This window comes from Trematomus bernacchii, unplaced genomic scaffold (assembly GCF_902827165.1).
Source record: "Trematomus bernacchii unplaced genomic scaffold, fTreBer1.1, whole genome shotgun sequence".
Lineage (NCBI taxonomy): Eukaryota > Metazoa > Chordata > Actinopteri > Perciformes > Nototheniidae > Trematomus > Trematomus bernacchii.
Genome location: NW_022987720.1, coordinates 25,833,607 through 25,905,695, shown reverse-complemented (window position 1 = coordinate 25,905,695; position 72,089 = coordinate 25,833,607). Strand labels below are relative to the sequence as shown.

The window sequence follows — 72,089 nt, the reverse complement described above, 5'->3', positions numbered from 1 at the left end:
CTTGTAACAAGCGCGAGTGTTACATAGAAATGTCACTATGTTATTGAAGTAAACCAGTCCATGGAGGCGTTTCAGGCAGGGTTGGCGGAGTGTGTGTAAAGTAAATCTTTTAAGCTTTCTTTCTTCTTCTTTCTAGCTTAACCCGTTGTTCTTCCTAATTTTTACCCATTAGATTGGATCCACTTTAATCGTACACACGCTACACTCAGCATCATAAAATCACCTTTGTGTGAATTTTATTTGTTGTTCTGCCACGTCTTTGAACCAAACTTGGATATATTCTGCATATGTCTCAAAGCCTAACTGGTTATAAAGTATATCTTAAACCAGAAAAATGTTTCTCTCTTCCTAAGGAGCGGATGAACACAGTAACCAGGAGAGCGGAAGCAGCCATCGCCTTCATGACAAAGACACATAAAGAGGTTTGATGCACACACACACAACTTCAAACCCTGCTTTTTTGCTCATGCAGTTCTATCTTTTTAAAGGTCCCATCATATGCTTTTTTTGGTTATTATTACCCGTCCCCTTGTGTGTTATGTAGCCTTTTCTGCATGTAAACGGTCTGCAAAGTCACAATGCCTCAAAGTACACCCTGTAGCGAGTACAACTCTAACACAGAAAAGACGTGTCTATGCTGCCCCAGAACGCATCGTTGGAGATTTTTCTTTTTCCATTTTTTACTTCCGGGGAAGGTTGACCAATCCGCGGAGCGCCGCACACACACACACACACACTCACTCACTTAGCCTTATCTTTTCTCAGCCGCTCCGTACACACACACACACACACACTCAGGTGTGTGTGTGTGTGTGCTCGGGCTGAGTTCCGCGGTGTCTCGCTGTCTCGCAGACCCCACGCAGCAACCAGGAAACGACACCATTAATCCAGCTCACACTGTCTGCTCCTCAAGCCTCAAAGGGCGGAGCAGTGAGCCCCGCAACGTCCCGCCAACACGGCACCCAGACCAGCATTCTCATCTGTTTGTCATTACTGGTGTCATTTTGCTGTAACGGTGGTTGACTAATCAGAACAGAGTGGGCTTATAGGGGGGGGGTTTGTATGGAATATGTTAGAATAGGTACCATTGATTATTATATCCAGTTTGAAATGTAAACAGTAAAGACTGCCTCACGAGATCCAAACAATTGATTGCCTTTCAGAACCCACAGCCATCTCTGGATAATGTCAAGATTAAAAGGTATGTGTATTACCCGGGTCCAGTGGTAAAAACTCTCGTGAACCTGTGTACTTTTGCTTGGTTTGTATTTTGAGACATTTTTGATGTTTTGTTCACCCCTGCAGGGAAGACTCTGCCAAAGATAAGAAAATCCCACCTGGTAAGATCTCAGCCAGCAATCCTGCTTTTATAAATATTTGCATTTGTGGATTGTTGAGTATTCGTTCAATGCAATTTGCATTTTCAGGTTTCAAAAGCGACATTGAGAGCATGGAAAAGAGAGTGGAGTTCTTAAATATGATGGTAAATATGCAGTTCATTTCTCGGAATAATTTGTTAAATACAAATGTTAAAATGCCTCCTTGTTTGTTAAGGAGAAGACTTGATTTTCACACAGTTAATTGTAGTTTGCTCATTCATTGAAAAGATGAGGGGTTTATGCTCAAAATCTGCTAATATCGCGGTTTACCTTTCTCTCTGTCCAGAAAAGCACCAAAACGGGATTAACAAAGATGCAAGAAGACAATGAATGTAAGAGCTTTTGATTTATTTATATATATCTATATGTATACATGCAGAGGTTCGAATAGCTCAATTTTAAACTAATGTAGCTTCTAATGATATTATTTTTCATGCATGGAGAAAAAACTGACGAGATAAGCTGCTATAATGACCCAAATTAAATAATATGGGTCACCGACTACATGAACTAATAACCACACCCTTTTTTTCTACTCTCTCTTGTCCCTTCTGTTACTTGTCACTGCAAATAATCCGTGTTAAGCTTTGAAGGCTGTCATAGCCAAACAGAAGCTGCCTCCTCCGGTTCCTACTCCTAACGGCTCTTCTGACTGCAAGGTAAGATGCTTCATTATTTGATTTATCCTTTCCATATGATTAGGCATAAATACTGTATGTTATCAGTAGCTAATAGCAATCTACACAAGCAAGGGAAAGATGAGATTTCCTTTCCTAAAAATAAATGTTTTGTTAATGTTTTGTGTCTTTAATTACTCTCATTAGGAGTCACTTATTAAGAAAGAGCCGGATGTGGAGGAGTCAAAGCAGTCTGTGGAGGAGTCAAAGCAGTCTGTGGAGGAGTCAAAGCAGTCTGTGGAGGACTCAAAGCAGTCTGTGGAGGAGTCAAAGCAGTCTGTGGAGGACTCAAAGCAGTCGGTGGAGGAGTCAAAGCAGTCGGTTGAACTAAAGGCTGTGATGGTGAAAGAAGAAAATCTTTCTAGTGACCATAGCAGACCCAATCCAACGAACACCGAGCAGGTATTACACACTCACACTAGCACAACAAAATAGCAACTCACTTGATTGTTCGCTACTCAAATTCACCATTTCTGCCTTTCTGCCTTTTCTGACAATGAAGGACGAACTCTATTCGTATCCTCCTCTGCCCTCAACAAACTTTCCCTCCATCCTAAGCATCGAGGTGGCTTCATACAACCTCCCCGGGAGACCGAAAGTGAATGTGGCTCTCATCAAGAACCCCGTCGGCCTCTCTGTGCTCTGGAGCGTGGAGGATAAAGACCCCTCAGCAGCACCGCCCATGGATAGTTACGGGTGAGAAACAGCACAGGATGAGGGATTATGGAGGAAGGTTTCATGCCTGCTACCTAATCCCGTGTTTCCACTACATGGTACAACACAACACATCTCTACTAACCCAATCCCTATTTATTTTTATTTTTTTCAAGTAGTAAAACGTGTGTAAACTACATGCAGATACTACTGCAGATCATCTCTACTGATTCATTGGGCATCCTGCAGGAATTCACCTTTTTTAAATAGCAAACGCCAGTTAATTTCCATTGCTTCTTTTTAAAATGTCATAAAACAATTGGTGAATTGCAGATGTTCATCTGTTTGAAAATAGGATTTTATTTGTTTATCGATCATCAAAAGAATTGTCGTTATTTTGTGTCAATCGGCCAATTGATAAATCAACTCGTTTCAGCTCTTGTGGCATTAACCTGTTAAGCCCGAGAGACCCCGGTACCGGGGCACTGCCGCAACATCTTGCAGGAAACAGTGTCTGAGGGCATGTTCATTTAATAAACTATGAATGTTTTATATCCATGTAACGGGAAGAAACTCATCTAACTGATCTTTTTTTTTTTTTTTCAAAGAAAAACCCACAATGCTAACACTGAGCCTCTGAATTAGCAACGAGCGAAAAATGCTAACAGATTACTGCACCGAAAATCACTCACAAAACCTTATTATTTATCTTTTCTCCACATCCATGACATCGATTCACATCGTGAGGTGACACAGAATCGATGGGTACCCTCATTATCACTCAATTATACGGATTTGCGACGTTATAAACAAAAACAGACATCAAAACAGGTGACGCTAGGTAGCTAAAATTGCTAACAAGGTTACCTTGGCTCTGTAGTCTCTCCAAAGTGGTCTTCAATGGCATTAAAACGATAAAAACTCTGCTGAAGTTAATCCAATGTGTCTGTGTCCCTTTGAAATGATTTCTGATAATCCATGATCAATAAAACGGATAATCCATGCTATTCCGTTTCTAGATGTCAGAGCTAGAATGTAGCTTCACTCTAATGCAAAATGACATGCGCAAAGCCCCCACCTTTTTCTTTCACAATGAGTGCGTGTGGGGGACTCCCCCTTCGATTCTATTGGCTCTAACGGTCAGAAAGAGGTGTCAACCATCAAAATCGACCAATGGGTTCCAGAGATATGAAAAAAAACATTTACACCCAAATCACCTCAGAGGTGGAGTGTTTTTGGCTAAACCTCTCTAAAAAGGTCAAATGTCACTTGTTTTACATCAATCTTGATACAGGGTACTTATTATATGTTGTACTTTGGATTCCTAAAGCTTTTATTCTACTTTACCATCATCCAAGGGTAGTTTTCACTAAGTACAAAAGAATTTTTGGACGGACACTATAATTTACTGTTTTTTACTATGTAAAATCTGAATTTTCTTTAAAATAAAAAACATCTATATTGATTCTGACTTTTCTACATCCAACTCACAGGTTTATCATTACTTTGAGAAAAAAGATGATTAATTTAACCCTTTTAGAAGGGAAGATATGGTAATTTGTTCTGGGAATGTCATTTTCGAACCTGAGACCTGAAAAACAGGCTCAGGGCTTAACAGGTTAAACAATTTAAAATGACCATATCTGGCAAGCAGAGTGCTTGATTCGGACAACACTTGACATAGCCGATTACCATCATAGCTCTACAATCACACACACCGTCTTTTCACACATCTGTCTTGAGTAATATACTGCTTATGTCGACATGTGACCACCAGATGGAAGCATATTTCAGCCAGTGACTACAGCTTTCCTTATAAAATGTCTCAGCTTACCCATTTTCATTTTGTCTCTCTGTCCCTGATGCAGCCTCTTCATGACTATGGAGAAGGTAAAGGGTAGCGGCGTCTTTCCAAGTTGGACAGCCCTTGGTGAGGTGGCAGCCGTCCCACTACCCATGTGTGTTATGATCAGTAAGTACAAGCCAGGCCACACGGTGTGTGTCGCTGTCATTGGCAAGGACAAGTTTGGCCGGTACGGACAATACAGTACAGTTGTGAACGCAACCATACCCGACCAGAAAGACCAATAACAGCTACTTCAAGGATTTTCCACATGAAGGACCTTATTTTATTTTTTTGCATTTTTCTTTTGGCATTTTCTTTTATTTTTTTATAAAACAATTTGTATCTTGTGGATTTAGTAACTTGACTAATATAGGTATTCTGATTCTGATCTCTATACATGTAATTAAATAAAGAGCATCAAAAGGATACAGATCATTTTTGTTGTTGTTGTGCCTTAAAGCAATCACTCATGTTTTTTAATTATTATTTAAGGAATATCAAATAGAATAGAATTGCACCCAATGTATATAGAGACTCCCCTACTGTCCTCCAGCAATGTTTGCATAACCAATGGAAGCAGTATTAATGTGTACACCTTTTCTGGCCATTTATGCAGGAATCGGTTAAGCCAAAAGTGGTTAAGCCTTATTTGGGATCAATTGATCAATATTTTTACAATGTAATAAGCTTTTATTGTTCATTGAGTTACTAAAGTTGTAAATGTTTTATTGTATGTTCTGAATGGTCACTTGTTGAATTAAAAAGTAGAAATCTTTAACACTTGTGTGTGTCTTCATATAACATATTAACTACTTTTGAATACTTGCCAGCAGGTCAAAGTAAAGCCATGTATTATATTAACATAAACGTTATTTAGCTGATGTGCCTTACAATAAGTGCAATAAACCATTACGACTCAGAACAGCAATAGAGTCCTTTGTCTGGAAGGAAAAGCAGTTCGGTCTTGTTTAGGTTGAGCTTTAAAGGGGACCTATCATGCAAAATGCACTTTTGTACGTCTTTTATACATGAATATGTGTCCCCGGTGTTCCAGGGAACTCACCAAGTGTCAGAAAACACAACCCTCTCTATTTTCCTCCATACCCAAATCTCTAAAAAAGGGGCTGCAACGGATCTGATAAAAACTGATCCAGATTTGAACACTTTACTGACGTCAGGAAAGTGGTGCTACGGCTATTGGGCCAACTCCACCAATCAGGAGGAGACAGCCGCGGCCATTGCCATTCGAATGTGCTGGAGACGCTGCCAGACCTGTAAGTGGCGCTGTAGTCTGCCACAAAAGCAGCGAAGAAGACTTGGTTACCATGGTTACCCTTCTGTTTATTCTCCGCTGTGGCTTTCTTTCTCCCTCCCCGAGGCAAGGGTTTGCTCCCGCTGCAATGCAATCCCTCCCCGTCGAGGCAAGCACTGTAATTATCTCCGGTTAGTCCACCAGCAGATGACAAACACCCACCTCTCCGCCTCTTCCAAGGAACGAGGGGACCGTGCGGCAGAGTTTCAGTTTCAGTTACTTTCGCCGGTCAAGATGTCCGTTAAAGTTTAAATCTTCCGGACAAAATTAGAAAAGTGCCGGTCAAAGGTCTTCTTTGTTATTTATTGAGCTTTAAAACAAATGAATAACGACTCTATATAATAAAACACGGAGGACGGAGATCTCTTTTTCTCCCCCTCTTCTGACAGCCCAGCAGCTGATCAGAGCACGTCTCCCCTCTCCTGCAGGGGGGCGTGGTCAGCAGAATCAGACCCGTAGACAGCAAACAACACATAGAGCGAAATGAGGCATGGCTAAAATGCATGATCTGTTTGGTATTTCGAAAACAGAGACGTATAAATATACCTTATATAGGTATGGCCCTACAATATATCATTTAAATATAGCATGATAGGTGTCCTTTAAGTGGCGTGTAGTCGTCGGCTGACAGATATCAGCCAGACAAGCAGAGATGCATGTGTCCAATTGGGTTTCAGACAGGGGAAATAACAATTGGTTGATTGTCCTCTGGGTAGCTATGATAGAAGAGACCGTCAGAGCAAATGGCAGAGGCAAGGGCATTTTTGTACAGATAATAAGGAGGGGGACCACTGATTAATTGTCGGACAAACCCTCTCGTTAACCCGTAGGACCAGTGTTTAATGTAGGCTGAACACAAGCAACACAAAGATATTGGGGCAGATGCCAATTACGTTACTTTACATTTAGCTGATGTTTTTATCCATAGCAACCTTACTCATAGCGCAATAAAACATAAAGATATAAACTTGGAACAACAAGAAAAATGCAGATATACTCGCTTAAGATAAGCCAAACCAATGCAAGTGGTGGTGCATTAAGTTCAAATGGGCTAAACTCTTAAAGTCCTGCAATGCTTGTGTGTGTCTGTGTGTGTTGGGTTTTAATCGCCAAGATACAAGCAAAACAAGTGGGTTTTCAGTTTGCAACAGAGTTATGTAGACAACCTGCTGCCAACAATTCCACCATTTTGGGGCCAGGATAACAGGTGTTATTTTGATGAAGGGTTCTAACTCGCAGTGAGAAGGTCGCAAGTCGATCTGCTGATGCAAGCCTAAGTGTTTATGTAACCTGTAACCCTTATTTAAGCAACCATGGAACTGCCTTTTATTGTGCACAGTACCATTGATCAACCCACAAGCGGCCGATAGAGGGTGGTGTTAGCTCTCTGTAAGGTCTGGCTTTGTACTAGTTAAATACAAATACAAAGCTGTTTCTGTATCTTGCCAGTTTGAGTCCATAAATCAGTCCATGTGAAACCATCAAAGAGCATTCCGCAGACAAGACACTACTCGCCTGTTTTTGAATAACCAACATACCTGCCTCAATTAACTCTTTCCTATCCAGCTTTGATCATACTCATGACAAAGAGGCAGTTTTTTTTAATTACAAGCAACATCATCAGGACCACAAATTGAGAAATTGTTCATCAAAAATGTAATATGAGATTAAACAGCATAACCTGCAGGAACATTTAGGTAAAAGCAACAGAAAATTCACTTTAATAATATAAGCAATCAGAATTGAGTATCCAGTAAAGGTGTGTATTAATAGAGTGGTACAGAAATGAGAAAATCCCCAAATTAGTTTGGCCACTTGCCCACTTCACTGGAAGTCTTTTCTAAGCGTACTTTTGGTAAGATGCCTGAAATAAAGTCTGTGTTTAACACAAGCTTAAGGGATTTCTACCAGTGGCGGCCGGCCCATAGGGGCGCTAGGGGCGCCGCTCCACCTCTTCCCACATTCTAGATTGTCATTAAAACCTGTTAAGCCCTGAGCCTGTTTTTTATGTCTCAGGCTCGAAATTGACATGCCCAGAACAAATGACTATATCTTAAAGGGGACCTATCATGCAAAATGCACTTTTGTACGTCTTTTATACATGAATATGTGTCCCCGGTGTTCCAGGGAACTCACCAAGTGTCAGAAAACACAACCCTCTCTATTTTCCTCCATACCCAAATCTCTAAAAAAGGGGCTGCAACGGATCTGATAAAAACTGATACAGATTTGAACACTGTCCTGACGTCAGGACGGTGGCGCTACGGCTATTGGGCCAACTCTCCACCTATCAGGGGAATGTGGGGTTGGGCCACGGCCGGCCATTGCCGCTCGAAAGCGCTGGGAGACGCTGTAGTACAGGGGTACTAGTGATGTGTCGGTCGCGAACGAGCCGATTCTTTTGAACGGCTCTTTGGTACGAACGAGGGGAACCGAGTCCTACTTGGTGAGAGCCGTTCTTGTTATCGTTCAATCGTTGGTCCGCACTCACTGCCTGCCAACATGCACTCGCCTTTTAAAAATCTTGATTTTGTTCCCCAAACGTATTCTGTGAAGATCCGCCCCCTACTCTGATTGGTAGGTTTCAGCACGAGGAGTGAGATGGGGTGGGTCTTAAGGGAATACGCGAGAGAGAGAAGTCATACCAAGTGGTACAGGACAGGTAGACGACGTGTTTTTCGGATGGAAAATGAGCCAAACGCGAAAGCGGAGCAGCATTTGGATTCACTTCAACCAAAACCCAGGCAGTGATAAAGCGCACCATTTGTAAAGGCAAAATATCCTTTAAAGCAGGGTCAACAAATAATCTCCTTCGCCACTTAAAAACACAGTATCTAATATTAAGAGTTGCGTGAATTTCATTCAAGGCAAGGCAACTTTATTTACTTATCACATACAGAGGGTAAATTCAAAGTAGTATATTCACTGACATGATGACATGGATATGGCGCCACCTTGTGTCATGTTTACAATGCAGATTATTGACATTAGGTCTGGCAATACAGTCAATCATTATCCTGGTGATTATTTCGCAGATAAACCTAGAAACCCCGCCCCCTTTAAAACAACGGCTCTTTTGAACGGCTCTTTGAAAGGAACGGAGCCATAAGATCCGGCTCCCTTCAAAGAGCCATAATTCCCATCACTAAGGGGTACTCAAACTTTTTTATTAAAGGTCCAGTTGTGAACTTTATACAAGGTCACTGGTCCGGATCAATGCCAGTAAAGTCCCCCCCCCCCCCCGAGCGGAGAAACAAAACTGAAATTAAGAAGCAGTTTCTTGGCGCTCTATGCATGGGGGGTTTTCCCGACGTGTCGTTGCAGTAAATTAAAGGGTGTTTCATGTTGTCGTTGCTGTGGACCTTCTTAATCTACCTTCTTTGGGGGCCCCCTTCTGCTCCAAGCACTTGCCTGCCTTGCCTGCCTTGCCTGCCTTGCCTGTCGGTAAACGGCGCCCCTGTATACACACACACATTCAATACATACATACAGTATGGTGGCTTGAACTAGTGGGAGAAATGGCACTGTTTGTCTGTAGTCAATGCAATTGAAACCTCGGCAAAAAAGGCATTAGAAGCATTAGAAAGTCAAGGTAAACTTGCGGTTAACTTGCGGTCTGCTATGCGTGTCACGCTCGCGCACACAAGTAAATATATATGCACGTTCATTCTCACAACGCGTCAGACACAAGGCGCGCGTACATGATGATGTACATTAATTTATCAGAATCAGATTTTTTTATTTATTTTTTATTTTTAATAATTTATTTATTTTTTTTATAATGGGACACAGGGTTCGGTCCGGATTGATTTGCAGTTCGGTCCGGATCCGGACCTTGGTCCGGAGTTTGAGAAGCCCTGCTGTAGTACATATGCCAGGCCTGTAAGTGGCGCTGTAGTCTGCCACAAAAGCAGCGAAGAAGACTTCCCGCGCATGGTTACCATGGTTACCCTTCTGTTTATTCTCCGCTGTGGCTTTCTTTCTCCCTCCCCGAGGCAAGCGTTTGCTCCTCCTGTCTGCTTTAATTCAATGCAATCCCTCCCCGTCGAGGCAAGCACTGTAATTCTCTCCGGTTAGTCCACCAGCAGATGACAAACACCCACCTCTCCGCCTCTTCCAAGGAACGAGGGGACCGTGCGGCAGAGTTTCAGTTTCAGTTTCTTTCGCCGGTCAAGATGTCCGTTAAAGTTTAAATCTTCCGGATAAAATCAGAAAAGTGCCGGTCAAAGGTCTTCTTTGTTATTTATTGAGCTTTAAAACAAATGAATAACGACTATATAATAATAGGCTATAATAAAACACGGAAGACGGAGATCTATTTTTCTTCCCCTCTTCTGACAGCCCAGCAGCTGTTCAGAGCGCGCTCCCCTCTCCTGCAGGGGGGCGTGGTCAGCTGCAGCTCACAGAATCAGCCCCCTGCAAAAACAGTGCTGGAGAACAGCAAATAGAGCGAAATGAGGCATGGCTTAAAATCATGATCTGTTTGGTATTTTGAAAACAGAAACGTATAAATATACCTTATATAGGAATGGCCAGAGCCGTATAATAGAAGAGTTACGACATCTCCGTTCACTCCAATGGACCAGTTTTTTTACAGCAATGGCGGATCGTGCAGCCGTTAATAGTTCCCCAGAAGTTAGCTTGCCGCTGACTTCCGGGGAACTTTTGCGACCAGCAACACAGTAGAGTTGCAGCATAATAGACCGTTCGTGATGGACTTTTAAAGGTAAGAAGACGTTTAAAGATTTATATTGCAGATATTATCAGCACATCTGAGTCAAATGAACATGTGTATTAAAGGATGTTAGTGGATTATCCCTAAATCAGTAGATTTAGGGAACGTTTACAGATAACAGATTAGGCTAGGATACCGGATAAAGTTAGCAACACACGTTACCCATGAACAGCTATTAATCCGTTCTCCTAATGTTATTTCATCCAACGTTGTGGAATTAGAGAAAAAGGGCTTCTAAACGTGATTTTTTTGTGGGGTGGAGGAATATAATATTAGTTAAATATAACATTGGGGCACGTGTGATTGTAATGAGTGGAGGTGGAGAAATTACGATCTCCATTTTGGGGTAGGCCTACAAACTAGTATAATAAAGTTAACGTTACACAATAATAAGGAAGAGAGCTATTTGTGTGATACATCGCTATTGATATGAATTTAGAGTGCATATTTGAGACTTCCAAACAGTAAACAAAAACGTAACTTATGGGTGAGTGTTTTTAGTGTATTCTGTTGATTATTACCTGTGTATTATGTTGCAGCACAGCTGATTTTGAAATGATGGCAAAGTGAGAGTGAAAACACAAGGTAAATGTAATACTACTGTTGTATATAAGTAAGCATACTAAACATGTATTCTATCACTGTATTATATAAGTAATCTTGTTAGTGTATATTAGTAACCTACTGTATGGCAGGTGGAGGGGCAGTGATGTTACAGGTGGAGGACTTACTGGACATGTATACACTCATTACATACTGTACATAAAATACGACCAAGAATGTGAGACAACTTTATACAAATTCATATCACATCCATTACTGATGCCATTTGTCATACTTTGTTAAACTCACAAATAATAAAGCTCCATAACTTCAGTTGGAAACAAAGACCACACTTTATCTCCCCAAGGCAATTTCCCATCCAATAGGTGTGCTATATAGGTGTGTATAACCCTTTCTCCTGTCTGTTCCTCCCTCTTTCAGCACAAGAACCAGAGGGGGATTCAATAGAGCCTGAATACCTGCACTGAGACCCTCACCCTGCATCCTGAGTCTCAACTCTCAGAGTTTTTCAAGCCTTTCCCTGTTATTTGTATTAAACCAAACATTAAGCTTCCCAATGGTGTGGTCTTCGTTTTGTGGAAAAAGTGCAAATGCAGTGTTTGAATATGATTACCTCACATATTTTGTTGCGGCTGTCTGTTTTGATTGTTAAATTGCTCCTGCTGACTTGAGCTAGCCATTTTCCCCTCCTCTCTGTGTCAGTGGGGAAGCCGTACATTCTGATTCTTACTCCTTTCTCTGAGTGATTGGAGCATCCCCAGGCAGCACAGCAAACCATGGTGGAGACGATATGCCAGGACAACACGGAGGAAAAGGCACAGACAAACTGCATGACATGCTATTCAATGTTTATTGAATTCCATGTATTTACAATGGATGTTCCTAAAACAACACTTTTAACGTCATAATCGTGTTGCTGCTAGTCCATTGATAGTCACCTGTTGGTCTCCTGTCCTTTCTGAAAGTCATAAAGATGACATTAGTCATTTAGATTACTTATGTCCTCAAGTACCATGGGATTACTGAAACCACCATGAATTAAAAAAAAATGGTAGAAATTAATCTAATCTAAATTTTGAAGCATTCCTTGCCATCCCCTCCCTCTAAATATATCAATAAACATTAGGAAGTGATGCTCCTGACTACCATACCTGTTTAAGAAGATAATATTTGTTTTAAATAATTCAAAGCAATACACAACAGCAACAGGCTCTTTAACCAAGGCAACAGCCTAACATGTATATGTTAACAAGTAAACTAGCTGTTCACACTATTCCTAATATTATCCATAAATATTAGCAGATTCTATTTATTTTTTAAAACATATTGATGTAAATACATACACATATCGGTATGTTGTATAAATATTGCAAATCAAGACCTTTATTCACTACTTATTACCAAAAATCGTAGTTCTATCTCCGGTAATCATGCATTCATATGTCCCGCCACGAACTTCCGGGGAACTATTGACTCTCCCTGAACCACGTGACGATCAAGCATTTTGGACTTCCGCTGTCGTAACTCTTCTATCTATATGGCGCTGGGAATGGCCCTACAATAGAGTGGCAAAGTCACGCCCATCTACTTCCGGTCCATGGGACCTTATTTCGGAAAAATAATGTATTGAAGTCAATGGAGAGAGAAAACTTATCTTTCGATCCCGTTTGAATTGTGCCATGAATTACACATATGATGTTTGTCAATCTTAAAAAATCATTTCCATGTCAAAAAAGTCACAGTTTGTCGTAAAACTGTTGAAATATAAGACTATGAAAAATACGCAACTAGAAAGACTACAAATCCCAGAGTCGCGTAAGTGATGTCACAATTGTTTTCCTCCACTAAGAGATAGCTAAGATCAGCGCCATATAGATATAATCTATCTATATGGCGCTTGCTAAGATAAGATAACTTTAACAAGATGCCTGTGTGCTTAGTACCAGGTTGTTATCATACCAGCAATGGGTCTTGCTCGTTCTTTCGCTTCCCGTCTGATGAAAGGACCAGGAGTGTCTGGATCAAGCTAGCTAGTAGCTAGCACGTTAGTTAGCATTACAGCCTTGTCATTTTTATTAGCCTTAACATGAAGTAACATTAAGTAACCCAAAATGTTAAACAGTAAGAGTAGTAGTCATATTTCGTGAACCCTTTGAAGAGTACTGTCACCGGTGTGATCATTCTATAATACACAATTTAAGCCCGGGGGAGAAATGCTAACGCTAACGCTAGCATCGGCGATCTTCTCTACTTCATGCTATCTGCACAAATGGTTGACATTAAACATTAAAAAGACCAGGCAGTTCAGAGAGAATCAAAGGAAGGCAGGCAGCTTTGCATGACATTCTTCAGGACGTGTTTCATTGTGGTGATAGTGAGGGTGTCACGATCTGTCTGTGTTGGGTTTTGTCTTGTCTTTTTCCGTCTTTGGTTTCCTGTTTTGTTTTGAAAAGTGTTCACCCCTGTCCTGCCTGATTGCCCGATTGTGTTCACCTGGTGCCCCTGTGTTTTCTCCTCCCTCCTCACCTGTGTCTTGTTTGTGTGATTGGTCTTGTGTGTATTTTAGTTCTGGTTTTTCTGTCTGTCATTGTTGGTTCATTGTTTGTATTTGACTGTGTGTCACATGGTAGTGTTCTGTGTTCTACTTTGTACCGGATTAAAGGAATTATTCTTGGAAATCTGCATTTGGGTCCTGCCTGCTGCACTCAACCGTGACAGAATGAACCAACCAGAAATGGGCCCAGCAGATCCATTTGAGGTGGATTTACAACATTTTACTTTTTCTTTGGCTTGCTGCTATGGTAGGTGGAGGGGAGCGTCCAGTGTTCAGCAGAGAGAGGCTGCTCTGGCAGAGGCTCACCAGGTGGCAACAGTGGATCCATCTTTGGTTAAGTTCTTACCTGACTGGATTTTGGATTTCCTTTCGATGTGTGATTCCCGGCCTGCTAGTCCCAGGCATGCTAGCCCCCTGCCTCCCAACTCCCAACCTGACACCATACATCTCGGTGTGTTCCGTCTGGAGTCAACCCCTGCTTCTTCCCCATTTCCTGCTCCTGTCCAGGAGCCGTTCTCGGGTACTCGTCTGGCTTTTGGAGGTCCACGGAGCCTCCAAAAGTCTCCTAAGAGAAGGAGTCGCGAGTCCAGGCTAGCAGCCCGAGCCCCAGAAGCCTTGCTTTGGGCTCCAGTACAGGCCCCAGCAGCCATGGTTCCGGCTCCAGAACCGGCCCACGCAGCCATGGTTCCAGCCCCAGTTCTGGCCCCAGCAGCCATGGTTCCAGCCCCAGTTCTGGCCCCAGCAGCCATGGTTCCGGCCTCTGTTCCGGTCCAGCACGCCATTTTTCGTCAGGGAAATCTTCTGGGCCAACATGAGCAGATGATGCGAGCCTTAGCTGAAATCAATCAGTCCTTGGCTCTACACATGTCAAACCTTGCTGCCAGGGGTCTGCCGGGGGTCTTGCCAACTCTATGTCCTGTCCCATTGGGGGTCCCGCCGACTGCTCTTCTGCCGGGGGTCCTGCCAATCATATGTCCTGTGCCGTTGGGGGTTCCGCTGAGGGTCCTGCCAACTCCACGTCCAGTATCGTTGGGGGTCCTGCCGACTACTCTTCTGCCGGGGGTCCTGCCAACCCTATGTCCTGTGCCGTTGGAGTTCCCGCCGACAACTCTCCTGCCGGGGGTCTTGCCAACTCCATGTCCTGTCCCATTGGGGGTCCCGCCGACTACTCTTCTGCCGGGGGTCCTGCCAACCCTATGTCCAGTGCTGTTGGAGGTCCCGCTGACTACTCTCCTGCCAGGGGTCTTGCCAACTCCGTGTCCTGTCCCATTGGGGGTCCCGCCGACTACTCTTCTGCCGGGTTTCCTGCCAACACCAGATCCTGTCCTGTTGGGGGTCCCACCGACACCTGTCCCGTTGGGGGTCCCGCCAACAACTCTCCTGCCGGGGGTCTTGCAAACTCCATGTCCTTTCCCATTGGGGGTCCTGCCGACTACTCTTCTGCCGGGGGTCTTGCCAATCCTATGTCCTGTGCCGTTGGGGGTTCCGCTGAGGGTCCTGCCAACTCCACGTCCAGTATCGTTGGGGGTCCTGCCGACACCTGTTCCGCTGTGGGTCCTGCCAACCCCATGTCCTGTCTCGTTGGGGGTCCCGCCGACTACTGCTCCGCCGGGTTTCCTGCCAACACCAGATCCTGTCCTGTTGGGGGTCCCACCGACACCTGTCTCGCCGGGGGTTCTGCCAGCTCTGTGTCCGGTTCTGTTGGGGGTCCCGCCGACACCGGTCCCGCCGGGGGTCCTACCAACTCTGTGTCCTGTTCCGTTGGGGGTCCAGTCGACACCAGCCCTTGCTACATCCGGGGTCCCATTGACACAAGCCCATGTCTTGTTCGGGGTCCCGTCTGCGCCTGTCCGGTCGGCTCCGGTTCCTGTCCGGTCGATACTGGGTCCTGCCCGTTCTCCGGAGCTGTCCTGTCGACGCCTTCCTGCCCGGCCTCCGGAGCTGTCCTGTCGGCGCCTTCCTGCCCGGCCTCCGGAGCTGTCCTGTCGACGCCTTCCTGCCCGGCCTCCGGAGCTGTCCTATCGACGCCTTCCTGCCCGGCCTCCGGAGCTGTCCTGTCGACGCCTTCCTGCCCGGCCTCCGGAGCTGTCCTATCGACGCCTTCCTGCCCGGCCTCCGGAGCTGTCCCGTCTGCGCTTTCCTGCCCGGCCTCCGGAGCTGTCCCGTCGGCGCCTTTCTGCTCGTCCACCGGAGCTGTCCCGTCTTGACCTTCGAGCCCGGCTCCCGGAGTGCCGCGGTCTTCGCCCTCAAGCCCGGTCTCCTGAGTTCCCCAGCCGTGGTCTTCGCCCTCGAGCCCGGCCTCCTGACTCTTCCAACCACTGCCTTCGCTCTCATGCCCGGGTCCCTGAGTTCGCCCGCTGTGGCCTTCGCCCCTTTTTGGACTCTGCCTTGCCCCCGGGCCGTCCGCCCGAGACCCCTTCCGGGCCCGTCCTCCGGACCCCCTCCACCCACCCTGTTGGTCCTGGTTGTGCGTCCCTCCTCCAGACCCCCTCCACCCACCCTGCTGGAATTTTTTGGATTTTTTGGGACTTTTTGGGACGTCTGGGATCCGTTCCTTGAGGGGGGGGGTACTGTCACGATCTGTCTGTGTTGGGTTTTGTCTTGTCTTTTTCTGTCTTTGGTTTCCTGTTTTGTTTTGAAAAGTGTTCACCCCTGTCCTGCCTGATTGCCCGATTGTGTTCACCTGGTGCCCCTGTGTTTTCTCCTCCCTCCTCACCTGTGTCTTGTTTGTGTGATTGGTCTTGTGTGTATTTTAGTTCTGGTTTTTCTGTCTGTCATTGTTGGTTCATTGTTTGTATTTGACTGTGTGTCACATGGTAGTGTTCTGTGTTCTACTTTGTACCGGATTAAAGGAATTATTCTTGGAAATCTGCATTTGGGTCCTGCCTGCTGCACTCAACCGTGACAGAGGGTAGTCAATCGTTTTGTTGACAAGACAGTAGTGACGGCCATCTTGGTGACGTGTGTTGTTCTGTGAGACCAGAGATGTAGTTCATTGAGCGTTTCACACAAACAAATGTGTTACTTCACCGTTTTACGACACATTTTTTTTTTTTTTGACTTGCAAAATTATCTTTTAAATTGACAAACATCATATGTGTAAATCGTGGCACAATTCAAACGGGATCGAAAGATAATCTTTCTCTCTCCATTGACTTCAATACATAATTTTTCCGAAATAAGGTCCCATGGAGGTCCACCGGAAGGGGAAGGACTTTGCCACTCTATATATCATTTAAATATAGCATGATAGGTCCACTTTAAAGGGGACCTATCATGCAAAATGTACCTTTTGATGTCTTTTATTCATAAATATGTGTCCCCGGTGTGTCGGGGAACTCACGCAGCGTCAGCAAATAAAAACCTCTCTCTTTTCCTCCGTACCCACATCTCTAAAAACGGGGCTACAACGGAGCTGATTCAGATTTGCGTCCGATATGACGTAATATCGGAAATGTAGGCTGGCTTTACACCCACGGCCCTATCAGAAACGTTGCTATCAGAAACAATGCCCGACTGTTTTGGACGTAACATGGTCGGTGCATGTTTACATTAGCATCGCTAACGCTCAGAGCTAACCTGTACTGCACAGAGCATGTGTGTGAAGAAGCAGGAAATAAAAAGGAACTCACCTTATGGTATAACCGGCAAGAGAGAAAGCCTTTGAGCTCCATACTGTTTCAGAAATAATCCTTGATAATCCATGATATGGCGTTTCATCCCCGCAGTATCTGCCGGTAGAATCTCCCGCATGAGCTCAGCCCCCCCCCTTTTTTTTTATCAATTTTTTTTTTTTAAAGCTTTATACCCCAAATCAGCACTTTTGAAACAGGAAGTGAAATAGAGGGATATGAGGCATGGCTAGAATGGGTGATCTGTTTGGTATTTTGAGCAAAACACATCATAGACATGTTTTTTATATATTTGTATTTGACCTTTAACTTCTAAAAGGGGTAAATTAATAATCTTTTTTCTCAAAGCAATGATACACCTGTGAGTTGGCTGTAGAAATGTCAGAATCAGTATAGAAGTTTTTAAGTAAATTCAGATTGAACATAGTTTCCGTCTAAAAAACCCCATTACTTATGGGATAGTAGCCAAAAACCTTTAGGAATCCAAACTATAACATATAATAAGTACCCTGTATCAAGATTGATGCAAAACAAGTGAAATGTGACCTTTTTAGAGAGGTTTAGAAAAGAAAAACCCACCTCTGGGTACATTTGGGTGTATTTGCCGTATCTCTGGAACCCATTGGTCGATTTTGGTGATTGACACCTCTTTGTAACCGTTAGAGCCAATATAATCGAGGGGGGGTTCCTAAATCCACCTAAACATTACCATTGAGGAGTGAGAGGGATGCGCACGCAGTTTGCCCAAACCGAAAGCTCCGTTACACTCTATATGAAAAATATGTTTATTGCCATAAATGTTATGATGGATTATCAGTTGAACACAACATTTGATCAGAAAACAGCAAAGGCCCCCGTTTTGGCCCCATAAAGTGAAGTTGTGTGTTGTCCTGGCCTTCGCCGCCGTGAGTTTTGGTCGCACAGTGATGATACTTACAGTATACCAATGGAATCTGTGGAATCTCAGCTTTCATATGATATCTAGTTTGTGCAGATAGCATGAAGGATACAGGATAGGGATAAGTAAGCATAATAAGGAGGTTGACATAAACAGGCACTAAAATAATAGACTGTATCAAGTGCTATGTGCCTTTGAGCTAGCCCTGCGTTGTAATATGACATATGTTTTGAGTCTGTGTATAAGTTTGCTTACATTTTGGTAGAGCCCCCCCCCACCTTATCACCTGAATCTCCTCCTAGAGCACCATTGTGTTTTTTTTAACCAAATATCTCACAGAGGGGCGTGGGCAGGCCCGCCTTAACCTGCCATCAGGCCTTTGTTGTAGGCCCCCTATTTAAACAACAAATCAAAGTAATTTATAGCCTCGGCAGGCGCTGTGAATAACATTAGATCCAATTGTAGGCCTGCTCCTAGCATCAGCAATAGTCTGTGTGTGTGTGTGTGTGTGTGTGTGTGTGTGTGTGTGTGTGTGTGTGTGTGTGTGTGTGTGTGTGTATGTGTGTGTGTCTCCCTTCAACCTGCAGGACCAATTGGGAAGAAACAGCAAAGTGATGGGCCTCCTATGACCACTTAAAACCACAAAACCACAATCACATTGATGCACACATAGGGCACACACATTGTCTTAATTAAAGCTGACAGAAGAGCAGAGAGGGCTTATGCAAAGATTGACAGGAAAAAAGGGGGAGGGAGTTTGCGCAGAGAAGCAAGGTAAAACATGCTGAGGTGGAGGGTGATGAGAGAGCAAATGCGTTCTTTAAAGTTTCATGTAAAGTGAAGTGTTGGCAGAACGGTGACCTGCTTCTTCAGCCATTTCCCTCCTGTAAAAATGGATGATACTTATTTGTTCTTGAAAACACTTGTCATATTAATCTTGTGGGCTTTAACATGTCAGTTTGGACCTTTTAAAGTCTTGAAAAGTTTGTAACTTTTGCAACAATTATAAGTTTGTAACTTTTGCAACAATTATCTAAGAATTACTGCTTCATAATCATTGTACATCTCAGATTGGTCAAAAGGAGGGTCAATTTACAAGGTTTGATTTACAAATGTGCATGTGATAAAAATGTGTATGGCTAATATGTGGTTACATTTATCAAATATTTGTAATAAATGTCATTATATGCTCTCTGTCTTTTATTGCTTATTGTAAAGTGACAATATTATGCAGGGGAAGGACTTACTATTATTCCTGAGAAAGATTCATCAGATTAACAATTCTCAACGTGTTGGAGTTCCTGAGAATTCTCAGTTAATCTTTTCCACTCCCTCTTTACTTCCTCCAGGCATACACACACACACACACACACACACACACACACACACACACACACACACACACACACACACACACACACACACACACACACACACACACACACACACACACACACACACACACACACACACACACACACACACACACTGTTGGTGTTTGTTTTTGATACAAATTGCCTTGCCAAAAATCTTCATGAGTTACACCTGATTTTGTACACACACACACACACACACACACACACACACACACACACACACACACACACACACACACACACACACACACACACACACACACACACACACACACACACACACACAGGTCCGCCCACACTGTTGGTGTCTGTTTTTGATACAAATTGCCTTGCCAAAAATCTTCATGAGTTACACCTGATTTATTCCCTGCAGCAGGTTTCCAAAGGACCACAACAGGTAAAAACAGTAAGTGAATATCTAATATCGTTTTTTTGTTAAATCGATAGGATCAAAAGTGGTGAAGAGGAAAATACAGACACACCTAATTTAAAAAAAAGAATGTTAACGAGAACATGTGCTTGTTAACAAGTTTAACTCAATTCTTACAGATCCTGTTAAATACCTGAAATGTAACAATTGTATGGGATAAATGCCGGTTGGAAGCATTTAAACATTTGTACTTTTACTTTTAAAAGCAGTAAAACTACAGTCTGTATATCTGTGTGTGGAACCATATCTTTCCTTCTAATCTGATCAACCTCACTTGAGGTGTAAGGCTAAGGATCATAGGAAGTGTTGCGTTGAGTTTTAAAATGTTTGGATGAGCGGTTCTCGAGAAGCTGCAAGCAGAAATACCTGAGCCTAAGCATTCAGCCTCAGAGTCACTGTGCATGAGCCACTAGAATATGATAACTAAAAAGTGAATGTGTGTGTTGTGAGGACAGAAATGTACAGTATGTTGTTGTGCTTGGTATTTGCCCAAAGAAAATGTGTTGATATTCAAATGCTTTCCAAATGACAGATACACTGAGCTGAAACTGTGAAACAAAATCATGGGAAACACGGTTTCCACTACCAAGAGGAAGGAAAAAAAGACAAGGTGAGACTCAGATTAGGCGCTTTCACACCAAGTACTTTTCCACGGGAATAAGTCCCTGAGGGAGCCGCTGGCGTCACTTCTTCTTTTTCTGCTTTGGGTTTACTGGCAGGCCGCAAACAACTTCACGGCGTTTTACGGGGCGTGGTTTGCAATTCGCCCAGCCAATCAGAAATTGGAACCTTTTTCTCCCCAGGAAAGTCTCTGCTCTCTAGCAGGGACTAAAAAGGGGTGAAAAGGGTCGCAAAAAAAGTTCTAGTTAGTTCCAGATGTTTTTGGTGTGAACGCAAAATCCCAGGAACTATCGGAACTATTCCTGGGAAAAGTACTCCGGTGTGAAAGCGCCTATTGACACTAAAACTGTATTAAAAAAATGCATATTGATAATCATAGTAACTTATACCTTTCAATTATAAGCTTTGTTAACTTTAAACTCTGTTGTTTTTGTCATTTGTCAGACCTAAGATTTTTAGAAGATTTAGTTCTACTGTGAGGAAGAACACAGGTGAGTTCAAATCAATAGTTTGAGGGGCAAAGCTTGATTTCCATTGGTAATCAGAAAATGCCAAACAATGTGCATGCTCATTTTTTTCTGCTGCATGCTTGCAACAGGTAACCGTGATGCAAATATGAATTAACGTGATATAATGTGTTTGTCATCTTTTTAAAAGAGGCTGAGTGGGTGGACAACAACAGGTCTAAGCTCATTCAGAATGTCGTCCTTGTGATGCCAATAGCTGATGAGTTGCTTCAGCGGAATGTCATACGAAATGAGATGTATGCCAACATTGAGACTTGCCGAACCAGCCACGATCAGATGAGGGGTCTCTACAAAGCCCTCACTACTGTAAAAGCCAAATGTGCCTTCTATAAAATCCTCAAGGAAAACCAGCCAGAGCTATGTGACAGTAAGTAAAGACGTTTCATTAGTTGTCTATAAAATGATGATCATGTCTAAGTGAGTTATCGTCAAAACTATATTGGTTAGCGTGGTAATCAAGAGAATTGTGAAAACATTTCCAGTCTTTTAAATTAAACAGCTTTGTGATAAAACAACATCAAATGAACTACGCAGTTTAAAATTGCTGTGCTCAATATACTGCCTTGGCTTTGACTTCAAGTTTCAAAGGCTTCATAATATTCATTAATTACCAATGTGAAAGTAATGCAGACGAAGTAAACTATATGCATGTCAAAAATAATAATACAATAAGAAAAATTATGCAGAGAATGTTGCAAGTGAAGTAATTGTAATCACTTTATTGTTTCATTGCAGTAGAGGAAAAGCCCAAAGCATTTTGGAGGAAACAGAACAAAGGTGATTTGGAAAGCCCTGATAAAGGTGGCAGGGTTACACGGTCATTGGACAAAACAAACGGCTTCAAGAAGAAGGAGAACATATCAAGCGAACACTTGGAAAGGGCGAAGAGTTTACCAGCTCAGCGGGAGAGTAAAATTAATTTGAATAGCATTTTTAGTTGCGGGAGTGGGGGACACAGGAATTCTATTTAGCAAGAAAGGAGGATGGTTGGTTCTGGACAGTTTCTAAAGTGGCATTAGGCTAAGTCTGAGGAGCAGGGTCTCCCAAACAACTGTGTAGTCATTCTGCTGTTGAGAGCACAAGTCATCCTACAGCTTCATTTTCAGTATTTCACAGCACAAATCTCAGAGAAGTATTGGGTCCCCCAGGGATTTATTTTAGGACCACTTCTCTTTATACTGTATATAAATGATTTTGTAAATTCCTCTAATGTTCAACACAAAGTCTTATTTGCTGTTGGTACAAACGTATTTGTATCTCATAAGAAATGTAAATATCTGCAAAATAGTCTCCATGAGGAACATACTAAGGTCACCACATTGCTTAAAGCAATAATACAATATATTACATACACTAAGGCTGACTGAATGTAATATCTTTCACTGTTTGAATTATAATACCTCTACATATACTCTTGCTGGGACTTCAAAACAAGTGATCGTACTCTTAAATGCATTTATTTTTCACGTCATATGTCTGTTTTTGTATTTTACCTGTAATGTTTGGACTGGCTTTCGGGCTTTAGTATGTGTTTCTAAGATCCTATCTATCTAGTGTTTGGGCCCCTATTCTCAAACTTATAACAAACAGACATCATTGAGATATGTGAAATGGGACACCCGATAAGCTAGAGGCTTATCGGGTGTCCCATTTCACATATCTCAATGATGTCTTTTGATTGTCTTTGTATTTTAACTGTTTGTGAATAAAATGAATTTAATTTTGCCCACCATCTCATTGACTGTAAGGTAATCATTTTAAATATTGACAAATTTACTGACATGATCTGGAAAGATATGGCATTGACAAAGCTGCTTTTTCACCTATTGTCTCTACATTTCGACATCAGTGTGGACCACATGAGAAATGCTGATTCGACCTGAAGCTACTGAGACAGTGTAGAGTACTATTTATTTATTATTGAAATGCTAAAGATGTGACAATGCAATTAGCTCGCAGGGTCTAAAAATATCTTTCTAATCTAGATATCATGTTAAATGGATGGTTCTTATCTACATGTCACTGTGTTGCTAGCAATATTGTATAATATCAAAGTTAGTTTTTACTCAGTTAAACTGATCATTTGGTCTGTTTTAGGATACATTATCATTAAGAATGAGCATCTGTCATCTGCCAGCAAAACAGGAAAATGTATTTTCCATTGCTATGACACAAGGTCTTTGTTCACAAGAGATATACAGTTCCTTTTGGCCTCGTGACGCATCCTGCATGGAAATGAGTTTCTGGAAAAGAGTGTTGACATATTCCATCAAATACAACATTAACAAAAGAACACTCCCACCCTGACTGAATGTCAAAATAGAGAGGGACCCTAGATGTTAAAACACATTTGCACAGAAACATTTGATGATATTAATGTACTGTATGCCTGAAAACGCAGATCTACTTTCAATTTTGTGAGCTTTTAATGTTCAAGTTTGGACCATATAAACTCTGAACTGAATACTTTTTGGTCTCTCCGCTGATTCAGCAGGTTGTAGGCAAAAGTAGATACTCTGATCGGCTGTCTCACTAAGGGGAATCAGTGCTCAGGAAACAGACATAAGGAAATCAGAAAGCAAATTAAAATTGTTGGCAAACACCAGTGGTGGCTGGTGGATTTCTTTCTAGGTAGGGCTGTGCCACATGCAATCACTTTCAGCAAACATCCCAGTATGACTTAATGCAAAAGAAAACAGGAGTTTTCAGTGTTAATTTACCAGTCTTAAATGTTAATACCTCCATAAACAATTTAAGCATTTGAGACTGAGGACTATGTACAAAAACTTAAAAACAATGGCATTAGCAATACTTGCATACATATATATGTACATAATATATACATGATATATATATATAATATATGTATATGTATATGTATGTATATATATATATATATTACAGAACAACGGTATAATTAACAGTAATACAAAAAGTTGAAGATGTAACCAACTAATAATAATTATTCTTATTCTTAAAATCAATGTGGTGTACGGCTTTGACGTCCCTTTGAAAACGGTGGCGGTCTTCAGGTGCTCCTCCAGCACAGTGGGTTATGGCTAGAAAGGATCCGTCTTGTGTAAAACTCTCGCGAGAGTTTGCAAGTCACGTGGCTGAATGTTTACGTTTGGCAGGCAGCCTTTCAGTTACGATCGTTAACATCAGTGGGCCACAGCAAATGATGGTGAGAAGCTAAACTATCTATTAATTATGTCAATTACAGGGATTGTGATTGTTGAAATAGGGTGTTAGCGGTCTTGCTGTTCAAAGAAGAATGACAACACTGTAGATCACCAACACTATGGTTTATTTTTTATTCACAGGCAAGTCAACGCTCCTTGTGCAATAAAATGTTCCCTTTCAGTGTTTTACTATTATGTCTGATGTTTCTCTATTAATATTGCTGCTGCATTAATGTGTATGTTGCATGTTACTGCTGTAGATGTGTTTCCGAGCCGCTCCGATTACAACGAGAACGTGACGTCATATTTACACAAGACGGATCCTTTCTAGCCATAACCAGCACAGTGTGTAGGGACGAAACAAAATCCACCAATCCCCTGAAAATGCCAATAACACCCAGCTGCAGCCACAGCAAGACGTTGGAGGTTGAACCTGCAGGAAGTTGAAGGAAGTTGAACTCCCAAATATGGTCAGAAGAGAGCGCGCCCAAAACGTGAGACACGGGCTGCGTTTCACTTCGGTTAAATGGATTCCTTGCGTCCCTCACTTGCGTCGTTTCCCTGCGACTAGTCCCTCCCACCAGGGAAGCATGGAGAGACGCAAGGAAACCACGAGAAGCAGGGAAATTAGTTTTAAGAGCAATGGGACGTCCTTTCCTCCGGAGCGTCACGTGAAGCGACGTCCGTTTGTGATGACGCTGCACAGCTGATCGTCTGACAGCAGCCAGCTCTGTCCCCGTTGTTTGCACAAACACCCCCGCCTCTGTTAGTACACATATGACATAAACATTTGTATCATCTGTTGTAGACCCAAATACATTAAATAAGAACTCATTCTCAAAAAAGATAAACGCCATTCTTAAAATGTATAAACGAACAATAGTTAGATTAATATTGATTAGAGTGCACAATAGAAATAAAATAATTGAGAGAAGAAAGAGAGATATGTTATCTATCAAAACCCAGTTAGATTAACATTCATTGGATTGCACACTTTGTCTGTTTGTGTGGATATGTAGCACATTAACATGTTAAATAGCACTTAATGACTGACTGAATGGAAATGACAATAAATGAAAATGTAAAACGAAAAAAGCGATCATGAAAATGTTTCCAATAAATGAATAAAATTATTTTTGAGCACTTTGTTGTTCAGATATATCACATATTTGTAACTGAATGATGCATTCATTGAAACAGAACACGGTATGAACTGAGGAGTGAGTCCCGTGAGTTTCATGTGTTTTCTTCACTCCGCTGGGAAACTGCTCTCATGTCAAGAAGCATCAGATCATTGCATGCGCTGCATCGTCCAATCAGTGAGCGATACACAGTAAGGGGGCGGGGCGAGTCTGAGGATTTCATCGAAGGATGGTCTGGTGGTTCCTCGATTATAGCTCCTCCATTATCGCTCCTCGCTCCTCAGTCCTCGGTCCTCGGGCAAAAATAAGGCCATTGGGACGCTACTCAAGATGGCGCAGACAAATCAACTTCCGGTGAGACCGAGACCGAGGAGCGAGGAAATGAAAAATAAGAGAAGTGAAACGCAGCCACTGACTCAAGGCTATTTAAAGAGACATGGAAGTTTAAAGAGAACCCAGAAAAAGACAATATGGACCACAGAGTACAGGTAATTAACGTCTTGTGGTTTTAGATATATTTCCATAATAGTTAGGTTCTCGGCTGTTTGTCGATTTGGCTGTTTAGCGCAGTGAAAATTGTGTTTATTTTGCTTTGTATTTTAAATATTCCATTTAAAGGAATGTAATATATATATAAAATCGGATTTTGTGTACGTTTTAAATATTCATTTAAAATTCAAAAGCAGTTAGCCTTTGAAGGAGAGTCTTTCACATTTTAATGTTTATTTATTTAAAACATTTATTAGTTGCTATACTGTAGACATTTACATATGCAGTGTTGTATAATTATATTGTTCCTTTAACCTGTTTAGCCCTGAGCCTGTTTTTCAGGTCTCAGGCTCGAAAATGACATTTCCAGAACAAATGACCATATCTTCCCTTCTAAAAGGGTTAAATTAATAATCTTTTTTCTCAAAGTAATGATAAACCTGTGAGTTGGATGTAGAAAAGTCAGAACAATATAGATGTTTTTTATTTTAAAGAAAATTCAGATTGAACATAGTAAAAAACTGTAAATTATAGTGTCCGTCCAAAAATTCTTTTTTACTTATAGTGAAAACTACCCTTGGATGAAGGTAAGGTAGACTAAAAGCTTTAGGAATCCAAAGTACAACATATAATAAGTACCCTGTATCAAGATTGATGCAAAACAAGTGACATTTGACCTTTTTAGAGAGATTTAGCAAAAAGAACTCCACCTCTGAGGTGATTTGGGTGGAAATGGGGGTTTTACCGTTTCTCTGGAACCCATTGGTCGTTTTGGTGATTGACATCTCTTTCTGACCGTTAGAGCCAATAGAATCGAAGGGGAATCTCCCCTCTCACACACATGGTACAAAAAAAAGGTGGGGGCTTCGCGCATGCAGTTTTGCATCAGAGCGAACCTATAGCTCTGACATCTGGAAACGGAAAAGCAGGTTTATTGCTCATGGATTATCAGAAATCATTTCAAAGGGACACAGACACATTGGATTAACCTATGGATTAACTTCAGCAGTGTTTTTTATCGTTTTAATGCCATTGAAGACCACTTTTGACCAGACTACGATACAGGTAAACCATGTTAGCGTTTTTAGCTACCTAGCGCCACATGTTTTGATGTCTGTTTTTGTTTATAAAGTCGCGAGTTCGTATCATGGAGTGATAATGTATGCACCCATCGATTCTGTGTCACCTCACAATGTGAAACGATGTGTTGGATCTGCAGAAAAGATAAATAATAAGGTTTTGTGAGTGAATTTCGGTGCAGTAATCTGTTAGCATTTTTTGTTCGTTGCTAATTCAGAGGCTCAGCGTTAGCATTGTGGGTTTTATTTTGAAAAAAAAATAAAAATGATCAGTTAGATGAGTTTCTTCCCGTTACATGGATATACAACATTCATAGTTTATTAAATGAACATGCCCACAGACACTGTTTCCTGCAAGATGTTGCGGGAGTGCCCCGGTACCGGGGTCTCTCGGGCTTAACGGGTTAAGGTAGGGTAGGTAAGAATGGAGAAATCGGCTTCCACAGATGAAATATGTGTATATTTTTATTGTCAAAGCATTTAATTTATTCATTGCTATTGGGATGTTAAGAGCATTCCATGGAATACAACATAAAGTGTTTCTGAAGTGAATTACCTACCCTACCTTTAAGTGAGGTTTAAAATAAAATGATATAAATTTATTGGGTAGAGCCAAGTAACCCAGTAATCTGGTAATTCGGACAGAGCCTCTGTTTTTAGATGGGGCTCGTGGCCATGTTGGAGGCCTGACGTTTAAAATAAATGATCAAATAATTTATGAATTTTTGTTCTTACTTTCTCTTTAAACCTTCTGAAAGTGAGGAAGTATGACCAGCTTCGTCCCATAGGATTATACAGGCCAGTCCATTGCCGCTTGTTTAAGGAGTTAACTATTTCCAATATTAAACTCACTTAAATTGTATTATATTTTTCTTCACCTATAGACAAACAACACAACATTCCCAGATGGAACATGCCCAGAGCCCACGTCCTTGTTTTAAGGTCTGTATCATAGCAACACCTGTTCAAATGGCAAACCAGACTATGCAGCCCAGTGACTTTCAGGCTTGTCTTTCACAAAGGATTGCTGCTATCTGTTGAAACGTTTAAGAGTTACAGAGGAATTTCCTGAATTCTTATCTCGCTCTCTATCTACCTCTCCCTCCCTTGAAACAACCACACAAAAAAACAAACACACCCAAATGGGTCAGCCCTCTAACTTGAAGGCTTCCTTCCTGTGCCTGCTGAATATACAACGGGGTTCTCTGTTCCTGTTGCAGCTTTCGACAGGACCTAAACATTTAAAAAGGGTATGTATTTTGTGTATTATTTAGCAATATCTGTATTTTGAGTTGTTGCAATAACTGTTCATCTGATCGACTTGACACATGGGGAATGTACAGCTGATGATCCGAGAAAGTGCTATGTTAAGTTAAAAGTTGTTTTGATGCGTAGTTCTCTAACAAACTTTAAGCAGAAATACTGGAGGCCAAGCAATAGATAGATAGATAGATAGATGGATAGATGGATGGATGGATGGATGGATGGATGGATGGATGGATGGATGGATAGATAGATAGATATTTACTTTATCTATCCAAATTGGGAAATGATTTAGTTCCAGCAGCAGTGCCAAGCATTACACAAGTTAAAGACGTTTAAAAAAAAAAGTTTAAACACGTTTAAAAGATACAATAAGATACAAATGAAATACAAATAAAAACTGACATTAGCATTAAGTATATACAATTCACAATAGAAAAGACATTGGATTGAATATACATTATCATTGTGCAGAAAGCTGTAGTGCAAATTGTTCTGGATTATTGAAGAGGAGACACTTTACAAACTATGGGGAAGTCAATTCTGTGCCAGCTAGAGGTGAGTTGTTATACAGGGTTATTGCAGTTAGCAGTCTGTTAGAGAAAGCGCTCCGCTGTCTGTCCAGCTGCTGGTGGAGAGGGTGGGTGGGGTTATCCGTGATTGATAACAGTTTGTTCAGAGTCCTCCTCTCCACAACAGCTAAAAAAGTGTCCAGTTTGACGGCGTTGACTGAGCCAGCTTTCTAAATGAGTTTATTAGCCTATATAATAATGTTTTTATCAGAGACAGTGGCGAGCCGTCAGGGCCCTCTAGGTCCTCTCTGAGGGCCTAAGATATTCAAATATATTATACTTTATACAAAAAATGTTGTTTGTTATATTTTTCATTAGTTTTACCAAAATAACTTGATTTAATTGTATTTAAAATAACATTTCCAAAGAAATACATCCTTCAAATCTGCCTGTTCAGTTTCTGTTGGAATATGAAGGGTTAAATGAAAGAAGCTTCTTTGGCCGTCTCTGCTAGTTACTGAGAAGATAGGTGATTGGTGGTCCTGCTGTAAATTCACAGAGGGCCAGGCCAGCTATAGTAACTCAACGAGAGAGTAATGTCAAATGACAGTACAATTGACCAATCATATCTTCCCTTTAAATGGGTGGACTTTATTTTCCTTTACAAGTTCTGCCCGCTGTGAAGTTTATGCATGTGTGTTATAACAACGGGTCAAGCTAGGCGGAAGTAGCTAATTAGCATAAGTTCGTTCATGATGGCTCACTTCAGTGATAGTGATGACATCGTTGCAAAATTATTAACCGAGTCATTTTCAAGATTGAGTTACAATGATAAATTGGAGTGGCAAAGGATCAGCTGCATGACCCTGCCATCAAGTACTTCATCCAAAAGGACAGGAGGATGGACTTTGTGTTTAAGTGATTTGATCATCAAAGGTAGGCCTAAGTCATTTTCAATGTGGGCCGCCGTGCCGACTTAATTCATTTTTAATTGTTACTTGGCTGTGGGTGCCCTGTCATGATAGGTGTTTATATAAATGGTGTTGTTTTGTGTGGTAGAGGGTCGCTGTCATTGATGCGTTTTGCACCCCGGGCCGTTGTTTTGATATTCCGCTGAAGTATACGCTGTGACGTAATGAAGGGGGTTGTCAGAGGGCCTAGGTATAAAAGTCACGGCTCGCCACTGATCAGAGCATGGTATTTATCCAAATAAAAGTTGTTGTTTGAATATATTTTTTAATGACAGATTCACCTAGCAGTCATTGGGAAACAACATCATGGGGAGCCAATGCTCTGCACTCAGGAAGGGTAAAATAAAGGAAGATGAGGCTACCACCAAAGGGGAAAGTAGAGAAAAGTCTCCTCTCATGCAAAGAAAGCCATCGTTGAAGGAGGAGGAGGGAGCCATGAAGGAGACAACAGAGGAGGAAACTTTAAGGAGTCAAGTAGAAGAATCTTCCTCAAAAGAAACGGCATGTATTGAGTACAGCAGTTCTCTTGCACATGGATATACTGATGTTGATGTTCACACCTCAAGGTGAGATTCCCATGGTCACTAAACATTATTAATATGTGTACATTGAATCGTTTATAATAATTCTCATAGCTCTCAGCATTAACTGTTGTTTTTATCACGTAACAGTCCTAGCCTTTCTGAAACACATGATACTGCTTCAGCTATGAGAGAGAACAAAGGTGAGTTCAAGTCAAAAGTTGATTTCAATTCATTAGAAAATTGTTAGAAATTAAAATCAATATTGAATGACGTAATTTAGTTTAAACAAACAGTAAGTTAAAAACTGTAAATGCCTATCACAAACATATTTCCATTTATTCTGTTGCATGCCTGTAACAGTTACTTGTGTTTAAACTATAAATGAATGTGCCATCATGTGTTTGTCATCTTTTAAAAGAGGCTGAGTGGGTTGACAACAACAGGTCTAAGCTCATTCAGAACGTCCCCCTAGTGATGGCAATACAGATGAAGCGTCTTATTTTGGACAGTTTAAAGTGCGAGGGTCGTGATCGGTTCATGCACGTTCCGTGATGGCCGGCCGGCCCCCAGTCAGACTTGATACCGCCCCCATGATAAATACATTTAATTATTGTGAAGCCAGCTGCAATGGATCATTGATCCACCAGGGGGTGCAGTGGGGTTCCACACTGGAGTCATGTGAAATCAACTTCTAAATAATAGATGTTGTTTAGTCGGAAAAAACGAACGAGCCGGCTCTCCCGATTTTTAATCCTAATTTAATCATCATCATTGATGTTTATGTTCGCCGAATTGACATGAAATCACTGACAAATATGAATATTCTGTATTCAACTTCATTGAAACGATCAGGATGGGTGTTATTTTTCCCCACAATGACCAAGTCGCTGCAAATGATCCCATGTATTACATGTACATGGCCACATTCTCAACAAAGTTACGTAACGAAACATTCTGTATTCCTTGCTTACTTTTTATTTAATGCTTTATAACAGCTGGAATAGTTCGTTTAGAACAGGCACCTCACTCGCAATCTGCTCCTCCGCAACGCCTACCACCTACCTCCGGCTGAAATTATGAATGTACAGTAAGGCATAGTAATCATAGATAACACGGCAGGGTCCGTTACAGTTTGTTTTCATCTGATTTCAAATATTTCAAATGTCTGAAGTTAATAAATACATTCTCAGTGTTCAAGTCAATAATAGTCATATAAGAAAAGTACTGATCTAATAACAGAGATTTTATAAGGACTTTTCAATGTTCGACATCGCTCATGTGAAATACAGTAAACTGGATGTTGTGGTGCCGAGAGGCGGGGTATCAAAAGTACAAGCTAAACTTTTATTTAGCATCTGAACACACTTGTAAACAACGTGATGCCCGGGAAGCGAAGACCCGGCGGAAACAGCTGGTCTGGTTCACTAAAATGTCCGTGTACAGTATATCTGGTACTAATGTATAGCGGATCTTTGTTAAGATCCATATGTCACGGATAGATATTATATATAGAGATGGGATGGCAGAAGGTGCTATATATATATATATAATTCCAAAGCTGGTAAAGACCTTTCAAATTTAGCAATAATAGTCATATAAGAAAAGTACTGATTTGTTCTTGAATATTATAATAAAATAAACACCGGCTGTTGTTATGCCTGCTGTAACGTTTACTTTCTCCGTTCTCCGCTTAAGTAATTATTACTTCCTGGTTAGCTTTCCGCTCGAAATTTAAATCTGAAAATGGCAAAATAACGGAGAAAAAAACGTTCACAGAGAAGACGACAACAATTGTCACTTGCACTTGTCATTTAGCATCTGAACACACTTGTAAACAACGTGATGCCCGGGAAGCGAAGACCCGGCGGAAACAGCTGGTCTGGTTCACTAAAATGTCCGTGTACAGTATATCTGGTACTAATGTATAGCGGATCTTTGTTAAGATCCATATGTCAGTAGAGATGGGATGGCAGAAGGTGCTATATATATATATATATATATATATATAATTCCAAAGCTGGTAAAGACCTTTCAAATTTAGCAATAATAGTCATATAAGAAAAGTACTGATTTGTTCTTGAATCAACTTTTTTATGGAAAATGTTTTATGTAATTTTATTTCATTTTAAATAAAATGAAAGACATTCACAGTTAATGTAATTAGATATACATTATTAATGCCATACATTTTTAAATGTAATTAGATATACATTATTAATGCCATACATTTTTGCATAAATATTTATTCAGTATGATAGCTGTCTAACAGAAGTTAAATCCATTTCTCACTTATTCTGACAATGTACTTAACCCCAAATAAAAGAACCCAATAAAAATAGTTGTTAAATAATAGTGAAGTCACGTTGTAATAACAATAACTCATCTCTCTCGGTTTTTTTTGTTTTCTTTGTGTGCTTTGCCAAAAGCCACTGTGTCAAGTGTCCTAGTTGGGTTACCGTAACGAACAGCAGCCGGCTCTCGATTTTTAATCCTAATTTAATCGTTTATGTTCGCCGAATTGACATGAAATCACTGACAAATATGAATATACTGTATTCAACTTCATTAAAATGTTATTAACGTGCCTAAACTCAGTAATTCACTAAAAATTACTGATCCCTGGGTGTTATTTTTCCCCATAATGACCAAGTCGCTGCAAATTATCCCGCTTATTACATGGCCACATTCTCAACAAAGTAACGACATGACTCCCAATATTAATTAAAATGCTTTTATGGATTTAGAAAATATTTTTATTGATTTAAAACATAGTTCTATGTATTGATTTAAATTGACATGCATCCGCTAAGAAAAATAGTCCGTTGTTACCGTTTTTTAAACAGTCAGAATGAAACGGCAGCTCTCAGCTGTGTGTTCACACTCCTAACTCTGATCTTTCTTTTCCAACAGTTAAGTTAACTGTAGGTTACTCTGAGTGACAAGCTTACAGTTAGTGAAGTAACACTTTTTTTTTGTGAGTCACGACCTCGCTGTTTCATTCTAACATAACGCTCCAAATATGACTGTTTCCACTCGGACTTCAATACAGCAACACCATTGTTTGGTTTCCATGGTAGCGTGTCTCTTTAGTAGCGTGCACTCCTTTCCTGTAAATTACAGGTCCAGCCAGGCAAAACAGTAATATGAAATATGAACGTTAGTTTTTAACTGAAATGATCAAATAAAGTCAAAATGTCACAGTGTTTACAAACATTGACCATACCGTTCACCAGCCCCCACCCCACTCTTTGTTTAAAACGAATTGGCCATCGGAATGTGTGTGTCCCAACCCCCCCCTGTGATATCTCTTCACAGGGGGGAGAGAGTTAGACGCTCGTGAATTGTCAAGGGGGGGGGGGGCCTCTCTGCACGGAGGAGCCGCGGAGAAGTGAATCACAGTGATCTGCTATTTTAAAGTAAATTCAACACATATCGACCCTAAATATAGCATATATTAAGAACGAGAAAGTGTTAACATCGTTTTTTGTAAACATATGACCAATGTGCGAGGGTGATGACATCAGAGCATCGTCCTATGGGCTTAGCCCCGGACAGGTACAACAGGTATTCACTCAGAGGGGGGTAGTTATCCATTTACATGTCAAAAAGCAACATACAGTAGGCGGGTGGGGGATGGTGAACGTTTACATTTCTCTACAGCAGTGGTTCCCAAACTTTTTGTGCCCAAGGCACACCAAAGGACAAGTAAAAATCTCAAGGCACACCTATTGTGCGAAATAGCCCTTATAACACGTGTTATCACTCATATCATGTAAAATATCTGTAAATGTGCATAATTATTTACTAATGCCAAATAAAATGTATAGATAGAACAATCAGTGGTTCAAGTTAGTATATTCCTCAGTGTAACATATCCACTAGTTGCAAAGCTTAAACATTTTTATATATTTTTTTATTTTAAGGGAAAGGATGTTTTCACTACTCAGTTTGTCAACTATGTTACGGACAAACTTGATGTCATTACAATCATTTGATTAAGTCCTGCACTTCAAGTAAAATCAAATTTGAAAGGCTCTTGAGTCTATTCTACCATATATCCAAAGATTTTTTAAAGTTTAAAAAATAATTGTATTAAAGTTTTGTTTTTTCATGTGATATGTTCAGCACTGTCATTAAGTTTAGGGATATTTTGTATTATAAAACTACCATACAGGTCATTTTGATAGTTTTAAGAGATGTCATGTAAAACTCCAACCTGTGTAGATATACATTATACTATAAAGGATATCAGAAGCACTATTTTAGATATTTTAAATTTGAAAAAATGAGGTGCAACATAGTTGACAATGAAAGTCAAACATTTGACGCAAATAACATAGTTGACTGGACACATTATTAACCATCAGCACTATGTTAATTTCAAGGCAGAAGTGCAAAATTCCATTGATAATGATGTGTAATGACGTCTACATGTCGTACAAATTGTCAACTAGGTTACCTGTCAACTAAGTTACTACAGTTATTACAGTACTGGGTAACTCAGTTGACAGGTAACCTAGTTGACAATTTCCCTATTTTGACCCATCATTTCAATGGTAGGCCTTGCCTGGATGACCACATGTCATTTTCTTGAACAGGTTAACATCACATTTGCACATATAATTGAATTAAAATCATTAAACAATTGTAAACCATAACAATGTACGTAACATTGTTGATTGTCAATGAGTATATTAATTGACCATGTGCTATTATACATAAAATATTGTAAAAATGTAGAGGTCAATCACCACAGTGTGTTCAAAATGTCTGCCAAAGAGGAACATGGCATCATGTGATGCTGGTGACATGGTATTGGGACAAACAATTTTTGAGTTAAAGGGGGAAGTTCTGTTAGTAACATAGTTGACAGAACTTTTGCGGACATTCATATATTAAGATATTTAAATTATTTAAAGGGGGAAATCAATTAAAAATATGTTATTATTCTTTAGTATTTAGACTTTTGAAATAAATGAATCATTTTTTAAATTTACTTTAATGGTTTTTATTCATTATTTTGAATCCAAGACACCCTCAACTGAAAAACGGACATAGCAAAAACTGACAATTTAAGAACATCATGACACATTTCAAGCTAAATAAAGCATAGGATGCACATAATGTTTGTGTGATATTATAACATGCTTTCCAATAATAGGCAAAATATGATATTTTTGAAGAAAATAGTTAGAATAATTATAATTATCATCAATGGACATCAATGGACATGGAATGTACCCTAAATTGTAGAATCACTCAGCAGTTACATACACCAAACCTTCCAGTTATATTCCTATCAATATTATGAAGGCTTTTACAGAAGGGTTTGGTCATATATAATTCATAGCCTGAATTATATAACATTTTATACCTAAAAACATGGTGAAAATTGATATTTTAGGGCTGTTGACAGTATTTTCTGATTTATGGAGTGATACAAAGAGATATCCAAAATCCCTTCTGTAAAAGCCTTAGATACTAATATGACTACAAAATGAAACAATAATTTTGATCCTGGCTTTATCCAAAGTTCAGATTTCGGTTCCTGAAATGTGTTAAAATATGCGCATATTTCATGAGATAATGGTTCATTTGGATATTTAAACATGCTATTTCAGAAAACTTGTAATACAAAAAACAATTGCCTTATTGTAAGTAATTAACTGGAGAAATATTTAGCTGATATCTTTAAGTTAAAAATACCCTATTCACCTGGGGTGTCTCGCCTTAATTAGATGTTTGATAAGTGCAGATCACATAGTAAAACACGTACACAGATACATTATTTTGTATTTTTATTAAATTCGACAATGTCAATTTCACTTTCCACTATGTCCACCGTTGTTTTTCACAACCAATGGCAGAACTTTATTGAGGCCTGTAATTAGTCAACTACAGGTCTCTTGAGTCAGTCTTTTTCTTCCAAAAAGCTTGTGACAAGATGTTATTGCTCTTGGGGCATTAAAAACAAGATTTTAACTTTAGTTTTTTATATAATATCTGCATTTTCTATTGTGAAAAACTAAGTCTTAGTTATTTAATATATAGCGCCATCTCCTGGTTAAACCCTGAAATTGGAGAATAGTGGGAGGGCCTAACATTCCTGAATACTGGTCTTTGGCAGGCAACTGGCTGGCAACTGGCTGGCAGTCGGCAGGAAGCTGTATGCTGGGGTCCAAAATAAGAGGCTCCATCTGTAGCTGATGAGTTGCTTCAGCGGAAAATCATACGAAAGGAGATGTATGCCAACATTGAAGCTGCCAAAACCATCCAGAATCAGATGAGGGAAGTCTACAAAACCCTCACAACTTCAAAAGTCAAATCTGCCTTCTATAGAATCCTTCAAGAAAAACAGCCAGGGATTTGTGAAAGTATGTGATGACTTTTTGATAACTTGTATACAAAATGAGGATAATGTCTATAATGGTAAGCGTAGGGTTATGGGTTAGGGTTAGGTTAAACCGACTTGTCAAATATATAATTCAAACAAAATAATTTGACAGGTATTTCCAGCCTTTTTATTCAAATAGCATTTTGAAAAAACATTGTAGCAATTTACAAGATTAACAAATGTATTACACAGTGCAGGATTGCTGTAGCCCTCAAGATACTGCTTTGATTATGCTTTGACATCACAACACTTGTTCATTGCAGCAGAAGATTTCGTCAAAGAAGTCATCAAAATTCACAAAGCACACCTGAGGGAACAGTTCAAATACGAGTTTGAAGGCCCTGATACTGATCGTGGGGAGGCACAATCATTGGACAACATTTACACAGAGCTTCACATTGTGCAAGAAGATCGGCAACAAGAGGGAGTACAACGTGTCAATATAGAACATGAGATTTGGGAGATTGAAGACAAGGCGAGGAGTCAAAAAGCTGAGGAGTGCACTAAACTTCATTGCAACAACATCTTTAAAAGTACACTAAAAGATAGTGTGTCATCTCAGCAAGAGGACTTGAAAGCTATCAGGACCGTGGTGACAAAGGGAATTGCAGGCATTGGAAAAACTGTGTCTGTTAAGAAGTTCATTCTTGACTGGGCAGACGGGAATGCCAATCAGGACTTGGACTTCATCTTTGTGCTACCATTCAGGAAGTTAAATCTGGTAAAAAATCAGCATAGCCTTGAAACACTTGTGAGAGAGTTCCATCCAGAACTTAAAAAGATATCAGTTGCAAGAGTATTTGCTGATCACAACGTTTTGTTCATTTTTGATGGTCTCGATGAAAGCCAGCTTCAACTTAATTTTAGGAAAACAGAACTATTGACAGATGTCACCAAAGAATCATCAGTGGACACTCTTGTGACCAACCTCATCCGGGAAGATCTTCTTCCCTCTGCTCATGTCTGGATAACCTCAAGACCAGGAGCAGTTCAGCGCATCCCTAGACGTCATGTATACCGGTGGACCGAGGTCAGAGGATTTAATGATCCACAAAAAATAGAGTACTTCCAAAGGAGAGTTGAGGACAAGTCAATTGCTGCAAGAATTATCGACAGCATTATGATGTCCAGGAGCTTGTACATTATGTGTCACATACCTATCTTCTGTTGGATTGCGGCAAAAGTTCTTGCAGTTTTGCTGCTAAGAATGGACAATACTCAAGATAAAGACATAAAGATACCCACAACGCTTACCGAAATGTACACACACTTCCTTTGCATTCAAATGCAGGTAGCTACCGAAAAGTATGACGAAGAAAACGGGTTAGATCAAGAGGAGATCTTCGAGTCAAATGATGAATTCATTTTTAAATTAGGTAGGATGGCATTTGAATATTTGATTGAAAGCACTATCGTATTTACTGACAAGGATCTAGAAAAATATGGCATTGACATACGTAAAGCTGGAGTTGACTGTGGGTTGTGCACAGTGGTATTCAAACAAGAGGAAGGTTTGTACAGAAAGAAACTCTACTGCTTTGTTCATCTGACAGTCCAGGAGTACTTTGCCGCTCTCTTTGTGTACCGCAGTTTTGCAAGTAAAAAGATAGATTCCCCAAGTCTCATGAATTTCCTGCTCAAAGGGTCCGAAAAAGAGCTCAAGTGTATCTTGGATGCAGATCCAGTTGATTTACCTTTGGATGAGCTGATTGAAATTGCAATAGCTAATTCTCTTCGGAGGAAGACAGGAGAACTGGACATGTTCCTGAGGTTCCTTATTGGCATGTCCCTACGATCAACACAAGAACTGCTTCAAGGCTTGATTCAGCAGAAAGAGGAACACTCTAGAGTTGTTGAGGAAATAAGAACAAGTCTTGTAGGAATAGATATTATGAGTTGCCCCCCTGAAAGATGCCTGAACCTTGTTCATTGCCTGATCGAGCTGAAAGACAGTTCCATACACGATACTGTGCAGAAGTATTTGAAACCAGATCATGATGCAGAAACACAGCTTTCCCCTTTTCAGTGCTCCGCTTTGGCCAACTCAATTATAATGTCAAAAGAGCCCCTAGAAGAATTCAACCTGAAGAAATACAGACCTTCAGCAAACGGTATTTTTAGGCTGGTCCCAGCTGTGAGGAACTGCAAAAAAGCAAGGTGGGTTGGTTACTGGTGGAATAAATACATTGCCTGCAATCACAAAAAAAACAACAATCTAAATTACAGTATGTAAGCTGAAAGGCTTACATATTTGTAATTTACCTGCAAAGTGGAAACATAATAATATATCTTAAACTGAAACTTTAATTGATCTTGTATTATTCTCTATTTTATTTATTTCAGAATTTCAGGGGTGAATCTTGATGTTTACCTTTGTGAAACGATCTCATCAGCTCTTCGGAAGCCAAACTCTGTGCTTACTGAACTACACCTGATCAATATATCCTTAAGTGACAAAGGTGCACGGATCTTGGGTAATGGACTTGAAAACTCTCAGTGTAACCTTGAAGCTCTAAGGTTAGTAAAACTATTATTTTGTGCGATGCTGTTTTTCTTTCTTTTTTCTTTTCTGTTGTTTGTAGTACTTGTGGATGAATTGGGTTGGAAGTGAATTACATTAAACCATAGGTAATTTTACCATAGCTGATTTTATATAATTCCAGTGGAAATTGGCCTCTTAGAATTATTAAGAGGATTATTAAGCGACAAGGACAATAACAAACATAATTCACCCACTTTCAGTCAGTGTTGCCGAGTAGTTGTTGTTGCTGTTGCTGCTATACTGTACATGCACTCGGGACAGTTTGCCTGTTTTTGTCTGGTGTGTTTAAAGTTTCTCAACTAAAGACTCTTTACAAGAAGAAATGGCATCAGCTATCAAATCAGTCATCAAAAAGGAGACTCTAAGGGAACTTGAGCTGAGTGGCAAAATAATGGTCGATACATTATACCCTTTGCTTTCTGATGGACTGTTCAGCCCTAAACTAGAGAAGCTCAGGTCAGTCTCATACATGTTATTCCCCAAAATGTTGAAGTATGAAAACAAGGTTTTTAACTTGATTGATTATATGTCATCTGGCAGAATTATGTATTTGTTCTATGAAGATATATCTATTTTAGGAATACATGATCTGCTCAAACAGCTAATCCAGAAAAAAGTTGTCTTTGATTCGAAACTCTACTTTTATGTCAAATTGTTTTAGATCACAAGTCAAATTGGCAAAGTGGAATTATCTATTTATTTATTTGTTAAATTAATGTAATGTTTTTCACCTGTGTACCAAAAGACTGAACAGAAATCAGGGGATTGCAAAAATCTTTAAGGAGTTTGTGGCTGCGCTTGCATCCAAGCCATGCTCCTTACAAGAACTGGAACTGAGTTACACCAGTTTAAAAGACTCAGAAATGGAGATCCTCTCTACTGGGCTGATGAGCACAAACTGTAACCTGGAGGTGTTGAAGTAAGGAAGTATGTTAATAAGCCCAATAATGTCTGAGAAAGTCAACTTCAACTCATTTTACATCGAAAAAACTAAATTGTGAATATACTAGGTAACATATTATTATGTTAAGCAATTAAACAATATTTATACATTTGTCTTTCAGTCTCAGTCACAACAGACTCACTGAGAAAGGTTGTAAGATGTTGGCCTCAGCACTCAGCTCCAAATCTTCCCGTCTGACAAAACTAGACCTGAGCTACAATGACCTGCGCGACTCAGGAGTGATGGCGCTCTGTACTGCACTGACAAAACCACAATGTGGTTTGAAAACACTAAGGTAGTGTAATGTCTCAATTATATTAGAAATGTATTCATCAATACGTAATGATTAGTTCTTGAGTATTTCTAGCCAAACAGCTAGGTGTCTAATGCTAATAAGCTGTGGCCATGCTCGCCTCATGATTGGCTGGGGCAGATGTACTGCTAAATTAATTGTAAAAGACTTACAGGGCTTCACTACAGCGTAGTCCAGTTTGATTAGGTATGTTCAGTAGCAAATAACTGTCTAACTTGCTTGCTAGTTAAGTTAGCCAAACTTTAAAGCTTTTTCTGCATGTAAACGGTCTGCAGAGTCAAAAGCCCTCAAAGTACACCCTGTAGCAATTAAAACTCTAACACAGAGACTTCCGGTGAGCAAGGCGAGTGAGATGGCTGCTTAATTTTTAGCTCTCGATAGCGATTGGAAATCAACCCCCTTAACTCGCCAAGTAATATACAAATCGATGTAATTTTATTGGAATGAGAGGGGGAAAGAGAACTAGAAGTCAAAAGAAAGGTGACAAACTAGAAAGACAGAATTCACCGGAGATGGAAGACGCTCAAAGCTCCGTTAGCTCCGTTAGCTCACAACAGGACTCGGCAGACACCATGCGCTCAGTGCTCCAGGAAATACGCGATTTCAGGGCTGAGCATAAAGTGGACTTAAACAAACTTTAAAGAAGAAATCAAGGGAGACATGAAATCTGAACTCGAAGATATGAAGCAGGAAATTGACCAAAAACTCCGCGCTAACCCAGGCCCACGAAACTAGGCTGAAAGAAGCGGAGGAACGAATCGATGAGGCGGAGACAGTAAACATGGCTATGTCAGATGCGTTGATTAAATCAATGAAAGAACAGAGAGCCATGCAGGGGAAACTGGTGTATTTGGAAGGTCGATCCAGGAGAAATAATATGCGCATTTATGGAGTACCCGAAGAGAAGGAAGGTAACTCCATGTCTGACTTTGTGGATCAACTTTTGAAAACTGAACTCGCTTTACCGGACACCAACCTACAGATACAACGCGCTCATAGAGCTGTGGCTCGCAAACCGGAAAGGAATGCACCGCCAAGGTCCATAGTGGTGAACTTTCTGGAGTTTACCACCAAAGAAAGGGTACTGAAAAAGGCCTGGGAAAAAAAGATACTGATGGAAGGGCGACGTCTATCGTTCGATCACGACTATGCAACGGAGGTCGTCCTGAAGCGCAAGGTGTACGTGGGAATAAAGAGGGTCCTTAAAGAGAAAAATATACGTTTCCAGACACCTCTCGACAGGATGCACATTGATGTACCCGGAGATGGAGCGTCTCCACCAGACCAAGACATGGCAGCGCGTCGGAGAGAGTAGTGCAGGTGGGGACGAGACCGCGAGCAGAGTAAGGAAGAGGCTACAAGAGTATGAGCGGATCCCTCCCGAGACTAACTGATTCATATTATATATATATATTCACTGTATATATTTGTCACGACTTCATTTGGATTATATAAATGCTATCGGATGCCGTTGGACTACTAGGATGCGTGAGATTGCGTGTTTCACCTCTAGTGAGGGGCCCTCCAGGAGGAGGCTCTCCCCTCTTCCTGCCAACGGGGACTTAGGGTGGCGAGGAATCACCCTACCTTGGAAGTCTACGTTTTTCTTTTTACGTTCTACGTTCACTACATGTAGGCCAGATGTCCAGGTCTGTGTAGTTTCAGTTGTCTGGAGTTTTGTGAATGCAAAGGATTGGGTAATTTAAATGCCGTACAATAACATACAATTGGTGTCACTTAATGTAAATGGGATGAATAATCCAGTTAAAAGGAGCAAGGTCCTGGCTAAATTGAAAAAAGAAAAGGCCCAAGTACTATCTTTACAAGAAACTCATCTGCCTCAACAGGAGCATGAAAAATTAAAACGCTTTGGTTTTAAAAATACATTCTATAGTTCTTACAAACCTAGCCAGAAGAGGGGAGTGGCTATCCTTATTTCAAATGCAGTTCAATTTGAACTCCATAAAGAAGTTAGGGACAAAGAGGGACGGTATGTATTAGTGAAAGGAAAACTTGAAAATGCAGTGGTGAAATTGGTGAAATTTATTTTTAAAAATCTGTTTGACGTCATTGCATTAGAGATTGAGGGTATTTTGATATGTGGAGGGGATTTTAATGTGGTCCTGAATCATATCATAGACACTACAAGCCACAAAAATAGCAAGAAGCACCTGACCAAGTTTGTTAATGCGTCAGTGCAGGAAATGGGACTAATTGATATTTGGAGGGAACTTCACCCCCTAGAATGGGATTATACACACTATTCAGTACCCCATTCTGTGTACTCCAGAATTGACTACTTTTTAATAAATACGGGTGAAAGTCACAGGATCACAGAGAGTAAAATCGGGGTGGCAGATGTTTCGGATCATAATATGATTAGCTTGTCAATAAATCTGAACAGTAGACAAAAGAATGCAGTGTGGAGGCTCAATGTGGGTGTTTTGAATAATAAGGCGACCGTGGAACAGTTAAGGGAAGAGATACAAATATATATAGAGGAGAATGATAATGGGGATGTGGACCCTGGGATACTGTGGGATGCTTTGAAGGCTGTTCTCTGTGGAAAGCTGATTGCCCTAACAGCATCACAAAAAAAGGCCCTGCTAGCCACATACAAATACAAAATAGAAAAATTGAGGGAAATGGAGACAAAACATAAGAGTACATGGGATCAATTGGCATTACATCAAATTAAGGAAACAAGGGGGGAGATAAATGAGATCCTCAGAGGAGAAATTGAAAAAAAGGCAAGGTTTTTAAAGCAGTCTTATGAATCGGGCTCAAAAGCAGCTAGACTCCTGGCTCGACGCCTGCGCAAACAGCAAGCCTCTAATACAGGGGTAGCCAACACGGTGCCCGCGGGCACTTGGTCGCCCGCAGGGGCAACGTGAGTCGCCCGCGGGGCATGTTCTAAAAATAGCTCGCCAAGCAAATCCAAAATGTATAAAATACACAAAATAAAAAAGGAAATGTAATTAAAAGAATCTACCCTATGCATAAACGAAACCTAAATCATAGCGAACTCTATCTACTTACTACAACTCTATATCTATCTAACACCCCTCCTCCCCCCACCCCCAAAATTAATATCTACCAATCACGTTCTTGCTTGATTTGCGGGACCAGCGTTGCAGTCTGGAAGAAAAGCAATGTGGCACCTCCCCGCTGATTTTCCTTCTGGCAGAATCTACACATCAGCCCCATTGAACAGCCTATCATGCAGCCTATACAACACATGGGGGGCAGAGTTTTACTCTGTGTGTTGCAACTTGCATATCTTTATTGCACTTGACGCACACACACGCATGGCGTAATTTCCACCTGGGACAGGGGGAAATGTCCCCCCCACTTTTCGAAATCCCGTTTGTGTCCCCCCACTTTAAAAATATGTTTATTTTTATTTTTTAACGCAAGCCGTCGATCGCCACGGAGGAGCTCACAGCCTCTGTGAGCGAGCGAGACAGAGCGAGCGAGAGAGCTAGGGAGGGAGAGGGGGAGAGAGAGGGGGAGAGAGAGAGCGAGAGAGCTGGGGGGGGAGGGAGGGAGAGAGAGAGAGCTAGGGAGAGCATACCTTTATCTATTTAATATAGATAAAGTAAGAAATCATTCCAATGTGTACTATAGGACAGTAAAAAAAAAAATCAAAAAACAGTTTGAAAGGGGAGTGATTAGTAAAATAAGCATACATAAAAAGAAAAAATGCTAACTAGATTACATAAAATAAGAATAAACCAGTTTAAATGATTTGTTATTGGTTGTGATCATATTCTATGATGTTTGGATTATTGAAAAGTATACAGCTCTCTTTCATCTGAGTGATGAGAGCTGTTTCCATCAATTCATCTGGTGCTCAAAGTGCTCCAGATTGATGCATTTCACTTCAACATTAAAAAATAATCTTCCTGGGGGTGCATGCCCCCCGACCCCCCTAGAGGAGGTGAGGACCCCCCTGGAGGAGGTGAGGCCCGTCCACCCCCAAATAAAGCAGGTTAAAATAATTAGATTGCATACATGTTCTTTTAGTAAACACTGCAAACGGGTCCCACAGACCCAAACAGCAAACAAAGGTTAAAGGTCAGCATATCATAATGTTAAAATGTGCTAAATATATACACCGCAAAAAAAGAAAAGAAAAGTAAAAGTAGCCCCCGACTTGTTTTTTTTTTTTAAAGTAGCCCTCACCCTAAAAAAGGTTGGTGACCCCTGCTCTAATACAATTCATAGAACAAGGGACCCCCAAACTAATCAACTATTGTATGAGCCAGATGAGATAGAAAGAATATTTGAAGAGTACAGTGGCGAGCCGTGAGCTTTATACCTAGGCCCTCTGACCCCCACCAATTCCCTCGAAAAAAAGAAAAAAAAATAGTTATTACGTCACAGCATATACTTCAGCGGAATATCAAAACAACGGCCCAGGGTGCAAAACGCATCAATGACAGCGACCCTCTACCACACAAAACAACACCTGTGAACCCAATTTGTGTTCTTTGACATTGAAAATGATATTGCATTGTGTTTGTTACTTTCGTTGCAGTTGTATGTCTTAAGTGTAATTTGGCATGCTTTTATTTTGAAGGCGAGTTCACGCTGTTGACAGGAAGTTGTTGTTGCTATGGAAACAAGAAAAGTTTCACAGCGGGCGGAACTTGTCATAAAGTCCGCGATAATAAAACCCACCCATTTAGAGGGAAGATATGATTGGTCAATTGTACTGTCATTTGACATTACTCTCTCGTTCAGTTACTATAGCAGGCCCTCTGTGAATCGCAGAGAGGGCCAGACGAGCTTCTTTCATGTAACCATTCACATTCAAACAGAGACTGAACAGGCAGATTCGAAGGATTTATTTCTTTGGAAATGTTATTTTAAATACAATTAAATCAAGTTTTTTTTCGGTAAAACTAATGAAAAATATAACAAAAATAATATAAAAAAAATATATATTTAAAAAATATATATATTTTTTAAATGTTTTTAAATATAATTTTTTTGAATATCTTAGGCCCTCACAGAGGGCCTAAAGGGCCCTGACGGCTCGCCACTGGAAGAGTACTATAAGACACTCTACTCTAATCCACCATTAGCTGATGAAAGCACAATAAGAAACTTTCTTAACTCGCTTGATCTGCCATCTATAGGTGAGATACAGAATGACACCATTACGTCGCAATTTACAGTTGAAGAGCTGGAAGCTGCAATCAGTAGGCTAAAGACCAGTAAATCACCGGGCAGCGATGGGTTCCCACCAGAGTTCTATAAAACTTTCACGAAGGAGCTAACACCTCTGCTTCTGTCTTGTTTTAATTGGACTCTTAAAGAAGGCAGGGCTCCCCCATCTTGGAGGGAAGCAATTATTTCCATTTTGCCCAAGGAAGGCAAAGACAAAGACCACTGTAAAAATTATAGGCCAATTTCTCTTTTAAATGTGGACTACAAGCTGTTTACCTCAATCATCTGTAAAAGATTTGAGACTTTTATGCCAGATCTTATTCATGAAGATCAAACTGGATTGGGGGGCGCCAAACACAAGACAATATCAGAAGGACTCTCCATATTGTAGACAATGCACATAAAAAGGGCACAAGTATGGTTCTGGTTAGTCTGGACGCAGAAAAAGCGTTTGACAGTGTCAGGCAAAATATGGTATTACAGACAGGGATTATTTTAGATACATGCAGTTAAGACACTATTTTGTAAAAGAGATAAGGCTGAATGCAGATGAATCTTTAGATACTGTAACTGGGGTGATTGTGGATGCGTATCAGCAGAAGGGGTCTCGGATCATTTCTGCTTTCTACCAGGCTTTGGGGGGAAACAGGGGGGAATCGACTATCTACATAAAAGCAAAATGGGAAGCAGAGTTACAAATAAAAATGGAGGAAGAATGGTTTCAAATGTTCGAGACGCAATTTACATCCACAAACTCATTAGTATGGAGGGAATTCTGCTGGAAGAACCTGACTCGCTTTTTCATAACACCCAAAATAAAGAGCAGGCAACTTGGTGTACAGCAACAGTGTTGGAGGTTGTGTGGGAACATGGCAGTGACGTGCGGTGAGGTTCATGGCTGGTGAGGCACTGACTCTTTCAGAGTCAGATTTACAAATATTATATTTTGACCTTAATCGAAATATTCGGTTATTTTCAAAAGCTTTTTTAGCTGACTGCACGTCGCTGGAACATGGAGGCTGACCACTCACACATTTTCTGGAACTGTACAAAGATAAGGTCATATTGGGAGAAGGTTAATGCAGTTGTCAAATTTATTATGGGTTATGGAATCCCAAATACCTGCCCGGTGATGTATCTTGGGAACATTAAGGATGTTGTGATGGGAGGCGATCTATATTTGATTAAGGTTTTACTTGCAGCGAGTAAGAAAGCTATAACCAGAAATTGGCTTAATGTGAACGCTCCGAGTCAGGAGCAGTGGCTGGAAATTGTTCAAGATTTTTTTGTCATGGAAAAGTTGACATATGTTTTGTGAATCCAAGAGAATGCATTCAATAGGAAATGGGAAAAGTGGAATATTTACATGGTTGACACCAATGAGTAAGTGAATGACTAATTCAATCCTGTACGGTATGTGTGAATATTGAAGGTCTTCAGACAACTAGTATTTGTTGTGCTTTATTTTACAATTGATTTGTGTGTATTATGTTTTGTTGTTCTGTTATTATTGTTGTGAAAACTCAATAAAAGTATGAGTGTAAAAAAAACAGAAAAGACCTGTTTGTGCTGCCCCAGAACGCCTCGTTGGAGATTTTTCATTTCCCATTTTTTTCTTCCTGGGTATGGTGACCTAACCATACCCAAATGGACCAATTGTTCCAAATGGACCAATCCGCGGAGCCATTACGTTAAGTCCGCGGGGGGGCAGGAGCTCAAAAAAGCCGTTTAGGACAGAGAGTGAATACACATACTATACAGAGATGCTGTATGAGAAACCAATGTGAGTTTGGAAAATTGCACAATGTAAATCTATTCTAGTAGACCTCAACAATGGAATTATGATCAGTAGAAATGGCCATGACATGGGCCCTTTAAACATCCATCCAAGTTTTTACTTGTGTAGCCTACTGGTGTGTCTACTAGCTCTGCAAATCATGGGTGAATAAAGAAACTCCGTAAACAGCGATTTGTACATGAATGTCATTAGTTTTCCCGGTGTCCACTGTGAAACAGTTTTAGTTGTTGCGGTCTGCGTCACGGCAGAGGTGTACATTAGTGTGAGACGTGCTGTCAGAGGTAACTAGAGTGAGAACCCTATCCTCTGTGTTCAGACCTCATCAGCACCTGCTGAAAGAGTGTTTTCAACACTCAGAAGTACAATCACTAAGGAGAGATCTTGACTTCTCCCAGGGAACGTCAATATACATTTTTCTAAAAACGTTTTAGATGATGAATTGATTATGTTTTGTTTGTGGCCTGAATAATAGGTGATGAATTCAAAATCTTTGTTCTTCAAATGTTGTTTTTAATTCATTGTTGTTATTTTTCATTACATCTCTTTTCACATGTTTTCATGTCATTTTTTTTTCTTTTGCATAAAATGTTGGATAAATTATCGATTAGAGTGTCAATTAATACCAGTATCAATAAGCAGTATCTGTATCGCTAAAGTCCTAAGGATAGCTATCCCCAAATATGAGTTGAGTAAAAATACATGTATAGTGTGTAAATGAGGGTTAATGTTGAATACAAATGTACTTCTAAAAATGTTTTGGCCATGTTAAGGATACAACAGTTTTGCCTATTCTTCTTCTGCATCTTACAAGTGTCAACTTGTGTGATGCATGATGCTACTGTATGTCAAAAGGTTTAAAGGGAACACCTTATAAATTCATATAAAATGGGGTTTGTGTCTTGTTAACAAGGGAAAATTGCTGCTGATATGTCATTGTTGTTTGATTTCTGTAGGCTGTCATTTTGTAAAGTGACAGTAGATGGATGTGTCGCCATGGCCTCAGCTTTGAGGTCTGAACACTGCGGCCTCAGGGAGTTGGACCTGAAGTTTAATCACCTGGCAGATAAAGGAGTCACGTTGCTGACTGACATACAGAGGGATGCTTGCTGCAGTCTAGAGAAACTCAAGTAAGCTCAAACTGGCAGTTCAGTCACTTCTATCATTATTCCAGGATTCATTTGCAGGCTTGAAGTTTATTTGAAATCCATGTATTTCCCATCAGTGTGGACCAAAATGAGGAATGCTGGTTCGACCTGAAGCTACTGAGACAGTGTAAGTGTCATTTATTTTTTATGAAAATGCTAAAGATATGACATTGCAATGTGTCCGGCAGTGGCTCAGTCAGTAGAGGCTTGGACTGGGAGCTGTAGGGTCGCAAGTTCAAGTTTAAGTCCCAGAACAGACTTAAAGTATGGAGTGTGGACTGCTACTTGGAGAGGTCCCAGTTCACCTCCTGCCCTGCCGTGGTGCCCTTGAGCAAGGCACCGAACAACCCCCCCACTCCCATTGCTCCCCGGGCGCTGTACAGACTCCTGGTACTAGGATGGGTTAAATGCAGAGAACACATTTCACTGTGTGTGCTGTGTGCTCTGCATGTGTGACCGTTAAAGAGGGTTTCATCCCTCCCTATTCTCTATAAGGTTAACACACACACACACACACACACACACACACACACACACACACACACACACACACACACACACACACACACACACACACACACACACACACACACACACACACACACACACACACACACACACACACACACAGGTCCGTCTGTTTCTGGGGAAATAACAATTGGGTACTTTAGGTCCATTTTCCTATTCTTACTTACATACGTTTACTTCAGTAGTATTCTCGACTTTTACTTGAAATTGAGTATTTTAACAGTGTGGTTAGTGTGATTTCAACCACAATGATTGCACAGTATGTGTCACCTGCCAGTACACCAGGACATTTTTTTTTCCGTTGCTTTGGTTTAATACTTTCTATTTCAAATGAACTAGCAGATCTTCCCACCCTGTGTACTCTACAGGCTTGTCTACATTCCTTTTCACTCGAGTTTCATGGGAAGTACCACACCTCTGAAGGAACTCTTGCACTCACATTCAGAAATTAAACAGCATGAAAAAAAACAAAAAGCCTTGTTTTAAGTCTGATGATAGGAGAATGTGGACATTTGACAGAGGGACTTGAGAGAGATGTCGTGCATCTTTAATTAGAATATACTAAAACAAGCAGAAATCAATAGCCACACACACACACACACACATACACATACACACACACACACACACACACACACACACACACACACACACACACACACACACACACACACACACACACACACACACACACACACACACACACACACACACACACACACACACACACACACACACACACACACATACACAGCAAAACTAATTACTTTATTATTGTGTCTTGCAGATGCGTCTGATCTGACACTGGACCCTAACACAGCATGCGTGAATGCAATTTTGACAGAAAACAACAAAAGGGCAGATTATGTTGAGGAGAAGCAGCCATACCCTGATCATCCAGACAGATTTAAAATTTGTCAAGTACTTTGTGAAGAAGGTCTGACCGGTCGACATTACTGGGAGGTTGAGTGTCCTATGGCTGACGTTGGAGTGGCGTACAAAAGTATAGACAGGATGGGAGACTGCGCACGTGAATCAATTTTCGGTGAAAATGAAAAGTCTTGGTGCTTGACTTTTGATGGATTCTTTAAACATAATTGCTCTGAGGGATTTATTGTCCACGATGAATTCAATTCATCCCAGAGTACCGTTGGGGTTTATCTAGACTGGCCGGCGGGTATTTTGTCCTTTTTTGAGGTCCTTCCTGATACACTGACCCACCTGTACACTGTCAGTACAACTTTCAACAAACCACTCCATCCTGGTTTCTTCATCCTCCCGTACGGATCAATTTACTTCCATAAACTAAATTAACCAAATATCTTGGCGAAAGAAACCTGTGCACAGCTACAGTAAGAGACCTACTCCCTGCTGGCTAAATGCAACACTGAAACATTCAACACATGTGATGAACTGATTTAACATTTAAACTGAAATACCTAACATTTGAATCATTTTTCAATGTTAAAGTATGATTAAGTAATAGGGGTTTGGTGGGTTTGAGACAATGTCCCATTGTTGTGTATACAGTTTATTGAAATGTTTAAATGAATCACAGTTTCTTTTGAGAAGTCGTAGCACACCATTCCTACTCAATCCAACAATACATTATGTGTATTTTGAGCTTAACTTGCACACAGTGGTGTCAAGTAACGAAGTACATTTACTGAAGTAATGTTCATAAGTAATTGAGGTAATTGTACTTCACCAGTGTTTTCATTTTATGCTATTTTATACTTCTCCTCTACTACATTTTGGAAGCCCATATTTGTCATTTTCACTCAACTATATTTATTTAACAGATAGTTACTTGATAAAATCTGATTTTGACAGACAATACTTGGGAACAACTTTTAAAATAGGAATCTTGGTATAGATGAAACCATCTAACATTATATTTAAGTAACTAAAACCATAAGTGGGTTAACAGAAAATGAATTTGCAGACATTTTTGGTCTCTTAAATGTGAAGATTTGCTGCTTTTGATTTTAAATATGTTTTAAATACTTACATTTTGTTTTGAGTTTGTTCTGCAATTTTACAATACTTTTACTCCTAATACTTTAGGTCCATTTTCCTATTCTTACTTACATACGTTTACTTCAGTAGTATTCTCGACTTTTACTTGAAATGGAGTATTTTAACAGTGTGGTTAGTGTGGTTTCAACCACAATGATTATTTAGTAGCACAGTATGTGTCACCTGCCAGTACACCAGGAAAGTTTTTTTTCCGTTGCTTTGGTTTAATACTTTCTATTTCAAATGAACAAGCAGATCTTCCCACCCTGTGTACTCTACAGGCTTGTCTACATTCCTTTTCACTCGAGTTTCACGGGAAGTACCACACCTCTGAAGGAACTCTTGCACTCACATTCAGAAATTAAACAGCATGAAAAAACCCAAAAAGCCTTGTTTTATGTCTGATGATAGGAGAATTTGGACATTTGAGAGAGGGACTTGAGAGAGATGTAGTGCATCTTTAATTAGAATATACTAAAACAAGCAGAAATTACATTACATGTCACTTGTTAGACGCTTTTATCCAAAGCGACTTACATACTCAATACTGTGGGCAATCCCCACATGAGCAATTTGGGGTGAAGTGTCTTGCCCAGGGACACAACGACATGCTGACTGCAGCGGGGTTTGAACCTGTGACCCCCTGGTCCCAACACCGATACACAACCCACTGCACCACACAACTCCAAATCAATAGCAACACACACACACACACACACACACACACACACACACACACACACACACACACACACACACACACACACACACACACACACACACACACACACACACACACACACACACACACACACACACACACACACACACACACACACACACACACACACACACACACACACACACACACACACACACACACACACACACACACACACACACACACTTTATCAGGTACACCTTGCTAGTACTGGGTTGGACCCCATTTTGCCTTAAGATCTGCCTTAATTTTTCATGGCATAGACTCAACAAGGTGCTGGAGACATTTCTCAGGGATTTTGGTCCATATGCTGCACATCCATGATGTGAATCTCCCGTTCCACCACATCCCAAAAGATGCTCTATGATTTAGATCTTGTGACTATGGAGGCCATTTGAGTGCAGTACTTGTCATGAAGAAACCAAGAAACCAAGAAACCATATATATATATATATATAATAGACATATATGCCCTGTGAAATTGTAAGTCATATGGGTGGTGGGATAGAGACAATATCCTATTGATGTTTATTTTTGTTATTGAATCAGTTTCTTTCAACAAATCATTACAATTGAAAAAACAGGAACAGAGTACATTAAGTAGACTACATCTTACACTGTTATAATGAGGGTTTGTGTACTTAATTCTTACCAAACTGTATGAATCAACTTCCACAAATATGCTGTGGACTGCTTTCCTTTATGCAGTTCTCCACTTCCTTATCCAACTGTCTCTGCTTTAACTTTGTTAACTGACATGCCTTTGGTTTAATTTCAGCAAGAATCGCTTGAATGTAATTTGTTTTGCATCTTGTCGGGTCAGCAAACAGACCAAAAAACCATCAAACAGTACAGTGGCACATCAATGGCATTGGCATGTATACAATACATTTTGATATCCTAACATCTTCTCTTTTTGTATCACAGCCACTGCATTCTAGCGCTGTACCACTAGAGGGGGCTGCTTAACAGCACATGGTATTCCAGGCCGAGTGCAGGAAAATATAATATATTTTGCGTGTAGTATATGTCTGTTTTATAATCGACACGTCTAGGCATTTCATTGCTGCATGTTTGTACCTTTATTAACAACAAATAACATGGATTCACAATGCCCTACTTCCATTTGAACATTAAATGTCAGGGTTGTTTCTGTGAAAGCAGTGTTTGTCCAGGTTTTCTTTTTCTAAGATATTTTTTCAAAATAGAACAACACTGTCTTACCTCAAGTATAACCTTAAAGACATAAGGACCTTGGAATAGATGAAAGCAGATGGAAACACACACACACACACACACACACACACACACACACACACACACACACACACACACACACACACACACACACACACACACACACACACACACACACACACGCACTGTAGAAACACAGAAGCGAGAAATGAAGCTAAACATCCCTTTAGAAGAGACACGGCCAAATCCTTCATGCCTGAGTCACCTTCTGTTTAAAAATGATGTTATGCATATTATTTATTCAGAATCTCCTCTTGATTTACCCATGTGTTGTAAAGGTCAGGGCACATCATCAGTTTTAGATCCGTACAAAAAGTTAGGGGTCTCACCAAAGTTATTAGGAATAGCTTTGCTTTCTTCTACCAACAATATGACGCATAGTTTACCTAAAAGTTCAAGAGGTGAATTTGTCACACTTATTTGAAACAAGACAATGTTTTGAGACAGAATAATTGTATGAAAAACTAAGGAGAACAGGCAGTTGTTGATAGGGTTAGGGTTGTTGTTTACTTGTATATTGTGGTGGAAATACTTGAAATAAACTGGTCAAAGAGTGGTCCTTCTGAGTCTTTAATAATAATTTAGCAAGAGAGGCACACAGGATACAGAAAGCAATGTCTTCACAGCCCAGTGCAATGACTCAAACTGAAGATATGGCTTTTATACAGTTACAATTCATACGCTTATACATAAATACGTTGGATAGCTGTAAGAGCAGTCGGATTCTCTGGAAGCCCGGTCGTCTTTTCCTATTTCCTTTTGAATTTTCCTAACCATTATTCCTTAACCATTCCTTTCTTTGATAATCATTATTTCAATTACAAAATACATTGGAGTTAAGTCCTAGCAAATTGTTACATTTGCAATAATAATAGGATCCGGGTGGCAAAATGACTCCCAAATGTGTATCGTCTTCAGCAGAGTTGGAGTGGGGGGAAGGTCAAGAGAACAGGTGTCTGTTTCCTTTAAGTTTCTCTGTGATTCCTCATAAAAAGAAAAGGTGTTGCCAATCACACGATACAGGTGTTCCCAGCAACAGGAAGATGTTCATCTCTTCGGACAACTTTGCAATCATAAAATAGCGATTTGATCGACACTTCAGTGCAGCACCATAGGAAAAGTTGTCTTCCTTGGGGCAACATTTAGGTAGCATTTATGAGACACAATTACATTTATGCTTCAAAGACAATTAAAATATGTAAATGAGAACAACAGAATGATGAGTTTGGTTGTAGTAAAATACAGCATAGGTGATCACAGTAAGCAGGGCAAGTCTGAACAGAAGTTTATTGAGCTGAAGATTAGTATAACTGAGCTGTGTCTGACCCACTTGTAACTTCCTATATGAAGACATATTTTATAATATATTAATAATGTTTTTACTATATTGTAATGCATTGTTGTATTTAATGCATTCATTATTAAGTGTCTACAGGACACCTTATATTTATAGTAATTTCTAAGTGTTTATCACAGATCTTTAGTGGTGAGGTACAGTAAGGCAGATGTTGTTACCTTTGGACAGAGCTAGGCTAGATGTGTCCACCTTTTTTCAGTCTTTATGCTAAGCTAAGCTAACCAGCATCTTAGCTTCACAATAACATGCAGACATGAGGGATATAAACATTCTCATCAAGTCCTTGGCAAGAAAGCAAATACGCATATTTACTAAAATGTTGCACTACAGATTTAAAGATTTAATGACAGATTTTACAAATATTATCACATGTAGTATTTTCAGACTTACTGTATTCCACTTTGATTAAAAACAGCATTTATACCGTGATGGAAAGAAACATAGTCAACAACGGGCTAAAGGAACCTTTCTTTTCCGTTTGTTAAAACTTTAGTGTTTATGGATTAGTTTTCTCTACACAACAATACTTACTATGTCTAGTTAAGAATGAAGGCTATGAATGTGTACTGTATTTTTCTGTTTTTGCACAGCTGTCTATAAGAAGTACTCTTGTTTTTTGTAATGGGGTGTTTTGTTCTTTAATACTATTGGTTATGAATTACATTACATGTCACTTGTTAGACGCTTTTATCCAAAGCGACTTACATACATTCAATACTGTGGGCAATCCCCACAGGAACAATTTGGGGTGAAGTGTCTTGTCCAAGGACACAGCAGAATGTTGACTGCAGTGGGATTCGAACCAGTGCCCCCGTGATCCGAAGATCAGCACCTAACCACTGAGCCACAACCTCCAATTGTGTCATGTATGCAGTATAAGCAGGTGGTAGAGCTGTGTGAGTGTGAGTGTGTTTGTGTTTTTATATGTGCCTGTGGGCTTCAGAGCAAATGATTTGGAGTGACAGGCTGACGATTGACAACACAGCATTTACAGTAACTGCACCAACAATTGCACACATCTGAAAACCTGAATCATATGGCTCATTTCACCTTCTACCTGCCCATGCAGGCATACAATGTGACTGTTCAAACACACACGCACATATGCTGACATACATACACACTCGTGCTTCTACTCACAGCCAAGCCTTGATGTTTTTCACCAATAAAACCGTCCTTGTCTTTTTATCCTTTGTGAATTGGAATTTATTTGAACTTATTTTTCCGACGCATCTTCTCACACGTCAGACATAATTAAGCTGCTGAGTAATTCAAGTCCAACTAATTTTCATTTATTTTGGCCTCTGGAACAATTCACAGTGAAACATTTATTATTAAGAATCTATTCTTTTAAACATCTTTTGTTTTGCAAGTCATTATTGAATGTACAGAGGTATTGTACATAACAAATGTATTGTGTGTATGTATAGAGTATAGGTATTTTTGTGTGAGTTTTATATTAAATGTTAATTTTCTTAAACACGAGTCAGGTTCTATTTTTTTAAAGGTCCCATGTCATGCTTTTCTGGTTATTACCCGTCCCCTTGTGTGTTACGTAGCTTTTTCTGCATGTAAACGGTCTGCAGAGTCACAAACCCTCAAAGTACACCCTGTAGCGAGTAAAACTCTAACACAGAAAATACCTGTCTATGCTGCCCCAGAACGCCTCGTTGGGGATTTATCTTTTTCCATTGTTTACTTCTTGGGTATAGTGACGTTACGTTACGTCCGCGGAGCCGTTACGTTTGGACCAATCCGCGGACTTCCTCACACACACACACTCGGCGGGACGTTGCGAGGCTCGCTGCTGCGAGGCTCGCTGCTGCGAGGAGCGGACACTGTGAGCTGGCTCACTGGTGTGGGGTCAGCGAGACAGCGAGACACCGCGGAACTCAGCCTGGGCACACACACAAACTCCCAGCCAGGCTGCGGGTGTATGTGTGTTTCGGGCTGGGTTTCGCTGTGTCTCGCTGTCTCGCAGGCGGCCACTGGGCTCACAGGGAGGGGGGGGGGGGGGCAGGAGCTCCAACAAGCCGTTTAGGACAGAGAGTGAATACACATACTTTACAGAGATGCTGTATGAGAATCCATGTGAGTTTGGAAAATTGCACAATATACATTTATTTTAGTATACCTCAACAATGGAATTATGATCAGTAGAAATGGCCATGACATGGGACCTTTAAGATCACCCAGTGAGCCATATAGGCCACTGGGACTATAACTCGTATTTTCACTGCTGCTATTAATCCATTGCTGCTGCGTTAGGCTGTTTTATATATAGGCCGTATTCATAATTATGAATGAGGATAAGTGCCTACGTTTTTGCTACTTCAGAATCAAAGCCTGGCTCCACATATAGAAATCCAATATTTGTTCAGATTTTTGAATAGATTAATATAGATTTCAACAGACACACACATTTCCACAAAAATGGAAATTGTGGATGTAATTGATTAGCTATCAAATTAAATCAGTTTTCAGAAGTAACTCTTAAATAACTTCACTGTTAAAAGCTCCTAAAGACTGCAACCACAGCTCCTATGTTGAACACATATACAAACATATACATACAGTATGTATTGCTATATACTCTGTTTTGCTACATGGGTCCATTGTGCACTGCAAAAACAAAACATTCAACTTTATGAATCTAAAAACAATCTGATTTATTTTGCTGACTTCTTGATTTAGCTATTTACATTTTTCTTCCTGGTTGTTATTTCTGTGTCTTATTTTTTAAATGGAGTTCTTCAGATGCCCACAGGGAATACATTGGTGGTCTATTTTAATCCTGCCATACCCTACCTGCATTGAAAAAATAAAGTACAAACATGGAAAAAGAAAAGAGAGGCAGTGGGCAGCAGCATGCTGCAAAGATGACTCCGTTAAGAGTGTTAATGCAACATCCTTGTTTGACAACATTTAGCATTAATATTTCAAGGAGCAAGCTTTCAAAAGTAAAACGTTAAATGTAGAAGCCTTATTTTTTCAGGTCCACTGAGCAAAGAGAGACCTGGGCATGGGAATGAAAATGTCAAGATGTTTATTTTTTATCAGATAATACACAGTGATTGAGTTTTGTAGTTTTGTAACCACAGTTAACACAATTCATTTATAATCAGGGTTGTTCAAGTTTATAACATTTGGAAAGAAGTAAAAAGATTACACAAAACATTTCAAGACTTAGAAAATCACCTATTTCCTAAATTGTCTTAAAACATACATGTATAGGGGTGATGCACATATAGGATTGTATTTTGTCTCGTTCTCTTTCCCCTACCACACAGTAAGTGTGTGTGTGCACTGTGGTGCTGGAAGTAGAGTTTGATGTTTCCTTTCTTTGCTATCATGAATATTTGATTCAGCTCACCATCCCCAGAAGGTTCCATCCAAATGAAAGCTAAAACAGCAGCTTCGACAACATCTACAAGAGCAGCAACAGCAGCCCCCGCTGTGGGAATATGCCGCCAATCACCTATAGCCTGACAGGAGTGATGTTTGTGTTAGGTAATTCCATGGCATCACTTTTCACTCACACGCACAAGAGGGAAAGAAAATAAAGGAAAAGTAAAAAAATAGGTATCGGTCTTGAAGAAGATAAATACATATCTTGAATAACATGAAGAAAAAAGTGACACAAAGCAAACTGAATCTGTATCCAGAGGAGGATTTATTGTCATGTAGACACAAAGACACGTAGAACATGGGGGAAAATTGAAGTTAAAGAAGGGGTGAAACACAAGCTGGAAATGACACAAAAGATGACATTATTAACAAGACAGTCATTTGGAGTCATTGCTCTACCTAGAAGTGCATGTGTGCGAGTGTGCATATATGCAAGACTGCATTTACGTACACTGTACAAAAGGGAGGAGGGATTGTATGATGAAACGATTAACAATCTTGCCATTCTTAACAACTAATCCTCATATAAAATGCTTTAGCCAACCAGAAACATTTATCTTTTGACACTGTTCCCTACCCTAATCAGACAGAGACTGAACTGCACATATTACATCCTTTAGGAATTAATGAATTAAATAGGGTAGTTAATTTACCTCTTAAAAAATGATACGCTGGTTTACGGACGACTGATTCCCAATGTAAGTCAATGGGCCAAATGTAAGTCAATGGGCCCAATGACGTTGCGGACACAGAAATGTAGTACCACTGTGACTACAACAAAAAATAGCTGGTGCACTGAATGTCCCAAATGATTCGAATGGTGATAGATAGAGAGCTGTTGACAGTACAGAACTTTCAAGGGGATATTTTAACTCAGATTTAAATAAGTAATTTTACCATTAGTTCAGACATGTGTAGCCTTCATTGATAAATATAGCCCCACTTCTTAAATAGTGAAATGGTGATTGTTAAGTCCTATGTAAGCTGAGCTTAACATACTGACAGAGTTTGTTAACTTTCTAAATAAAAAGAAATTGTTCCAGTTCCTGTTTAAAATAGTATAGATTTTACCATCCCAGCCAACGAAAGCTGGTTACAAATAGTCTACTGTATCATATGAGCAAAGTGTGGAATGTAAGGGTCATGCGGATGAATGATATCTGAACCCTGGATGCATAACATAGTTTCCCTTGGATTACTATTGTTGCTGGTGTGAAAAAGCATAACAGTTTATGTACAAGGAGTTTTGTCTTGACCTTTGAAAAAAAGCCTTGTGAACCACAATAGCAAACATCGAACTGCACTTATTTCACATTTGACATTTGAACCACATCAAACATGTTCAAGTGCTGTAGCTGGGTTCATATAACTTGTGTGTGTGTGTGTGTGTGTGTGTGTGTGTGTGTGTGTGTGTGTGTGTGTGTGTGTGTGTGTGTGTGTGTGTGTGTGTGTGTGTGTGTGCTAATGTGTACTTACTGTAGTGTCCTAGTTTTTGCCTTGCAGCCTTTGAGGTCAAATAAGGAGCAAACTTTCCACATCGTGTATAGAGGAATAATACCCACAGGCACACAAGCTTACACACACACACACACACACACACACACACACACACACACACACACACACACACACACACACACACACACACACACACACACACACACACACACACACACACACACACACACACACACACACACACACACACACACACACACACACACTAGCATAGTCATGCTGTCAGGATACATTTTTCATAGATGCAATTAAAGCAACATCATTGTCCATATAATCAATGACAAACACAATACAAACAGGCTGCCAGTTTAAACAAGTCCTGAGGGCCCACACACACACTCACACACACACTGATATAGCACATTTCCTATGGACGGACAATTTAAGTCTAGAAGAATCCGTTTACAAGAGTTAATGTGGAAAAAAACACACAGGCAGTAGGGAGAGGGGTGTCACAAACCATCACCACAGACAGGTCAGCATACGATGACACAGCCAAGATGGACACCATAGCCAGCAGGCCTGTTGTCTCTCAACATACACACACACACACACACACACACACACACACACACACACACACACACACACACACACAGACACTCACTCAGTAACAATTTACTGCGAGCGTAGCGCAGACATCATGGGACCTGACGTGGGTCTAGGGTTTTCATTTGATTGGCTTTCACATGCACTCTGGTTGTCGTGACCACTTCTGTCCCTGCAGGACTCTGGCAGGCCGAGTTTGGCAAGGGACCGAGCTGTGACGCTGATGAGGGAGTTGGAAACTTTTATGTAAATGTGTCTCCCTGAAATGTATTTGTGGCATCTGTATGCTGTGACTGTATGAGCTGATTGATTCTTCAAATGTACTGGAAGATTGGCAAGATAACAGATCAGCATTTCCATTATTCTCGAATATAAAAGACAACCTTGAACAATTTTTATTTAAATAGGAGTGCCTTCTTTAAGAAAGATACATACCATTTTTTAACAAGAAAGTAGTTAAATGATAGTGATAATGAGCTTTTTAGGGGGCCTGAGAGGAGGAAGAAAAAATACAGAAAAGTACAGTACAGTACATGACTAAGCTAAAAGAAGCTGGAATGTATCTGACTTATTCTTGAATATCAAAATCCATGTTAAATACAAACATTCAAAAGGAAGGGCAATACACTGAACATTGAACATGTCCTATATGCAGCTCTCTGAGTATAGTTTCCTTTGTAAATTCTTGTCAGTCAAGAAACATTTGGAGAAAAAGTACTGTTTTAACTTGTACTGTTTGTGGCAAAAGTGTCGACTGAATTAAGCTGCAAGACCAGCAAGTTGAAACACAACTTTCTGAAAAGTTTTCTTGATGCCTATGTAAAGAATGTGTCGCATAATTTCTGAACCTAGTTGTCTTTTAGCACCTGATTGCATGTGTGTGTGAGTGTGTGTTGCCTTATCTAATTTATTTCCATTTTTCAGAAAATAGTCCCATTAAAAGGTGATTCTGCTGCCTCAGTGTGTGATTCTCCAGCTCGGGTAATGAAGCCGCAGGAGACACACATTCAGAGCGGAGTTAAATCATTTCACACTCTTTCTCTCTCTCTCTCTCTCTCTCAAACACACACACACACACACACAAACACACACAAGGAGACACAACGTCTGCGATTGGAGTTAAATCACTTGACCTCTGACCTCTCTCTGGACCGATGAGAACATCCTCGACACCAGGGTGAAGACCCGTCGACAGCCTATAAATAGCAGGCAATTTAGAACTAAAGAGGAAGGGGCATCTCAAAGATTAATGACTCCTCTCAGCATTTTACTACTTTTCAGTCTTATCTTCACTTTTTTCGACCTGCTCCACTTGCTATCTCTCTCGCTCTTTTTTTGTTTTCCCCCAGCACTCTATTACTGCGTCTCTCTCTCTCCATTGTCTTGGAGCTTTCTCAGGGTGGGCCAATGAGGGCCTTGGCCCTATGGTGGCTACGCCACTGGTGTAGTGTCTTCGGCCATCCTAAACTCCAAAATGTTTTTCGGATTTCATATCGCATTAACACCATATCCCAACGTGCATTGCGGCTAAAACATCCAATCACCGAGCTTAAACCATAGCTGAGGAACTTGGGTAATCAGTTCAGTGGCTGTGTATTGCAATGATGCTCGAAATGTCCAATATAGGCCTATGTCTGTTTCCGGTTATTTTTATTTTGAAATTCAGTTTCGGACGCCAACAAAGCCAGAGATTATGGAATTAAACAAATAAATAAAAACAAGGATAGTTGTGTGTTATTGTTGAGTAAATAACAGTGTGTTATTTAGAAAGGAATATCAAATTAGAAGGAAAAAAAGATTTTAAAAATACAGATTTCAATATTCTGAGCCTCTGAGCCCTGTTGGGTTCAGAATTCCAGAAAAGACAGACAACTTCTAAGTTTAACTATTTATTGTAAAGAGAGCAAAATATATATATTACTTGGCCAAGGACTCATCACGTCTTTGGGAATCACAGGCAGCAAAGCTGTAATCTGTAACCACCAAATCCGTCAAGAGCCTCGATCCTCGTGCGACAATATATTTTATTACACAGGGCATTGCCCGTACATTTATGATTGGTCAAGACTAGCTGAAGAGATACCATGGTTTAGACTTGGTTCTCTTTGGTTGGTGCGCAGACTCAGATAGAGTCTCTTGGCAACACGATCCTCCAATCAGCATTCGGCCGGCCTGTGGAAGTCCCTCCCTACTCTGGCACCATCATACTAATTTGTTTTCTCTAACGTTTCTTCAGATATAGCGGGAAACCATAATGTTGCTTCCTAGCTCTGCGGGGGAGCGCGGCTCCCATACAAAGTCAAGGCCGGTGCGATGTGCTGTTCTGACTACCTCTTTGTGTTCTCTCAGTCTCTGCACTTGACCTTGCTACTTTCAATATTGCAAGCTAAACACTTTCTCATGTGACTTTTCCCTTTGTTCCTGTCCTCCCCATCAAAACTTGGGGGGGGGTGATTGGGTCCATTTATTCCAAAGTCACAGCCACATAAATGAGCACAATAAGCTTATAATGTAATAATAAGAATCAGTCTTTCTAATGTTATATAAAAATAGACTCCACAGCCCCATTTATTTTCCTCACAATTGACAAAAAAAGTCCAACATTATACGATTTAAAATAAAATCAATAATCGTGGCTTGATATTGAGTAAGAACATGTTTTTATGAATCCCACAGCTTCCGGTCTTCCAAGACCCGACCGGACAAAAAGATGTGTTGTAGGCACGAAACATACTACCAATAGAAATACATTGCTTTTAAAATCGTTCTGTGTCACACGAAAAAAAGGGGAAAATTGTGTTGGTGAACACGAATCAATAGATTAAATGTCGTGACTATAACACGAAATGCCGTGAGACTGGGTTGAACATTCACTATCTAAATAGCTAATGTTTGCTAGCTAAATAGCTAACGTTCGCTAACTAAATAGGACACTGACACGTTCATTGAGTTCAGTCTCTAGGTTAACTTTTATTGAAGTTAGGAAGGGGCAGATGCTACACAATGTGAATAAGGTTACACACATGGTGCTGCTGATTGCAAGGACCAATAAGACCCCATTTTTTATAATTTGATGTACTCAGGCCTGTTTTTTCCCACTCACTGACGGACCCTTTTACACATGGGAGTTACACTGTTAACAACAAGCAGTTCAGCTAAAACAGTTCAGAACTCAGTGCTTTACTCCAAGGCACCTAAACAACACAGAGACAGGCAGGGAGGGGGCGAAGATGGCCACCTCACAAAGGGACGCTAACTGGCAATACTCCAGAAATGTTTGTATAGCTATTATTCTCTGTAACACTCAGGGGCTAACATTACTAAGAGAATACAATAATACAATCTTAGACCCTCAACTGAGGGCAAGGAAAAGCTCCTTTGGGAATTTCTTAATTGGGGAAGCTAATAATGAAGTTTTAAGCGGCCAGTATGTTTTTTCTCTCAAAACGCAACTTGATTACGCTTACTATCTACACGAATTTCGGTTTGGATTAGGGATGCTCAGTAATGCAAACGTTTCTGATTAACTTTACTAAACATTTACAGACACTCAGTCCAACTGAGAATCGCCTGCTCATTTTTGGGATTATTTCCTAATGAGGGAAAGCTGTTTTTGCTTTGTCAGCTCATCCACTGTATAAGAGAATATGCATAGGGACAAAGTATTTCACTCAATAAGTACACAAGCAAAAGTAAAGAAGCACTAATGGAAGAAGGGAGTGTAAGTAGTGCAAGTGTGCAATGCAGAATTTTGTTTGAATATAAGGCCTGTCATAGTTAGAAACTTTTGTGTTTACCTTTGGCGATGCGCTTTTGGTTACATCATTTTCAGATAGTTTATGATTTTGTTGTACAGATTGTGGAGTCTTGAGAGCAGTAGAAATAAACATCTTTAGGAGCATTAAGAAAAACAAATAGCTCGATAACTGTCATTTGAAAAAAACAAGCCGTGAAACTGATGATCAGCCTGGGTGCATTACTGTTTGATACATTTTGAAGCACCTGCTGCAAGTCCATTAGGTGTCACTATTATTCATAAGACCATATGAACAACATATTATGAAACATGGTTATTTTAGTGCAGTGGTGCTTGTTTTTGTACTATGAGGTGTCTAATTGCACTCTACTGTGGTCCTGGTCTAATTCATTTTTAATAATGCAGCAAAAATCAAAACTCAGAAGAGCTGTGGCATCAAAAACGTGATTTGGGGGCCGCTGCTCTAAAAATAAATAATAATAATAATACATGTTGTGAGATTTGAAACAATATTCTATTGGTTTTGTTGTTCTGGTGCTGACAGTCTCAGGATGGAGGGCTGGTGGAAGGGATGTCTGGGACAGTGGTTTTCTGTCACCTTTGCTTAGTGTAACAGGAACCTTTAAATAATGCCTGTAGCTGTGCTGTGTGTCCCTGCACATGTACACACGTCCATCTGTGTCTTTGTGCGCATACATGCACAGGTGTGTGGCAAAGTGTGTGTTTGTGTGCATGTGGCTCTATGCACCTGCCCTCTAGCCATAGCTTCATTAAACATTTCATTAACGTCAAACATCATTTGCACCGTCAGATTAAACTAACCCACACACATGGAGGCGCACCCACATGCACAAACAACGTCAGGAAAAACCGAGGTGACACATTTACAATGGGATGACAAAATTAGAGCTATGCCCTGTAAATTACAGTATCACACACATTCGATACACAAACCCACATTAACTGGGTGATGGGGATACACAAAGACACTTGCCAAACACAATTTGTATCAAGGGTAGGAAAGAGATGCGTTTTCCATTTGGTCTCTGCATGTATAAATATTTTTGTAAAGATGTGTATCACTTTCTGTGTATACTGTGAATGACTCACTTGTTCTGTGTGAATGAGAGTAAGAGAGAGGAGAAACAGGGATAGGAAACTGTGGCGGATGGTCGGGGCAAAGGTTAAGTACACTTCAAGATAGCGTCTTAAACACAAGCAGTGAATCATATGCCCACAGAGAAAAAGGGTGGGAAAAAATATTGTGCCACAAGGCGAACGGAGTTTCAGGTCAATCACAGAGAAGATAAAAAATAAGAAAGCAATGAATTTGTAGGTGACTAATTCAGGTGTTTGTTTGGTAGTTCAAGTATATGACCCTGCCCTTGTGTCTTTTGAATTGAAATTATAGATTTTAGTTTTGATTTGCCTTTCACTTGCATTGTATACACAAATCAACTGGCTTCTTTAGAGCTACTAGAATGAATGGTTTTATATCAACAATGGGCTACATGACTACTTATATGAGTAAGTGGGTTTAGTAATATTGTTCACTTCATCTTTTTGTGTGATGGCTCACAACTTAACTGGTTTTTAAGTACAGTATTGTTCTCAGGTAAAACGGGCAGCTTTTATCATCAGAAAAACAGCTAAACTATTGCAACGCTCTGTATGTGGGTATGGACCAGGCCTCAATTAAACGACTGCAGCTAGTCCAAAACGCAGCTGCACGTTTGCTGACTGGCCACAAAAAGCGTGACCACATCACCCCAATTCTGGCCTCAGTACACTGGCTTCCAGTTCGGTTCAGAATTGATTTTAAAATCCTTTTATTTGTTTTTAAAGCACTAAATGGGCTGGCTCCGGCCTATATAGCTGAACTCCTCCATCGCTACACCCCAGCCAGAGCTTTAAGGTCTGCTGACCAGCTGCTGCTGGTAGTGCCCAAGACCAGGCTCAAAACCCGAGGGCACTGAGCCTTCGCAGCAGCTGGCCCTAGGCTCTGGAACACTCTGCCCCTCCATGTGAGGTCGGCCCAGACCCTAGGGGTTTTTAAATCTACACTAAAAAACACACTTCTTCTCTCTGGCCTTCTAGTTAGAGCGGAGCACGACTCCTGACTTTTCCCTGTGTTTTTTTTTATATATATCTGTTGTAATTTATTGTCTTTTATTGTGATTGTAGTAATGTGTTTTTATTACATGTACAGCACTTTGGCTCGACCAAAAATCGCTTTTAAATGTGCTTTATAAATAAAACTTGATTTGATTTTGATTGATAAAAACAACATTTCCTGTCTCGCAATGGCGGGAAATTGCAGAGAGACTAAGTTAGTGACTACCTGGTGTAAATAGTTGAGCATTTAGACCAAAAAAAGAGCTAAAAGAGAGATAATATTGGACTAGATGAACACAAACACAAATGAACGGTAATGCTTCCCAATGTTCTCTTCATTATACTGAATTGTACATAGTCAACTGCTAAAACTTTTGCCATATCCCCAGCTAGAAATCTTTGGTTCTAAAAACATTCTGAGAATGTTACCATTCACTGTTCTAGGAATGTTTTCAGCAGGAAGTTTTCATTTGGTTCCCAGAATGTTCTTCTGAAAGGTAGGATAATGCTCTCTAAAAACATTCTTAAAATGTTTGGTGATAACTTTCTTAAGATGTTTTTGATAACCTTCTTAAGATGTTTTTGATAACATTGTTCGAACATTATGCCCTACTATTCTTAAAACGTTTTCAGCTGGACGTTTTATTTTGGTTCCTAGAACAATGAATGGTAACATTCTCAGAATTGTTTGAGAACCAAAAATGTCTAGCTGGGAACTCACACATGCCACCGCAAACATGCAATATCTGCTTACAGCTTATCATGAATTACGTGCTTGTTTGTTTTTTTCAAAAGGAAAATATGGTGACATCAGATTTTTTAAAACATCCTTTTCAAACAAATGCAACAAGTTTGTTTGCTCTAGAAATAAATCTGACGTTGACCATGACCGTGTTAATATTTGCCATCACAGGAACGTTTTATAAAAAAAGAATAACCTCCTGAAAACATTATGCGAATGTTGCTTTGAAAATGTTCTTCTTTTGTTATCATGTTGAGGGAATTTTTTATAAAAGAACATATGTAATGTGCAGTGGCGGCTGGTGGAAAATATTTTAGGTGGGGCTGTGGAAATGGCGATCAAACAATACTAGGGGGGATAATTTTTTGAGAAAAGACCCCCTAAATTATGACTTCTGGTGATGTTAGGGGGGGGGACAATTTGAGGCTTAAAAATATGAGAAGACTGATCAATACCTCCATAACTTCAGTGTGGTTAGCTATGAATCTTCCAAAACTTCAAAACACCTTGTCCTGGACATAGTTTCTACAGCATAAACTGTGCAACAGTACAGTAGGCCCACACAAACTGCAGAACACCGGGGCTTTGGGAACACTCAAATGACTTAAAATGATTTAATTCCCATTTAACCTGTTAAGGGGCTTTTTTCCCCCCGTTTTTTTTCTCACGAAACTCTGTCTCAGGGCTTCTTAAAATGTAATAAACTATTCATGTGTCCTACTCAGAGGAAACGCAGCTAACTGATGATATGAACCATGTTTACCGAAACAAAACACAAGTCTCACAAGAAGCGTCTAAATGAGCCCTGAGCGAAAAAATGCTAACGCACTCTAGGTATAAATCAATCAATATACTTATCGGATATGCACACACACAGATTCTAGAAATATAAGTATCATCACTGAGCGATCAGAACTCGCGACAGGGGAAGCAAATACAGACATCACCTTTGTAAGCATATCACATTAAAGGAACGTTTTGTAAAAAACGTTCTGTCATCTCAGGCCTCAATAACATCCTGAAAACATTTTCTGAATGTTGCTTTGAAAATGTTCTTCATTTGTTATCATGTAACATTGAGGGAACGTTTTATAAAGAACATCTTTAATGTGTTACCCCAACAACGTCCAAAACACATCCTTAGAATGTTGCAGGCAAAACGTTCCACCTTTGTTAACATTATCATTACATATCACATTAAAGGAACATTTTATAAAAAACCTTTTTGTCATCTCAGGCCTCAATAACATCCTCAGAACATCCTCTGAATGTTGCAGTTAAAACGTTATGTCTTAGTTAACCTTAAACCTTATAGGAACATTATTTGAAATAATAAACATCCTAAAAAGGTTCTTTGAACATCAGATTAAAACGTTTCTTTAAAACATTAATAGAACCTGTAGGTAACGTTAGCCAAAGTTGTGAGAACATTCCCCGCTAGCTGGGTCCACTATTAATAATATCAATGATGTCAGTGTTTTGTTCCTTTCATTGCACGTTAAAGGGTAATTTAGCATAAGGCTTAAAGGAGTGTTTTGCATCCCTCTCTGGTAAACTGGTTTTCCTCTAACACCTAGTATCATTGGACTATTCGCTCAGCAGTGATGTCACAGTTTATTAACATGTTGCAGTAAAGTAAAAAGTTACACCACTAACGAACAGCAAAAACAGGATTCTCAGGGTTTTTTAATTGACTGGGGGTTGAGTTTGAGACCTCAAGTCCTCTATTGTATTGAGCATGTAATGTGAGCAGCTCTATCCATTGATGAACTTTTCACTTGACACATTATTTCCAGTGTGTAAACAGGGACCCGGGTATGGACAAGCCAAACAAGTTAACATTTGGAATCACTATCATATTTCTTAGTGACATGAATGCTGAGATACAGCTTTGTCTAAAGACACAGTTTCACCTCTCTTACTTAAATGATGCAAAGACAGCAGTTTGGGATGAATAAGCAGTCCTATCAGTCATCCTACGTGCACACAAGAATAAAAGCTTTTCATCGGAGTATACATTCATTGAGTTACAAGAAAATCCTGGAATGGCTCAAAAATGCCAAGCTTCCACCATAAATGATTCAAATCTACGTCCAGGACATTTAAATTGGCTCTGCTAAAACGAGACAGGATACGAAGTGCTGAAGTGGCAGGAAGCTCTAATGAGGACGCTGGTGGCAAGTGTGTGTCCGTGTGTGTGTGTGTGTATGAGTGTGTCTGTGTAAGGGAAGGGGATGGAGAGATAGAAAATTATTGCTCGCCAATTGCCAGAGCTTTCATCATTGAGACAGAGAAAAAGACGTACACAGAACTAAAGATGTACGCATCTAAAGTCTTAACATGCGTCATTTTTGCAGAGATCCTGTCTCACTTTCATATTTCTTAGAAAGTGACCTTGAAGTGAGAAGAATACAATATATACAGACAGTGCAAGATGTGGGATTATCAACAAAGAAAATATGGTTATGGAAAGAGAGGGAAAAGAGAGAGAAGTAATGTTGGGATGTTATTAAGAGAGGCTTAAAGGTAAGCTTACACAAAATGCGTGATTTTTTACTCGGGTGGCTGCTGCAATGCATACAAATGACACAATGAGCTGTCCATGCTAATAGGACCTACATTTTACATTGCTGTATTTCTGCATCAGGTGAAAGAAGAGGTTAATTTTCCACTTCAGTAGCGAGCACCACTGATGACAGACCATCTCCTGGGGATTTTCTCGCCCCCACTGCCCCCCACTGCCCCTCATGCCCTCCAGGCTTTATTTAGTATTTAGCATGAGAGAAAAGTGCTGTAATTAAAGGGAAGTTGGGGTGGATTTGATTAAAGGGGACGTGAAGTGGACCTGACTCAAGGGTTTATTTTTCTTCTTCCACCCCTCTATTCTGATTAATTAGGATATTTGTCATCCCACTCCTGAGGCCATAGCAGAATGCAGCGTCAGATTCTTTTCTTTTGAAACCACAACCCACAGAAGTAAGCTTTCTGAACCATTTAGATGTGGCTTAAATGCAATGTTGAGCAGATGAAGGACAATCAATAGTGGGAAGGAGGTGGAACTGGGAGAGATCCAAATTCAATAAATGAAAGAAAAGTTTTTTAAAGTACCACAAAAGTGACCACAATTTCACAAAGTTTAAGAAAATCAACAGTGAAACAAATATTTTCACATGCCCATTCGCAAGCAGATAGGTCAAAGGGAAGAAGTTGCAAGAGCAAATGTTAATAGCGTTGAAAAAGCTGCTTTGAAGTACGAATAAGAATCAAGAAATCTGCCTCCATCTTTTCTCATGTTGCCTCTTAATTAATATTAAGTTTGATGTAGCTTCCTTCATTAAGAGGGAAGCCATTTGCTCCCATTAGATAATTGTCAACATACTTTATGGGTAGCAGTCAGCATTATAAACACAGAATGTTTTTGATAATGATTTTCTGCTGAGATGTTGATGAGACATTTAATGAACGCTGGGTTGTTCCAACAGTCATCTGCAGCTCAGTATTGCTCAATAAAATCACTGAGCCGTGCCCCCTCTGAGTGAGGCAACACACAAATATGGATTTGATTTGAGTCTTTGTTAAACCTAAACAGCTCTCAAATGTTTAATTTGACCAGAACATTTTGTGGACTAAGGATAATGTAAGGGCAAGTTCACACATATGTAAATGTAGGCGCGTTACACGTTATATCAGGAAATAGAAAAGGAGGAAACAAATATAATCCCCCTTTCATCATCACAGTTTTTCTGTTACCTCAGTTGCAAGTGAACAATAACAGGAAGCAAATGTTAATTATTCGAAATTTGATTTTAAGTACTCCTTCAACACAACTTGATCAACATTAATCATGCGGCTATGGCTCAGGATTTCAATGTGCTGATAAACATATCAAAGGGTCATCGGTTGGTCTCCTTAGGCAAGTTACCCTCAATTGCCCTCATTGGCATGTCTTCAGTATTTAAGTTTATGTAAGTCACTTTGGAAAGAAGCGTCAGTTAAAATTAATAACAGTGATAATGCTTTAGTAATGGTCTACTCTATATAAAGTAACATAAAGACTGCATTGATAATGGTCTTGACAGCAGACTAACTTGGTAAATTGAAGATGTGTTAAAGAACTTGCCTCGGCATTTGATGTTGGTGGTATGTAGGAATACTGAACTGTAGATCAATTAGCTCTACAGTATGACTGCTAGATGGAATACACGATTATTAAAGTGTGAAACAATGTTAAATACAATAATCTTAAATGTTTGGCTGAATACATACATAAATAAAACAGATTTGAATACAATATAATTAACATGTGGCTTTGAACAAACTGTGTGTGTTCTGCTCTAGTTAATTCTTTATCCCCTCTCTGCATGCCTCTGTATTTCTAATGATTGTGAGAGGGGAGTAAGAAGGTCAAGCACAGCAGACTGCTGCACAGCAGAGCCGACGCTCATCCTGACAATGTCTGAGTCCAACGGTCCATTAGAGCCTTAAATATCAGAGGGCTAAACTAACATTTAGAGGGACAAATGTATGCACGAGTATGAATGGAATGACCTTCAGCAGGCGTCAAGAAAATCAGTTAATCAATACCCGTCACAGAATACCCAACACGAAAACTGTCTTTTGAATAAAATAGTTTAAATTGAGTGTGATATTCTGTAAAGGCGTAATATTGATGTTAAAGTGACATTTTGACTGTTGTTTGTGTAATGTGTATTGAGTGAATGCATTTGAGTAATTAGGAATCCATGTTGGCTCCCAGGATGCAACTTTTTATGATATCAAGACAAGAAGGCAGAGGTGGGACCAAGTCATTGTTTTGCAAGTCCGAGTCAAGTCTCAAGTCTTTGCGCTCAAGTCCGAGTCAAGTCTCAAGTCTTTGCACTCAAGTCCAAGTCAAGTCTCAAGTCAGGATGGGAAAGTTCAAGTCAAGTCCAAGTCCTAAACTTTGACAAAACGAGTCTTAAACAAGTCCTTATGTGCTTTTCAACAAAATGACATCGATCAACAGAATAATACTTAATAATCAAACTGCTCTTTATTAGTCACATTAATAATTTAATAATCCATTTTCTCTCTGCTGGTAAAGTAACGTGTTTTTCTTCTATTGTAAGAGGGATCAGTAAGGTAAGGCCACCGTGACGGTTTGATTCAGAAGGAGTTTAATGGATAAGATCCCTGATGTTGAGGTGACCAGAATGTTTATTTCCACTGTGTACAGCATGTTATAAGGGACCCACAATCTATCTTTATGCAAGGGATAATGTGCAGCGAGGCGTCTCTATGGGGAAAAGAACACCTGAATCTAGATCCCTCTGCAGGTGGTACTTTAACTATATTTTGATGCTAATACTTTTGTACTTTTACTTGTAACATTTTGAATGCAGGATCTTTTATTGTAACCGAGTATTCCTACACTCTGGTACTGTTACTCAAGTACAAGATCT

The 72,089-nt window shown here is 40.1% G+C and overlaps 2 protein-coding genes across 6 annotated transcripts in view; both read left to right on the top strand.

Moving 5' to 3' along the window:
• Window positions 1–5,334, top strand: part of atf7ip2 (activating transcription factor 7 interacting protein 2) — a 13,210-nt gene extending 7,876 nt beyond the window's left edge. For both annotated transcript variants that reach the window (XM_034143095.1, XM_034143094.1), the window contains 9 exons: window positions 354–422; window positions 1,164–1,201; window positions 1,306–1,340; window positions 1,428–1,483; window positions 1,666–1,711; window positions 1,965–2,038; window positions 2,204–2,458; window positions 2,559–2,752; window positions 4,579–5,334. In XM_034143095.1, coding sequence (XP_033998986.1) covers window positions 354–422; window positions 1,164–1,201; window positions 1,306–1,340; window positions 1,428–1,483; window positions 1,666–1,711; window positions 1,965–2,038; window positions 2,204–2,458; window positions 2,559–2,752; window positions 4,579–4,801 — 990 coding nt within the window. In that variant the 3' untranslated portion in view covers window positions 4,802–5,334. The remainder of the gene's footprint in view (window positions 1–353; window positions 423–1,163; window positions 1,202–1,305; window positions 1,341–1,427; window positions 1,484–1,665; window positions 1,712–1,964; window positions 2,039–2,203; window positions 2,459–2,558; window positions 2,753–4,578) is intronic.
• Window positions 5,335–28,023: 22,689 nt separating this feature from the next.
• Window positions 28,024–51,215, top strand: LOC117493038 (protein NLRC3-like). 4 transcript variants are annotated; one of them, XM_034143416.1, is made up of 14 exons: window positions 28,024–28,039; window positions 28,249–28,347; window positions 30,119–30,409; window positions 30,515–30,567; window positions 30,786–30,848; window positions 36,568–36,741; window positions 37,025–38,918; window positions 39,105–39,278; window positions 39,595–39,759; window positions 40,049–40,222; window positions 40,368–40,541; window positions 48,486–48,659; window positions 48,755–48,804; window positions 49,993–51,215. In XM_034143416.1, the coding sequence occupies exons 3-14, from the start codon at window positions 30,150–30,152 to the stop codon at window positions 50,517–50,519; spliced, it is 3,882 nt and encodes a 1,293-aa protein (XP_033999307.1). In that variant the 5' UTR covers window positions 28,024–28,039; window positions 28,249–28,347; window positions 30,119–30,149; the 3' UTR covers window positions 50,520–51,215. The 4 variants fall into 4 exon arrangements, with proteins under 4 accessions (XP_033999307.1, XP_033999310.1, XP_033999308.1 ...); XM_034143417.1 differs by lacking the exons at window positions 28,024–28,039; window positions 30,786–30,848; window positions 36,568–36,741 and having other exon boundaries at window positions 28,122–28,347; XM_034143419.1 differs by lacking the exons at window positions 28,024–28,039; window positions 39,595–39,759; window positions 40,049–40,222; window positions 40,368–40,541 and having other exon boundaries at window positions 28,119–28,347.
• The last annotated feature ends 20,874 nt before the right edge of the window (window positions 51,216–72,089 follow it).

Bases quoted from the DNA above. Each gene is read 5' to 3' on its own strand.
- LOC117493038 (XM_034143416.1), top strand. From the start codon at position 30,150: ATGGGGAGCCAATGCTCTGCACTCAGGAAGGGTAAAATAAAGGAAGAT. The intron at 30,849-36,567 runs TACAGATGAAGC...AGGCTCCATCTG, and splicing joins CGTCCCCCTAGTGATGGCAA to TAGCTGATGAGTTGCTTCAG. The intron at 48,660-48,754 runs GTAAGCTCAAAC...ATTTCCCATCAG, and splicing joins TGCAGTCTAGAGAAACTCAA to TGTGGACCAAAATGAGGAAT.